General features: G+C 37.5%; 2 pseudogenes; both read left to right on the forward strand.

Moving 5' to 3' along the window:
- The first annotated feature begins 5,497 nt into the window (after nt 1-5,497).
- Nucleotides 5,498-7,072, forward strand: LOC149185054 (strigolactones hydrolase CXE15 pseudogene; annotated as a pseudogene).
- A 30,796-nt stretch (nt 7,073-37,868) lies between these two features.
- On the forward strand, nt 37,869-39,097 carry LOC149185055 (strigolactones hydrolase CXE15 pseudogene; annotated as a pseudogene).
- The last annotated feature ends 32,992 nt before the right edge of the window (nt 39,098-72,089 follow it).

The following is a 72,089-nucleotide window of genomic DNA, read 5'->3' on the forward strand; positions in this document are numbered from 1 at the left end:
TTGCATTATCATCTATTAGGTCATATATTCATTCACATTTCTCTAATCAAATCATGATGAGATCCATAACCAAAGTCTGTAACATATAACCAACAGAATAACAAGAGTAGAAGAACCATAAAAACTACATATTAACAAGTAAATTTATACATGAAATACCAAACGAAAAATATTCCTTATTAATGTATGCATAAGCTAACCAAGTCAGGGACTTCCACGAACGACTTGACCATAGATTCGGTTGAACCAAATCTTTCTTTCAGCAAATCATGCCTATGCCATATTCCAAGCATGAATGTGGGACTCACAACAACTTCAATCAAGTATTCCTCGGGATTTATTGTAGATCCACCAAAGGATTCCTAGGCCCAAAACCCTCATCAATAAAACCTAGCTTTACCATAATCCCACCAGATAACTAGGCCCTAAACAAGCATGGATGCCTCCCGATCTCTCCACCTAAATTGTGAGGAATTTTTCTGTCTCCACCTCTCATCTTTACCGTGTATCCCGACGTTACCAGTCAAGGGATTCCTAGGCCTAAAAGGTCTCCACCCTCTAGGCTTTACCGTGTATCCCACTATTACCTGTCAATGGATTCCTAGGCCCAATCAAGGGTACTCACAACTAGGATTTACCATATATCTCACATAGGGATTCCTAGGCCTTATGATTAATCTTGAGACCACGCCACTCGACTTTCAATCCATCCGAAAATCCAGCTCAACCAAAACAAGAGAACCCCATCACACCATGGCTATCCAAAAATGGAAAGGCAAGGCTAAAAATCATTGTCACACTTGGCAAGACCCATGCCGATGAAAATGTGAAAACCAAGTACACACATGCATATTCCTTACATGCCAAAAATAGTAAGGAAATCATACGTGCAACTCGATACCTGCAAGTAATCCTGTTGTAGCTACTTGATCCCGCCCTTCCTTGCTTGATCTTTGCTTTCCTTTGCTTTGTTGTCCTTCCTTTGCCTTCTTTTCCCCAATGCTAGAATGCTCCAAGAATACTTTGAGTGTCCAAGAGTATGAGAGAGAGAGAGAGCTCTAAAACCAAAATAACAAAAGGTTGTGAACTGATCCTCAAAAACCTTTTTATTAATGAGGCCTTTATTTTCTTCATTTTCCATTATTTTCCTTCATTTTCCTCCTCACATGCAACATGTGACCTTTCACCTTCCTTTTCTCCTAATTTCCATTATTTTCATAAATAAAATGTCAATTAATGCCACTTTTCCTATCCAAAGCCTTTGCCAATTTCCTTTAGCCATAATAAACCAAATAAACACTCACATTAGGATGTTTTTCCCAACATTCAGCTTGGAATAAGTGTGCCATGACCTTGGTTATTATTTTGCCTTTATTAACTTTATTACATGGAATTTTGACTAGGGTTGTTACAAAAACAACACTTATTAGTCCATACATTAATCAACCGATCAATAGCTAAACATTTCATGACAAGAGCCATAGAAGATAAACATCATATAAATAACATATAACTAGAAAATAACCAACATATAGACCATGGCAACCCAACCATAACATCATCAACATATTTCCAACAAATATACATGAATCACAATGGAAGAATAACTCTTATTAACATATGAAGATACCAACAAAGTTCGAGACTTCCACGCACCACCCGACCATAGATTGGGTTGAACCAAATCTCTCTTTTAACCAATCAGCCCTACACCATATTCTAAGAATGAATGTTGGATTTGATGGAATACACCAAACAAAGCCAAACTAGGGCTTCCAGAGGCCAAAACACCTCAACCCTCAACCAATGATTCTAGTTCATGATCAAACATCACTAACACCAACCAGATCGATCTCTACCCAAGTTTTCCAAGGCTCCAGGAACTAGTAACTCAACCAAAAACCTTCCACGACTCTAGAGAATTTGTCCAACCTAGCTCCAAGGACTAGTAATTCAACCCACCAAGGGCTCCAGAGTGTTTGTCCCAATCTAGGCTCTAGGACTAGTAACTCAACCAAAGTTGTTCTATGGCTTCCATAGCATTCGTTCTAATGCACGACCAAAAGGAATTATGATCACCAACCATTAAAAAATCAAGTGGAAAAACCCACAACACCATGACTATCCAGGAAATTACAAGGCAATGCTAAAATCACTCTCAATCCAGGTAGATATCCATGTCAATGATAGCACATAACTAGAAAACCACATGCATCTATCATGCATCCATAAATCAGCAAGGAAATCACGTTTGCAACCTGTTACTTCTAAAGCAATCCATTTTAGTTGTTGATCCACCTATTCCCTTGTGATTTCCCGCTTTTCTTGCCTTCTTTCTCTAATCGAAGTGAATACTAGAGTGCTCCAAGAATGCTCCAAGGTTTCTCTATGCAAGAGTGTGAGTGAATGAGAGAATAGAAGAGAGTTTCAACACAATACTAACAAAAAGTTGTGAACTGATTCTCATAAGCCTTTTTATCATTGAGACCTCTATTTTCTTCATTTTCTTCATTTTCCTTCAATTTTCCTCTCATGCAAATCTGTGACTCTTCATTTTCCTTTTCTCCTATTTTCCTTTGTTTTCATAAATAAATGTCAATTAATGCTACTTCACCTTTGTCAATGGCTTTGACAATTTCCATAAACATTAATCAATCACAAGTGATCCCATCACTATGTTTTGCCCAACATTCAACTTGAAATATGTATCCCATGACCTTGATTTTCTTTATTTATTTTTTTTACAAAAAAAATCAATATGTTACGAATTGAAACCAAAATATTATAAACTAATTTAAATCTAAATTTTTTATTATATATAAATTATAAAATTTAAATATTAAATTTTATCATCCATTATAACCAACTTAAATAAAAAATAATGAGCTTAAATATAAAAAGTAACCAACTTAAATATAAAAAAATATAAGTGAAATTTTGCTAATTTCGAATAATTGTTAATCATAGGAATATATTGAATATATTTTTTCAATGGGGATTAATCAACCATAGTTCATGAAGTGTGTACATAGATGAGTCCTAGTGAGGAGGATAACAATTGTCCTCCTAACCACTAATCGACGAGAAACACAATGTCGTTATATATAATCATTTTTTTTTACAAAATGCTAAAAAGGATATAAGATTTATCACATAATTTTTACAATAATTTATTGTTATCAAATAAATGTAACAGAAAGAATAGGAAATAGATTTGCTTTAACCATCTACAAACTCACTTTTTGAGAGTTGATTAAAAAGGAAAATTAAAAAGAAAATGACAATAGATTTCATGCAACATAGTTATATATTTGAGATGAGATTTCAAGATTGTAATTTTAGCTTAAAAAATCCTTATTATTAAATCCAATTCTTTAAATTAATAAGAGTTAAATTTATATAATTTTATAATAGACCATATTCAATTGAATGTAATGTATAAGGTGTGAATACAAGAAAGTATGTCTAACTTAATCTATCTAATCCTTTAGTAGCTATTTATGTGATTAAATAGCATGAAAGATGGCTAGTTTGTATGGGGCGAGAAATTATCGTTTGCTCAATAAAGGAGAGTGAGAAAATCCAAAGAGAAAGATGGCTAGTTTGTATGGGGCAAGAAATTATCGTTTGCTCAATAAAGGAGAGTGAGAAAATCCAAAGAGAAATAGTATTAGTCGTAATTTCTTTAACATCGAAAGATAAGAGTTAGAAAACCAAATGCATATACAGAGATTATTTTACATTATATCAATTACACGTATAAATATATCAATCATTAATTTAAAATAGAAATTTTATCTTACTCATACAATCATTTAATTAAACAATCTCTCAACCAAACACTAATTTAAAAACTATGTCAATTAAACTAAATATCTAAAATCCAATTAATTAACCAAATTACATTTATATTAAAAATCTCAAAACAAAAAAAGTTTAAATCTCCTATAAAAAGAAGCTATCATATTCATTTTTCTTGATTTGGCGAAGCCAACCTAAATAAAGTAAGCATATTCTTATGGCAACATAGAGTTTCACTGGGCTATGGAAGGGTATCTTAGGCAAAAAGTAAATCAATCTTATAGTACAAATCGAAGATGTAGAATGTCATCCATCACGCACAACATCGCACTATCCACATCACTCATTGCTCTCAGTAAAGAATATTTGTACATATTAAGTGATCAAGATAGTAGTTGCAAAATATAATTTAACACTAATATGTATTATTAAAAAATTGGGGTTCCTAAATATTAAACAATATTCAATACAACTTAAAATATAAAGTAAACATAAATATATGCTGTAGAAAGTATATTCAACTTAATTCACCTAATAGCTATTTATGTATAATTAAATAGAAAAAGTATTAAACATGAGTAACAATTAGGAAATCAATTTTTAAATCATTAAAATACATAATTTTTTTAAGGCATATCCATTAATATAAGATATTATTATATAAAATATTTTAGATATAATAGACAGTGTTTTTAAGGATTTTTTTGTCATTTCAGGATAATTATGGTGTGATGGGTTCTCAGGATAATTATAGTGTGATGGGTTCTCATAAGTTGTCATGGTAAGATTTTAAAAAAAATTATATTGAAAATATTTAGTCTATACATTTGGAACCAATTAGTATGATTCATTTTTAAAACAACTTTTATAATATTATTATCATTCTACAAAAACTATTAATAGTTTTAGAAATTTAGTTCAGTCAAGTCATATCATATCATGTATAAATATAAATAACCTTCACTAATCGAGCCATCAGAAAATTTAGTAATATATTTCGTCCTTATTCATTTAAGGATATTTACAATATAGAATAGTCAACTATGCCATCGTTAATTTGTTCTATTTATAAGAGCAAAATAAAATTAATTTAATTCTTTATAACTATTTTATTTTTTAATTTACAATTGATACGATACTTTGTCAAAGCCATCATTTTTTACTGGCCTTCAGATTTTCAAATATCAAACGTGTGGGCGATGTGATAAACACCAGGAAACAAGTACGTTGTGTCGTTTTTGAGGGGCGGAATATGATCGATCACGCACCACGCCACTTAGAAAGATAAGATGGGAAAGAGGATTGCGGAAATCCCATTCATAGTATTTCATCATGCATTCATAAATATATATAAATGGACTTTCAATTGATTCTTTGATCTTTATAAATATATAGTAGATTCTTTGATCTTTTATTGAGTTATTGCATTGATGTGACGTTATTACAACAATAAATTGAGAAGCAAATTACCCAAAACGCAGCAATGCTTTATTAACACAAGTAAAGAAGCGAGCGATTGATCGGGGTAAGAGCCAACCAGCTTTCCATAGGGCATTAAATGCCTGTTTACATGTAGGTTGGTTAAAAATTTTGTGATGACAAAAGTCACAGTCATTTTTTCATAATATGTACTTAATCGACCTGCATGTAAGCACGCATTTAATGCCCTATAACAGGCTAGTTAGCTCTTACCATTGATTGGGTGAGTGGTATTATAACAGTACACATGGAATCCCTTCCCAACAATTCTGCCTAAAGAAAATTCAGTAGTTTTTGTTGAGAAACAAATAACGAGGACAGAGCGGGGAGATAGAATATCAGTGGTGAGGAAAGGAAAACGTTTGGGCATCGCGGTTTTAATGGAAGAAGTACTGGAGAATGTTGGAGGAGTTGTTAATGTGTACAGAGATGGCACACTTTTATCTCAAGAAGATCACCGACTCTTCCAAACGCTATGCAACTATTTCGTGCAAACAGAAGCGGAAACTGAGGTTGCGAGTAAAGACGCGGTGTTGAATGAGAGGCTGGGGTTGTGGGTTCGACTCTACTTGCCCCCGTCTCACCTCCATCAGCACCCACAAGAGCGCCGCCTCCCGGTAATCGTGTATTTCCACGGCGGCGGCTTCTGCCTCGCCTCCCCCTCCCTGCCGGAGTATCACAACTTCTGTCAGACATTGGCGGCGACTGTAGGTGCGATCGTTGTCTCCGTGGCTTACAGATTGGCTCCGGAGCACCGCCTCCCCGCCGCCTACGACGACTGCATCACGGCACTCCAGTGGGTGAGCTCACATGCGGGAGCCGGAGGAGACTTCGAACACGACGCGTGGCTCGACAGCTACGCGGACTTTTCCGCGGTGTATCTGATGGGAGACAGCGCCGGTGCCAACATCGCACATCACGTTGTGGCGCTGCGTGGCGGTGTTGAAGCATGGAGCCCCATCAGGTTGAGAGGGTCGATACTGGTTCAGCCCTTCTTTGGCGCCGAGCAACGCACACGGTCGGAGAGCGAGTGCCCGCAAGACGCGGTTATCAGTCTGGAGCTGACCGACGCTTGTTGGCGGCTGTCTCTCCCAGTGGGTAGCAACAGAGATCATCCATTCAGCAACCCTTGGAGCCCCGGAGCGCCAAAGCTGGAAGAGATTTCGATGCCTCCGTTGCTGGTGGCCATTGGTGGCAGAGATATTCTGAGAGATCGGGATCACGAGTACAGTGAGTTGTTGAATCAGAAGGGGAAAAGCGTTGAGGTTGTCGTGGTGGAGGAAGAAGAGCACGCCTTCTATATACTCCGACCCCAATCTCAGTCTTTTCAACGACTCTTTCAGCAAATCTCCCGTTTCATCTCCGCAGTTCATACAGACAACCATACCTTCTAGAGGGTCGCTATAAATTTTAATGCTTAGAATAATGCATTTCTGACTATGTAAGCAGATTATCTCACTTTGTTAATGTGGAGTTACCTCAACCAGTTCAGGTTGTAAGAGGTACTTCTATCATGTCAGGAGGTCAATTTCAGTGCTAAAATTGCTGTTGGGATAATCCCTTTGCACTTAGAGTTTAGTACAGCTAGATCCGGTTTGAATTATGTACTTCTATTATGTGAAGAGATAATTGCATTTAGAGTTTAGTACAGCTAGATCTGGTTTGAATTATGTACTTCTATTATGTTACGAGATTGATTAGAACAATGCATCTCTGACTATGTAAGCAGATTATCTCACTTTGTTAATGTGGAGTTACCTCAACCAGTTCAGGTTGTAAGAGGTACTTCTATCATGTCAGGAGGTTAATTTCAGTGCTAAAATTGTTGTTGGGATAATCCCATTGCACTTAGAGTTTACTACAGCTAGATCCGGTTTGAATTATGTACTTCTATTATGTGAAGAGATAATTGCACTTAGAGTTTAGTACAGCTAGATCTGGTTTGAATTATGTACTTCTATTATGTTACGAGTTTGATTACCTCGGGGCCTCTAATAGGGTTGGAATTTGACTGGCAAAATGCCGGTCTGAAAGCATTTTGACTGTAAAATACGTTTAATAATTTTATATTGGCGTTTCACACGATGTGTTTTGAAACTTCCAGAACGTTTTTTTTGACGGTTTAACTTTTATCAAAAACTTCTTTACACCGCTGTCTTCTCACCCTGTGGCAGTCTCCAACTCTGCGATGTAATTAATGAGATGCACCAATTTACATTCAATTCCACCAGTTAATTCTACCAATTGAAGTGATAAATTTTACTAGCCTTTGGTTTTTATTTTTACGTTAATTGTTTAATTTAAAATTTACTAAACATTTCATAATAATTTTTGGGAAAAAATAAAAATAATTTTAGTTTTAATTAATATTGCTTTGCCAAGAAATTCTCAATTAAATTTAGTCTCAATTTGATATGAGTTGTAATTATGACTAAAAAAGAACTAAATAAAGGAAATGAGTTGAAAGTGTTATTCAAATGTAAGATAAGGAAAAGGAGTGAAAATGTGTTTGAGGAATAGAGTATAAAGTGTATATTATGGCATTTTATGAGATATAATTTTACACAAAATTAACTAGGAAAAAATAATTCCAACCTCCCAAATATGTTAAGAATTTACGATGTAAAATGAGATAAATTTACATAAGTTGCATTTTAGAGGAAGTATATCAATCTATGCTCTAAAATGATGAGAATTCCAACATCCCAAATATGTTAAAAATTTACTATGTAAAATGAGATAAATTTACATAAGTTGCATTTTAGAAGAAGTATATCAATATGTGCTCTAAAATGATGAGAAATTGACACATAAAACAAACAAAGAAAGGGAGTTAGTTTAAAACGATAAAAAATTAGCACACCAAACAAAGAAAAAAAGCGAGTTAGTTTGTAGATGAGACATTAGGAGTGGAGTAGAGGCAAACCCTATAATTTCACATGAAAAATAGAATATGTGCACCATGAGATGACTGAAATTACATGAGGGTGACATAATAGCCATGCCCAAGATAAAGGGTAAGGATAATATAGTATTTATTGACTATAGATTTACTATTACATATATGGTAAAGAGGGACATAAATTATTAGAGAATCTATAAACTGAGAATGTGGGATGAAAATCGAAAATGTAATTTAATCAATTTTGCCTTAGACCAACATTTTAGGGTTGATTTCACTGGGCTAGTTTTTGCTACGAGTTAATGATGTATGAATCATTTGTAAGTGCATATTATCTTAATAGTTTCACTAGCTTCAATTTGGAAAGTGGTATAATGAGATAGAACTTATTTTCAAAAGGGTTGTGTAATAGGATAAAACTTTATTTTCAAAAGGCTTTGCTTTCTTTAGCTGGGTGGAGTCCCCATAGTAGCCCTCATGAGGGTTGGGATTTGAAAACTTAGGTAAATAATGATACTTAACTGAGTCTAATTGGAATTAATAATAACAATTGTGTACAAATAGTAATATGGCTATGTACAAAAATAAAAAATGATATGGTGACCTATAAATTAAATAAAAAATAAATGGTTGTCTAAAAGTGTGTCCAAAATACCAAAAATTCACTTATGAAGAACTATATAATTTTGTGTACAAGACTTACAATGAAGAACTTTTATTTTAATTTTTAACAATTAATTTGATTTTCAATTTGGTTATTGAGAAATTTTGATATGAAAAGATATTTTAAAATAGAAAATATGTTATCATTATTAATTATATGGAAATAATCAGATTCAATAACTCATTTCTGTGTTATAGTCATTTTGTATTTTTTGTTCTGATAAATATGTGAAATTTTTAACATAATTGTGTTATAGAAAGGTAATATTTTACTCAAACATATTTTGGTGAATGGTTAATTTATTATCAAAACATCAATCAAAGATAACATTTTAAACATAATATTCTTTAATGGATAGTAAAAAAAAATTTGTATGGCTGATAAAAAAGAATCCAAATTCTAACTGTGCCTTCTCTATAGTGGAAAAAAAGGTACTAAGTACTCTTTCACAGTTCAGCGTGTCCTATCTTTTACAAAATATGAGAATCAAAACAAAAGTACTATAATACAAGTCTTGTAATTGTAACGGTTATTCACTAATCATTTATCTATATGGTTTGATTATAGATAATATTTATTTATATGGTTTGATTATAGATAAATAAGCGTGTAGGAAAAAGGACCAAAATGCCAGAGGCAGTACATTGCAAAATAAAGTAAGATAACTAGAAAGTAAGAATACTGTCTTGTAATTGTAACGGTTATTCACTAATCATTTATCTATATGGTTTGATTATAGATCAATATTTATCGGCAGGCTGGTTAGCTGCTGCCAATATTTATTTATATGGTTTGATTATAGATAAATAAGCGTGTAGGAAAAAGGACCAAAATGCCAGAGACAGTACATTGCAAAATAAAGTAAGATAACTAGAAAGTAAGAATACTGTAAGTAACCGTCCTGGAGTCATGATTGTATTTAGCATAATGAACCAATTTGCAGGGAAAAGTACGCCCCATAAAGTAATGATGATTTTTCCGCCTTGGTGTTGGTATCCGTCACACTCTCAACATAAATATACTCCCAGCCAGGTTCGATGACAATGAAGACACCACATCCACATTGATATTAGCACAAACCCCATCAAAAAATCCAACCGAAATCTTTTGCCACACGTTCTGTTTTATAATCTTCCGCGGTTTTATTACATGCTTCTATTTCAGAGAAATATACCGCAATCCCCAGTATTGTATGCCTTATATTTACCTGATTGTGAGGAAATTTACCTCACCTAGTTCGGCTTTGATTCTGAGCACATTTCTACTTGGCTCCTCATTCAGCTAATTCTACTTTGATAGTTACAGCAATGTTTGGTTGGAATGTTATTTGATCTCCATCAGTATTGGGCTACTCCAAGATAAAGGAAAAATCATCAAAGGGGATTCTAAGGGTTAGAGTTGTAATAAAAGAGTCTTGTAAGTTTATGTAATGATCTTATGCTGAGTTGCGGGTCTTATTTTATTTGTTAAGTAATTAGAATTTTAATTGGTGTTATATAAATTAAGTTTATGTATTGTTCATTTTCTTAAAAGATGAAGTGTGATGAAGTGTGTCTTTTCTTAGTTTTTTATTTTGTGATTTCTGGATTAAAAGATTGTTTAGTTTTGCATATTTTTCTTTGAGATTTATTTTAAAGTTTTTGGAATCTAGTTTTACATCTAAATCTGTTTGAGATTTGTTGTTTGCCATGGCAGCGAGTAAGTGAGGATAGTTTTAGAAATTGTAGATAGTGTTAGAAATTGTAATTACTCTAGCATGTGGAGTTGATTAAACATAAAGAGTTAGTTCACTGAGTGATTGAGCGTTGAGTTGAGTCAAGTCGAGTAATGTATGAAGAGTGAAGTGCAGTCCATATTTAGAGTGTGAGTTAACTCAGATAAGTGTGTGTGCATGTCAAGGTATTTTATGCAAGTCGCTAGTTGAAAAAGGTTAAATACCTTTCATCAGGTTCATTGTAAACATCATGTTTTGTGTGATCAATAAAAGAGCAGTGGCTCGTGTTTTATGTGTGAATTATTTATGCTTTATCTCTTCAATGTTTCCAATAAATTGGTATCGGAGCAAAACGATTAAAAATCCAGAAAGTTTGCAGCAAGAAAGAGTGGATCAGCAGTGATCCAGTGATCCGCAAGAAAGAATAGAAAAATATTTTTTTCATGAAACACGCTGATTTCCTTCGAAGCTGGAAGCGTTAGAGGCCTAACGCGGTCTTTCTATTTCATCGGATCATAAGACAAGGTCGCGTTAGAGCGAATTGGATTTTTTTCGATTAAAGGTGCAAAGTCAAGTTGTGAGACGACCACAACCGCCGTTGTCGTGAGCAGTCCATAGATAACCAGTTGTCGTTGAGGGTTTCGAAATCGTCGTGATCCTGGGATGTGAAAGTCAGGGTAAGTAAAAGCTTAAAAGGTATCAAAGTACGTGGGTAACTTTTGCCCCATATTAAAATACCTTCTTCAATATATCAGTGACATATTTGTTATATCGTATGGTATTAAAGTTGTTGAAATGGTTTTGTTAAAAGAACTTTACAACGCTGTTAATAAAGTGTTTTTGAATTCGCGAAGGGGTTATTATAAAGGTTTTTCTTTTTTATATAAAGATATTTTATAAATATATTTTTTTATATATAAAAAGTAATCAAGGGATTTTATGAAAGGGTCTATCAAGGTTTTATTGGCAAAAGAATTTAGGGTTTTGTAAAGTCTATCGGTCTACAAAATTATTTGGTTTTTTGTCAAGCATGACAATTTTTTTTGGTGAAGATTGTGCTTTACGAGGGCACATATTGAAAATCATATTTTTTTCGAGGGCGATATGGAAGATAGCCTCATGCAATCAGCGAAACAGCTATAAGAAAAGGAATGACAGCAATCATGGGTCGTAAAGCTTGACTTAAGAAGACTAAGAAAAGGAATCGAAAAAAAAGAGGCAGAGATTGTTGCCATGGTTAGAGAGGTTCAAGCCGCAGCCGAGGAACTAAGAAATCTAGCAAAAGACAAAGAAGAAATCGAAGTTGATTGGTGTAGCTTTGATCTACTACCACCTCCTATGTTTACAGGTGAATATTTTGATCATTGGGTTATCAAGATGCTAACTTTTCTTAGACCTAAAGAGTTAATTGAGTATGAATCTAAACCCATATGATGCAGTATGTGATGTTTTATCATTGAATTTTATGAAACATACATTGGATGAGAAGTGTTAGTGCTAGGTAGCAAAAGCTACAACTTCTAAGGAAGCATGGAAGATCTTGGGAGTAGAGTTTGGCACAAAGGAGAGTGACATGCAGGAGCAGGTTATGTCACAAGAAAAGAAGTCAGCCACAAATCTGAGAGTATATGAGAAAGACTCTGAGAGGAAAACAGAGCTTGGAGAATCCAACTCAAAAGTGGATGATGGTTGTCAAGACCATAAAATTGAAACCCATTATGCAAGCATGCATATGGATGAAGAAGATGCACCAAAGATTGCAAAGAGAGAAGATGAAACCTCTGTATGTGAATCAGAGCAAGAGCAAATAAATGCTCAAGGACTCCACTCTAACGTGGATGATGCAGATGATTGTGAATGCCACTTTGATGAGACACATGTGGATGATGACTACAAAGTGATATGTAAATTGGTGAATCCATCTGCAACTGATGGATTTGGTGAAGTTGAAATTGTCAATGAAATTGAGAATGAGCACATGCATGCTCGAATATCCCACCATAGTGTGGATGAACATTATGTTGATGATATGTGTGGTTTCTTTTTTGAAACATGGATTGATTGTGACAATATGGTAAATGCAATGTTTGATGAAACGTTGAAGGTTGAAGTTGCCACTTAGCAGTAAGATATGAAGTAGTTGGAACTACTCAAGAAGCAATATGTCATCTAGTAGCAGTTAATGATCAAGAATAGGATAAAGTGATTGAAGATTTTTTTATGGGAATATCCACTAACAACATAACAGTGGAAGACAACCTCTATGTAGTTGAATGAAGGAAGATGTAGAGCAGGAATCTCTCACTGAAGAGAGTTATATTAAAGATGTTTTTAACGTTGTTTTTTAATATACAGGTGTTCAAAATAGCATGGGAGCAGAAGTTGAAAGCAAAGTTGTTAATAAATTTGTTGCAGATTTGAAGCTTATTGAAGAATGGATTCAAGAACCAATAGAACAAATTGATGTGAGTCTTAAAGAAGCAACTGGAATGAAAGAATTGAATGAAATGGTGGATATTGATCTTCAGTGTGCAAATTTTAGGAAAAAAAGTCGTAGTACCTGAAGATGAAAGTGAAAATAATGATATGGATGTTTCTGAAGACAAAGATGAATGCATTGAAACCATTTTTCAGAAATGGAGTCAAGAAATATGGCAGAAAGAAAGTCAGGAATATGAAGCGCAAGAAGTAGAGAAAATAAGACAGTTTGAAGATGCAATGTTATGGCAGCAGTCCATGGTTGAACGAATATTTGAAGAGGCAGGTGTAGAAGACATGATCCAATTGTTTTTTAGAACAAGTTCAAAACAAGTCAAAGAAAAATTGTAGCAACAACAAGTGAATAAAGCCTACAATAAGAAAGTTCAGCAGAGAATGAAACAATTTTGAGGATATAGAATCTAGAAGAAGAGAAAAAGAAAATGCAAAATTATAAAAATTTTGAGTCATTATAAGCCTAACTGAGACATAGACCAGCAGGCATGTTTGAGTGATAGTTGAGTCATGTTTGAGTTATGTTGAGTCATACGATCATAATTAAGGGGGAGTGTTAGAAATTGTAATTACTCCCGCATGTGGAGTTGATTAAACATAGAGAGTCAGTTAACTGAGTGATTGAGTGCTGAGCATTGAGTCAAGTCAAGCGATGCATGAAGAGTTAAGTGCAGTCCATATATAGAGTGTGAGTTAACTCAAATAAGTGTGTGTGCATGTCAAGATATTTTAGGCAAGTCGCGAGTTGGAAAGGGTTAAATACCCTTCACCGGGTTCATTGTAAGCATCATGTTTTGTGTGATCAATAGAAGAGCAGCAGCTCGTGTTTTGTGTGTGAATTATTTATGCTTTGTCTACTTCTCCTTTCCAACAGATAGTTCCCATTCTAATCTTACAGTTGCGTAGATCTTTGCCACACATAACCCAGGGATCCTTGCACTCTCTCTTTCAAGGGCTTAAAATTGTCGTGGCTCTGTGTTTAAGTTCGCAGGCTCACGACGGGCATTTAAAGCTACTGACTTCGGCTTACATTTTCCTCTGCAGTGGAAGATCAACAAAGTATTTACGTCTATGTTACAATAACAAGGAAGTTCTGGAATATCTCTTCCAACCGCCTCTTCGGATCTGACAATAATCACATCACAGGCGCCACTCTATAATTAACTAGTCAGTCAACATCGATAATTTTTTATCAGTTGTTCAAAAGCGCTCTGTAATTCTGCTTAGGGATTTGGGAACGACAAGTGATAGTTGTAGCTCTTCTTTGGCTCCAAGAGATGCACACAGCCGAGCAACAGTTTTTTGTGACTGTCTCTTCCAGTTGGCAGTGTTAGAGATCATCCATTCAAAGCGAGACTATTCACTCTCTTGTTGGTCGACATCGGTGGCAGACATTTGCTGAATACTCTATTATTTAAGAAGTGCGGCACTTGATTTTTCGGAGTACTCAATTCAAGTAGTCGGGGTCGTGGTGCGTTGTTATCACAGTGCATGCGTATTTGTTGAACAAACCAGCCACTTGAAGCAATCAAAGAAGAGCTCCGAGGTTGCAGGCCTAATTTAACAGTCTACTGTAAGTTCCCAAGGGGCCACATAAAGCTAACAAAGTTTTTTTCTAGAAGAAAAAACAACAGTTCATATATTAATATAATCAGTTACAAATACACTATAATATCTGCAAATAGCAGGATAGTCAGTGATTGCAAATTAGACATTTTGTTGCAGAAAAGACAGAGCATTCGCAAGGGAGCAACCATTATAGCTCGAAATGACCAATGTTAAGAAGGAAAAGGACCATAAACACTTTCTAGAAATAAAAAAAGAACCTCAAGAATAGAGGAAGGCATCAGAGCCAACAATAGAATCCTGAGCAAGTATTCAAAGTTGATCAATCCAAGCTGGGCAACTAAGCCACAATGCAAGAGCTAATCTGCCCGAAAATTCTACTCCCTATAAATATGGTAGAAGGAGATGGAGAGAAAACGTGTTCTCGTAGAGGAGATCTGATCCAACCAGTTGCAGAGAGACGAGACAACCAAAGAGGATTTCCCTAGGGCCCAATGCATAGTTTCCTCCGAATCTCCAATGACTAAGATTTCCTCCAACATGAGCCACATAACACATCTGAGAGTACCCCATAAGGCTAGTACTTCAGCCCTCATGTTAGTGCCCAAACTTGCAGACCAATAAAATATATAGCTCTAGGTGGATGAAATGGATATGATTTCACCACAACAACAAGGCCCATCCACCAATGCCCCATTGAAGGAACCAATGGGGAAGGTTTGACTGAAGTCTGTATAGGACCAAACATATCTATGATTTTGAAGTTTAATGGGACCAATCTCTAATAATTATGCGACAATTTTGAGGGCAATAGCACGTAGATCAGGGACATCATTGTCAAAGATGTAGGCATTCCGGTAGCGCCATAACCCCTAGAGAACATAAAGTGGAATGGCCCAAAAATTAGGGTGGCAAGTGGACCAACTACAAAGGCAAGAAAAAATGGAGGTGTGATTCACAACACAGTTGAAATGTAGAGCAAAGGAGACATCCGCCTAGACAACGATGGCAAAGGGACAATGAAGAAATCAATGGGATCCATCCTTAGAGTTTGATTTGCAGAGGCAATAACAACTAGGACCCATGAAACCTCTCTTGAGAAGGTTGTCCCAAGCCAATATGTGGTTATGTACAACCAACCAAGTGAAACATTTGAGTTTTAATGGTGCCTCCCACTTCCACATCTGAGCCAACCATCCAGTGACGGGATTAGGCTGGGGACGAGTTAAGATATGTAAATAAACATCCTTTGCCAACATGTCATCATGTTGAGAAGTCCCACCCCAAGTCAACCTATCAACATTCTCAATGAGAACAACACCAACCTAAGTAAGATAGGAATGAAAGGTCTCCCATTCTAAATGAAGCTCCGGGCGTAGCTCCAACTCGTGAGCCCTGTACCAATGGGTGGAAGGGAATCCCACATGATGAACCAATCTAATTTGTGACAAGTGTTGAAGACCCCAATTGTGTAGGTGGAGGATAATTGGCACAGATAGGGTATGAAAACCCTCCATGCTCACCATGGCGTCAAGACCAACCAAAATGTTGTTGCCCCACCCACAACCCAGCGAAGATTGTTGCACAACCACAAATGAGCTTGCATTAAACTGTGCCAAATGAAGGATGCCCTTCTCATAATAGGGGCACCAACCCTAATCCAGTCCTCCAAGGAACTTGAGATGAGATATTCCCGTGGTGGATGGTTTCAAATAGTTGGGCTTCCACTTGAAGCCATGCAATTATAGGAGGCAAGACTGGGATTGGATACTTGAAAAATTCAAGAGGAAGTTATCTCATTGGGAGCATAAGTGGCTATCCTTAGGTGGTAGGATGATTTTGGCAAAGGTTGTGCTTTAGGGAATACCTGTCTACTGGATGCACATATTTCATCTCCCCATGGAAATTATCCACAAAATCAATGCAATCATAGTGGAGTTTATTTGGTTTGGCACAGGGGAAAAGACTAAGTTTCACTTAACTGCTATGGTTAATATATGCAAGCTACTTGATTTTGGCGATTGGGGTATCAAGGACATCAAATCCTTTAATGGTGCATTGCTTACAATTAATACTTGGCGAGCATTTGTGGGGGGGGGGGGGGGCGGGGGGTGCGGTTCTCACAAAGTTTACCATTTTAATTTGCCTCATTCTTTTAATTTGCCCAGATGGTTTTTTTTAATAGAAGAAAGCATATTAAAAAATGGAGAAAGAAATTTATGAAATTTTTTGTTGGATTTCAAAGAGGAGGAAGGCATATTAAAAGGGAGAAAGGCACTTTATAAAAACTGTCTTTCGGATTATAATTTAATGAGAAGGTTTCTCAGTCTTGAAAACTTTGGAGTATTTTCTTTTTAGGGTTAAAATGAGAATTGGTATTGTAGTTTTTGTGAAATTTCATTTTTGATATTATGACGGAGTTAAGGATAATAAAGTTACTTACTCAGTACAATTATCATACTTGGAAAATAAAAATGCAACAACAACAACAATCCAAGGGGTTGTGGTAAACGTTAAGTGAAAACCAATCGAATTTTAGAAAAGAATAAACTAAATGAAACAATGGGGCTGATTGGGTTGCATGTTTAAGACAATCTATCATTTCATCTTGAAGAATGTAGCACTCCCAAAGAAATTTGGGATAAACTAGCCTCTATATTTGGAGTTGTCAATGAGTTCCATGCTTTAGAATTAGAAACTAAGTTATCAACCCTAATGCCCGATGAGCATGCCTCTATTGAGGAGTATCTTTCTCAATTTAGGTCTTTGTTGTCTCAATTAAAAGCATGTGGCAAGGAGAAAAAGGATGTTGAATGCATTTCTTTGATCTTGTCAAAATTAAAGGGTCATTTTTATGTTTTTACATCTACCTTCTATACAACAAGGGATGCCCTTGGTGACAAATTTCAAATGTCCGTCTTTGAGATATTTTGTGATCATCTCAAACAAGAACAATCTAAGCTCAAGCAATTAAACGTTCTCTCTAGCTCTTCAAATCAAGCTTTGGTGGCTCATAAATCCAAAGGTTAGCATAAACCCAGGTCTCAACAAAAGAAAAATTATGCACAAGCCCATGAGCCTCCCTTCAAGCCTAAGCGGAATACTAAGTCTTCTCCTCCATTTTCTAAGAATGAAAGATCCTCCTCAAAGACAAACAAAAAATAGGAGAAGAAGAAGACCAAAACAAATTAATCTTGTACTTTTTGTGGAAAACAGAGGCATATTGAAGAAGGCCATGAAGAAGCGCAATATTTTAATAAGAAAAGGGCATGCTTTATAATCCTAAGCCATGCATAAATGTACATATAATTAGATACTTGATCTAGGGGCATCACATCATATGACTCCTTGTTAAGATTTATGAGCCTTTAGCAATATTGACTTGAGAATATCCTTACTCATATCAGGATGATCAGATCGCTGCAAGTTATACTGTAGCCTTTCCACGAAGTCCTCCAGACTTTCGTCCTCCTTCTGATTCATCTTGAATAATTCCTCCTTCCTTTCTCTTGTTCGACAATAATCTTGGTATTTGGCCAAAAATTTCTCCTTCATCTGGTCCCATGTCGTAATCACATGAGCTCCCAAGCTCATGAACCATCTTAATGCATTCCCCTTTAATGTAGCTGGAAACAACTTCAATTTATGAGCAGCATTAACATAGTCATAGCTTCTACACAATATATCAAATTCAAAAAGAAATTCATCAGGATCTTCTGAGGATAACCCATGGAAATCGGGTAATGCTGAAAGTGGGATATTCTTCATAGGAGTTGCTCCTCTGCGGAGATCCCCAATAGGGAATTCCAGGGTGGAGAGAGAATTCTCTCCCCTTCCTTCTACTCTGTGACCTCCACTGAAAATTCCTTCATTGTTATCCTCCATTGGTTGTTTTCCTGATGCGCTTGCCCGGTCTTCGGAGTTTTATGTTGGAATTTCCAATGTCTTGCACTGGTTCCTCCACTTTAATTTCCTCTGTTGGCTCCTCTACTGGTCATTCGTCTTCTTCCACCGGTTCCTCAGTATATTCTGAAGGTTCTATAACCCTCTCTGGCCCCACTACTTCCTCTGTCTGATAGTCTGTCTGGGAAGAGTGTTGGGTTTGTGGCCTTCGAGAGCTTAACCTCTGGGATGTCTCAGCTTTTGAAATAATATCATCAATAAAAGTTTTTTTTCCTCCTCCTTTGCCCTTGACGCCTGAATGGTTAGCCTTCCTGCGTCCTCTCATGCATCCTGCATCTCTAAAAGAAAATCGTTAATACTTTTAAAATCTTCAGTCGCCTTCCCCGACAACGGCGCCAAAATGTTGGTCACTTTAATTGTTTATTAATTAAACAGTCGAGTGCCACATAAATTATCAACCCGGGAAAGTCTGATTATTCCAAAGGTGACTACGTACTGTATGTACTCAATCTTAATAGTATTAAAAGTTGTAGTATAAACAGTTCACTCTCTGTTAAACCCCTACTCTGTGTTACAGCAGTTATAGCCTATTGCAGGAATGGAATAAGAACAAATAATTAATTAAAGAAAACAAATCTGCAAAAGGGAGTGATGGCTGTCCTGTAACAAAGGATCAGGACCCTATCCCCAGAGTAAGGACATTCAGCACCTGCCTCTGTTATCCAGTTCACCAATACACTCTGTAAATCCTAATCACCGGTGAGGCACTCATATACAGCTTCAATCAGTTAAAAGGAAAACAGAGTCTCAGCAAAAGTAAAATATCATTAGAAGCAGTACTCGTGAATAAGATATAAACATAAATCACACACAACACACAACAGAAAGAAGATGGGTGAATCTTGTGATGAAGGTGGGCCCTGTCCTTCTCACAAGATTCCCCAGGACACAGAAACTAAGATGAAATACTCAGAACAAAACTTTATTCATCTGTCAATATACCATATTACAAGAAAGATTCAGTCTCATCCCTTCACTACAATTCCTGTGTTACAACTCGTTCATCCTCTCTCCATACATCTATATCCCTCTCTAATGTAGATGTCTCCTCTTTATAGAGGAGACATCTATTACAAAAGATTTTCATTATACATTCTGGTTCAACCCTTTGTACCAAAAATAGGGAAATCAGTTCTCGTTAACAGAATGCTGTCACAGTCATGTGGATCATGATCATTACAACCAATGTAGTAATCGGTCGGACTCCTTTGCTGTTGCAGATTTGTTACGCAAATCTCAATTGTCTCCTCGAAGTTCGTATGTTGTTCTTTCTGTTTCAGCTTTGAGGTTCGTGCTGTTCTTGCTGTTTCAGCTTCGCGATTTGCGCTGTTTCCGTTGTTTCAGCAACTGCAAAATGTGGTCATGCCAGTTAGGCAGTTTCAACAATTGTTCAGCAACTTAGTCAACTTCAAGGATCAATTATAAAGATAGCATGATTATGTGTTGAATAATTAAACATATAGCAATGAGGAGAGTTACTATATACCTTTTGGAATGATTAAGTCAAAACACTAGCAAAGGCTTTCAACTAAGGGTTGAAGAGGGTAATATAATGACAAAATATAAGGTCAAAAATAGACAATATGGGATCCTAACAGTATAGACGGACAAAGGGAGCGAATCTGCAAGGCTTCATAGATGCGAATTGGGCTGGTAGTCCATCAGACTGGAAGAGCACTTCTGGAGGAATCTTCAACCTTAGTTCAGCTGCAGTTTCTTGGTATAGTAGAAAACAGAGATCAATTGCACTTAGCTCAGCAAAGGTTGAACACATGGCTACCAGTCAGGCAGCATGCGAGGCCATTTGGATGCAGAAGAGTCTAGTGGGATTGTTTGGTCAAATGATGGATCCTACAGTGATATACAATGATAATCAGAGTTGCATAAAACTCTCTGAGAATCCAGTGTTTCATGACAGGTCCAAGCAAATAGATATTCGTTACCATCATCTATGGAACTGTGTGGTCAAGAGGATCATGATGTTGCAGTATGTTTCGACCGAGGAGCAGGATGCAGATATTTTGACTAAGGCATTGTCAAAATGCAAGTTCGAGTTCCACGGAGACAGGATCGGCGTTACTGATAATCCCTTTCTTGTTGAGAGGAAGTGTTAATATTTGCAACAAGAAATGCTAAAAATAGAAAATACTAAAATAGCACTGCTATATATAGATGGGCTATAAATAGCAGTTTAGCCATTATGGATCTTAGCAACAATGGGTGAAAAGTGAAAGTGCTAAAAATAGCTTTTCTAAAAATAGCATTTCGGGATCCCTTCTTATTTTAGTCAGTCCCTTGACTAAACATAGGAAGTAAAATTCGAATTTGATGTTAACAGCAGTTTGTAAATTGATTAATCAATTAATCTTGAGTTAATTAGTTAAGGAATTATGAACATGAAGTCTATGTGAGGACATGCAACAATTTCTCCTTTGATTGAGGGATTTATCCATCAGTTAAAGAGATAAGGATGAGTTGTAATATTGAGTTGTAATTAGTTGGCTCAGTTAACTGAGTCAAGTCCAGTTAGATTAATTTAACAGTTTGTTAAATTAATGAAAATTTAGTTAGTTAATGCTTGCATGCATGTAACTACTATATTTCAGATAACTGAAGATTCACTCATGGATAACGCATGCATGTCAGTTCAGTCAGAGACCCAGTTGAGATTAGATGGAGGGACAGTGTACTATCAGTTGCAAGAATATTCTATTGTGAATATTCATTACATGCAGAAGGAATAGTATTCCCTAAGGATTGCGCAGTTGGATTAGAGGTTACAGTGAGTTTGATGAGGCAAATTCACACATGTGACATCATTGGACCCCAATCAAAACTGCGCAAGGAAATAGGAGGCTTGGAGGGCTTGAGGATGATATATTCTATGTCTATTGAGTCTGTGAGTAGTATTGGCTGATTCTTTTTATAACTTGAACAAGATTTCCACTTGTATGATAATACAGAGTTGGGGTTTTAGGCTGGTGCTTTCCCTAGTGATATATCTTCTGTGTTATGGTTGATTGCTTCTCATTCTCAGTTATATTTTTTCTTGGTTGATGTTTCTCATGTTCGATTAAGCTTCCGCTAAATTGTATGTAGAAGTAGATCAAGTGTTTTTCTTTAGTAAATTGCATTACCAAGTGATCTACAATGGGAATTTCTACAGAATCATGAAGAGGCAAGGGCTGAGGAAGTGAAAAAGGTAATGAAAAAAGAAGAGAAGGAACCCTTGTATATCATAGCAGAGCTAGTAAGCCCTAAAGTTGTCATTGGCAATCATAACCTTGTTGCCTCTGATCCTGTTTTAGAACCTAGATACATAGCAAAACAAGAGCAGGCCATTCTACATTTTGAGGACACTTTTAGGATGTCAGGAATAAAGAGTCTACAAGCTTGTCAGAGAAGGTGGCATGCCTTACCCCACAGTCTACAAATACTATAGTATCACTCACCTAAAAGGCTAAGGAATGCCTTGGAAAGAAACCCATTATACAAAAGAATCATGCAAAGACTGAAAATCAAATGGATAGGCCTCAAACTAAGTCTCCCTTTGTTGTTGGGCTTACAAGAAGAAGGGAACCAGGCAAAGGAACAAAATATATGGGCAGAGATAGAGATAAATACAAGTTTTTATCCACATGAGGGAACACCAACTGAGGTGCCTTGGGATGTCAAGGAGGCCACCAAGGCCATGAATGAGCTTCATGTTTATGACTAAGTTGATCAGAGGATAAGAAACACCTTCAACAGGGGGGTGATGATGATTCCCATCAATAGGTATATCTTGAAGTTCATTATTCTATCTTCCAACCTTAAAACTATCCTCTTCTCACATTTATTCACATTTTTTGTTATAATATTCTTAGTAAGAAGAGTAAAAGGTGTTTTTCATAGTATGTGGCCTAATGTGATTAAATTGCAAGAAAAGAAGCATTTTTTAGGCATTTACTATGCAAGGGCTTGATGAAGAAAATCAGGAGGGAATCTCTAACTCTTCTTGAGATCACCAAATCCTGACTGATAAGCTCGAAGTCACTGACAGTTGAGTAACTCCAAGTGCATGAGAAGTTCAAGGAGGAAAAGATCCACAATTTTCAAGATCAAGGAGGGAATAACTCCTATTTTCAAGGGAGTTGCTATCAACTGCCCTTTTGTATAAATAAACAAGATGAAAGGCTTATTAGGATTTGAATTTTTTATTTAGCTAGGAGTAGTTATTGAGCCCAGGGCTTGACATTGTCATTATTAACTTTCATATGATGTATGAGACTGTTATTTTCTTATAATGAAAAGTTGGCTATTAAGTTACATTTGAGCTAATTTTAGACGGTTGAACCCTTGGGTTTGGGCCCAACCTAGAGGCTTTGGTCCCTCTTTTTTATTTTTGTCTTGTTATTAGTTTAAAGCATTTCATGTCTTTCTTTCATTGCAGTAGATGTTAAGCTATAAAAACCTGTGATTGCAGGCTTCCCTATCACCTCTCTTATGGGAGAATGGTTGGAAAAATTTACAATCTTAGTCCAAAAACATTTCTTTTATGATTTATTGGAAACAAATAGATGTTAGTTTTCCTTCTTCATATTTACTTTCTGCAACTTAAGATTTATTTCAATGATCATAATAGTGTTGTGGCATAGAATAGATGTTATTCAAATTCAACTCATCTTTTCCATCATAGTTTATATCACTGTGTTAATGATCAATTGATGCATACATGTGGCTAGTTGTAGGATTATGCTAATATGTAGGGGAGAGCACTTCTTTCATCTCCACTTGGATTTCTCCATCTTCTGCTTCCACCCTTCAATTCTTCTCCCAAAACTCGGTTTCCATAGTCACTATGTTTCGATAATTAAGGACATCATGGGCATTCATCTTGGTGCAAGACAGACCTCTGAGAGCTCCTGGGATTGGTGAGGAGGCTTCCCCAACCTTCCTTCACTCCCTACCTTCATCCACCTCTTCATGCCTTCAAGACACCATCTCCACCCCAAAAAGGCTCTCGGAACCCCTCTTGTAGCAATACAGGACCTCTTGTAACAACACATGTAGCTAGTTTGTAGCACCACTTTCCTCCACCTATTTTTTCTCCCCACTTCAATATTTTCTCAGTCAAGATGAATAATGACCCGAACTTGTGATTTAATGACCAAGAGAATCTCCTAGATCACTCCAACCACCTCTTTTTCTCACTGCAAAACAAGATAGAATTAGTGTTTTTTTTTCATTCACAAGCATGATACAAGTTAGAATTTTGATTTTCAAGCAAATGTGAAGTAGATCAATGGTACATGAAAATAGGTTACTGATTTGATTAATTATTTAAGATAGAGTGGTTTTCTTCTGCAAATAAGTTGAACAAATGGCATTTTCATTTTCATAGTTAATAATTAGTTTTTAGTTGTGATTTCACTATAGTTGAATTGGAAGAATGGTCTCTGAACACCTTGACATGATGTCATGACTAAGGGTGGAATGAGTATAATCTAACCTACTGTGTTTATAGCATTGTCACATCTAAGTTTACACGAACCCCGGGTTGATAATTTGAGTTGAGGAGCCCGTAGGAGTTGCAACACCCTTGTTACAATACAAGATATCACCACCCACCATGGGATCTACTGTCATATACCCCATTAGTCCTATCCTCCTACCCATGGCTGATCCTAAGTGGTCCTTGTCTTTGCAGATCTGGCAAACTTTGAATGATAAATGCATTAACTTCTGCTTGTTTCTCCTATGCCTGAATGATTCTATCATTATCTGTTTTGCAACTTCTTATTTCTGCCTTCAAACTTCTCAATGTGTCTTCTAAGTCAGAAGAGTGCCCACCACCATGCTGCTCATCTGATCCATAGGGAGAGTCTCATGAACTATAGTCTACCATCTTGCTAGTCATCTTTGATCTTCTTCTTGCAAGTATACCATGTTATCTTAAACCAAAACATAACATAATCAACATACCTTAGTATAGTTCAGGGGCAGATATCTCATCTACATGATCAACCATATTAGCGTAATACAAGTATAAACCTAATCATATCAGTACATAAACATCATTTCAACCATTATATAGTTATCATGCATGACCATAACAATCACATACCATGTCCTCATGCACGACAACTATAACCATGTCAATGTATGCATACTGACGTATATACATTGACATGCATAACAAGTGAAGAACCGACACACCCTCACAACAAATACATCCAACAAAAACACCATCAACTTTCACATTGTGACACAATTGCAACCATGCCTACACAACAAGTACATAGACTGCAAGCGTAAATAACACATATGAAACCGACATGTATGCATGACCAATACATTTTGCCCATCCATTCCAAGGGGCCAACCATGCTCTGATACCACTCTGTAAAACCCTCCTCCCACATTTACCCAAGCTAACTGATCCACTGGGGTAAACATGTGATGAAGAGTTACTATGATGTAATTCAACTCCCTGTGTATAATTAAGGAAATGGAACTGACAAAACAAAACCAATCTGACCTTTCTCAGGAGCTATAGAACCTTCAAGAGACAATCAACCCTTCTAGGTGCCCAACCCCTGACAGAACTTGTCATTTTGCTAGGATAGACCCCCAATCGCTCCCATAACAAGCCATGCATGCGACTGAGACCCTCTACTCAATCCAACAATAAGGCATCCATGTGACTATGGCCTTTTCCAGGTAGTTCTAAGCCAACGACTCCAAATTTTGTGCCACTTTTTCAGGGCTAGGTCTTAGGCCTCTACTCAAAACTTCATAAACTTCCATAAATGATAAATAATAATGAATTAAAGCTACCAATGCAAACATTGGTATAAGTAATTAACCTGACCCCTAGCCATGAGAGTCATTTCGTCAAACATATCACAAACATTTAATTTACAGGTCATAACTGTTATAACGTCATTTAGCACTACTATAGACTTGATGCTCTTTTATGGCCCTGGGCAGTCCCTTTTTCCATACAAACTTGATCTTATATTAAAAAATAATATTTCAAATTACATACGTGACTCTTCCCACACTAAATCGTGTACATACGAGGGTCCTATAACATTGCACCTGCATATACCTTCTAAAATATAAAAAAATAAAATAAAATGCTATTTTTCAGGTGAGGTTTATGAGTTTTACCAAAACCCCACCCACAGGATCTCGTGGCACAAATGAATTAACCAATTTTAGGTGGTACATATACTCCCCAATGGAGTCGCCAATTATGTTGGCGGGAAAATTCCCTAAGGAAAGGGTTGAAAGCCTCAATAGAGCAGAACAAGATAATCAACAAAGAGCAGTCAAACAAGCATGCCAAGCATATGAATTATTAAACATGGATTTGGAAACATACCTGGAGGTCCTACATTTGATGATGTTCTCGTAGTGTCCAAACCCTCTGCTTCCTCCAGAACGAGTAGGCATGCAAGTCAATACATAGAAACATATACATAATAGATAATTAAATGTGCATACATAAAAGATATGTAGGCTTGGGAGTATATGTTTATATGAATTGAGTAGGCATGCAAGTCAATTCATAGAAACATATACATAATAGATAATTCAATGTGCATACATAAAAGATATGTAGGTTATATTGCACTATAACCTATATTTGGTCAACACACATGATTTATTACTTCTGAGCATGGGTATGCCCGCCTCAAACATGAGTTTTCCTTCTGATTCCTTCTACAGGTATTCGATGGGCATGAATCTAGTGATCTCCTCTTGGGTTTTTAGATGACTCCTCTCTCTATACTTAATATATTTTGGCCATCATGTACCCCTTCTAACCTCATATATTATGGGTCATCTGTTATAGCATCATTTAGCACTCCTATAGACTTGATGCTCTTTTATAGCCCTGGGCAATCCATTTTTCCATACATACTTGATCTTATATTAAAAAATAATATTTGAAATTCCATACGTGACTCTATCTGCACTAAATCACGTACATACATTTTTCCTATACCACTACACCCACATATACTTTTTAAAATATGAAAAAATAAAATAAAATGTTATTTTACGGGTAGGGTTTACGGGTTTTACCGAAATCACACCTACGGGAGCCCATGGCACAACTGAAATAACCAATTTCAGGTGGTCTATATACTCCCCTTGGGTAGTTCTAATGGATACAAGAGAAGGGTTATCAACATTATACCCATTTTTCTCCAAAATCAAGTATGTTTTTCCCATGCCTCCTGTACTCCTAGTCTCTCGGAAACCTTGGTTTCTTTTGCAAATATGTTCATCATCCTTATAGCATCTCCTTACACTTGTTAGAGAGGTTGTATTTTTGGATCAGGCTGGATAGATCCATAGGAAGGCTTCGTCGATGCCTTTGGCCTGGATCAGGTTGTACCTTTCCTATACCTATTGTTGTTAATCAATAAAGATGCTTATGTCTTGTTCTTGATATGTTATTGTCTCATGAATAGTAATTTATATGCTTATATATGATGATATAACATATATTCTATGTATGCATATTGAATTATCTATTATTGTAGGAATTCTGCGAATTCTCTACAAACCTCACCCTGAGACCTATGTAGAAAATTTGATTGTAGATTAACCAGACAATGCAATATAACCAAATAAAAATACTATAACCTACTTCTACTATCAATTTGCGGAAGCTTAAAGATCGAGTTGAACACATATAACCAGAAGAATAATAATCAATCACACAATACACATGAAAATACTTTGGGGAAAGCCTCAACTAAAACCCCACTATCTGTATTATCATACAAGGTGGAAATACATAGGAATCATACAAAGTTGTAGATCTTACAGCTAGCCAGCTCTCAGTACAATCCTCACAAATGCTCACAGGCAATGTTGGCTTCTCTCAAGCCTTCCTTTCTGCCCTCCAAGCTCCTATTTCCTTGCGGTGTTCCTAGTGGATGATTCTCACCTCACCAAGTGGAACACTGCTCTAACACACTGTCAGAACTGCGCAATCCTCAAGGTATTATTCCCTGCTGCATGCATGAGTTTTCTTTATAGGAAAACACATGCAACTGATAGTACACTATCCTTGTCTTTAATCTCAACTGGGTCTTTCTCAGAATAGACATGCATGAGTTTCTGATGAGGGAATCTTCAGTTAACTGGAGTACACTAGTTGAGTGCATGCATGCATAAACTGATTGTTAACTCTCTATTAGTTCCTCAAATAGTTTGGAACTAATTTAACTGGACTTAACTCAGTAAACTGAGTCAACTAATTAAAACTCAAATATAATTCAATCTTATCTCCTAAATTTTAGGGATAACTCTTGCATGACTTCAGAAAGACTTCTAACTTGAATTTCTCCAACTAATTAATTCAAAATGAATTAATCAATTATTTTCAAGTAGCTGTTAAGACAAAATTCGATTTTAATTCACAATTTAATTCAAGGACAAATTAAATTGGAATATTCTTGTTGCCACATTTCAACACTCCCTCTCAACAAGAAAGGGATTATCTGCCACCCTGAACCTATCTCTATGAAACTCAAATTTACACTTTGACAATGCCTTTGTCAAAATGTCAGCATCTTACTCCTTTGTCGAAATATACACTGCAACAACGTGATCCTCCTCGATCTGTGAAAAGCCATGGGCAAAAAATCTTGCCTTATGCTTCTCCACACTATCATCAGCAGCTTTCTTTACCTTGTAAAGCCAACAGGAACTCACAATTGATTTGTTCTCCGGCCTTGGAACCACGTCCCAAACACTGTTATGAACTATGGAGTCATACTCCTCCACCATAGCATCAACCCAAATCGGCTGTTGCACTACTTCCTCAAAGGAAGATGGCTCGGTCTCAACACATTCCCCCAGTAAGGGCCATGTATCTAGTGTACCTCTCAGGTGACCTCCTCTATCTGCACTGAGAAGATGGTGCTCCTACATTCTCTCTCGCATCCTTCGACAATCTATCAGCTTCTCTTGTGCACTTTCGTCCATCTCTAGATGACTCTGCTTGAGTGGATGTCTCCACTCCTGAAACCTCTGCATGCGGTTGCTCCGCATCAGTCTGAGGCTCCTCCTCCTTAGGAACCAATAGTTCCTCCACAGCCTGTAGTTGGAGCTCCCTCTCAAGGGAAATCGCATGGCCTTATGCTTATCAAACTTGAGATCTCTGTGAACCACTATCCTCCGACTGGTAGACAAGTACACCCGATAGTTGTGAGATGTGTTAGTGTACCCCACAACTATCCCCAACATTTTTGTTGGCTCAAGCTTCTTCCGTGCATCCTTTGTCACATGGAAATATACCAATGAGCCAAAGATCCTAAAGTGACCAACATTTGGTCTCTTACTAGAGAAAGCTTCCTCTGGTGTCTTCATCCCAAGTATGTGATGCGGGCTTCTATTCTGCAAATAGACTGTTGTGTTGCATGCCTTAGCCCACAAGTGAAGTGGTAGGCCTTGGTCATGCAGCATCACCCGTGCTACCCCTACAATAGTTCTGTTCTTCCTCTCGAACACCCCATTCTGTTGTGGGTTATGAGGTGCCTTCAACTCTCGTTTAATTCCTTTCACAGCACAAAAGTCCTTAAACTCTTGAGAGACATATTCTCCATAATTGTCACTTCTCAAGGCCTTGATCTTCTTCCCTAACTCTTTCTCAACCAAAGCTTTGAACTCACAAAACTTTGTGAAGGTTTGGTCCTTCTTCTACATGAAATAAATCCAGCATTTATGAGAATAATCATCAATGAAAATCAAATAATACCTTTGCTTCGTTGTGGATGCAGTTGAGAATGGTCCACACACATTAGTATGAAATCACTCTAAGATAGCCCTTACTCGACTATCTCTTTCATGAAAGGAAGACTTGGTGTACTTTCCCAAGGTACAACCTTTGCATGTGTCAACTTGCTCAGGTTTACCTTTGGCAAGCCCTGTAGATATCTGTTGCATTATCTTCAAATCCCCATGATGCAAATGGCCCAACCTCTTGTGCCACAACTCACAAATGTCTTGGCTTTGCACCAATTCTACTTTCATACTCAATGTTGCACAATCATCTACCTCTAGTTTATAAAGATTCTTCACCTGAATCCCTATCCTCTTGGTCTGACCCATGGCTATGTGTCTTAGGAACGCCTTTCCTTTACTGAAGACAACATCGTAGCCCTTGTCCTCCAACATCGTGACCGATACCAAGTTCTTCTTCAGTCCAGGCACATAATTCACATTTGCCAAGGTGATAGGAGCTCCATGCTCCCTCTGAAAAGCAACCGTACCCACTCTTGAAACACTATACTTTCCATCGTCACCCATCTCTATGTGTATCTTGAAGTCTTTCTCCTCCAAGGTACTGAATAAACTTTTATCACCGGTCATGTGGAATGAGGCTCCACTATCAAGATACCAGACACAACCCATCATTGATGACACCATGCATACGATGAGGGTAAAGTCCATTTCGAACTGAGAGGCTAATGCCTAACCTTTCGATCCCTCTGAGGATCCCTTCTTGGACTTCTTCGATGGGCAATTAGTTGCATAATGTCCCATATCATGAAAATTAAAGTATCTTACTTTAGACTTGTCACCCTTCTTCACTCCATGAGAAGAATTCAATTTGGAATGGGAAGCCTCCCCCTTCCCTTTCCTTGCCTGACTTGCTAAGGCCAGATTTTCTTCATCATCATCCTTGGATGAAGAACCATCTTGTGTGCTCCTCTTGATCTCCTCCTGCATGAGATCCGACCACAGTCATTCCGAATCTAGCAGTTTCTCCCTTCCATTCACAGAGTCCTAGTAGCTATTCCAACTCTTTGGAAGGCCAAGGAGAGCGAGGCTCACCATATCATCATCGGCAGTAGTTATTCCCACACTACCAAGCTCATCTCTACAAGTGGTGAGCTTGTTCAGATATGTGGAAATAGTATTTCCCTTCTCCATCGTGATTCATCAAAGCTTATCCTTGAGCACCAATTTCCTCTGGTTGCTACTATTCTAGTAGAGGTCCTTCAATGTCTTCCACATTGAAAATGGAGTATCCTTCCCATGGAGACTCGAGACAATATGGTCTCGAACTCCCTCAAGGATGATCTATCTCGCCTTCACCACACACTTCTTCCACTCAACCAATTCTTGTGCATTAGTTGAAGCTGGCTTTGGAATTTCTTGATCAATGAAATCCTTCAAGCCATTGTCTTCTAATACAACCTCCATTCTATATTTCCATGTTATGTAATTTGAGCTACCTTCCAAGGCATACTTGAGTCTCAAACCATAGAAAGCCATTGGCCAACCTTGAAGTATGATAAGAATTCGATTTGCACCTGCAACCCCAAGCTTCAAACTTTGAATTCTCTTCTCAGTATATTGTTCACAGCTCCGATAAACTTGGCTTCGATACCATGTAGAAATTTTTCCAATTCTCTACAAATCTTGCTATGAGACCTATGTAGAAAACTTGACTAGATTAACCTAATAATGTGATATAACCAAAGCAAAATACTATAACCTAATTCTACTATCAATTTGCGGAAGCTTAAAGATCAAGCTAAAGATCGAGCTGAACACATATAACCAGAAGAAGAATAATCAATCACACAATACACATGAAAATACTTTGAGGAAAGCCTTAGCTAAAAACCCCACTATTTGTATTATCATACAAGGTGGAGATACATAGGAATCATACAAAGCCTTAGCTCTCACAGCTAACCAGCTCTCAGTACAATCCTCACAGATGCTCATATGCAATCTTGGATTCTCTCAAGCCTTCCTCTCTGCCCTCCAAGCTCCTATTTCCTTGCGTTGTTCCTAGTGGATGATTCTCACCTCACCAAGTGGAACAATGCTCTAACACACTATCAAAACTGCACAATCCTCAAGGTATTATTCCCTGCTGCATGCATGAGTTTTCTTTATAGGAAAACACATGCAACTGATAGTACATTGTCCTTGTCTTTAATCTCAACTGGGTCTTTCTCAGAATAGACATGCATGAGTTTCTGATGAGGAAATCTTCAGTTAACTGGAGTACACTAGTTGAGTGCATGCATACATCAACTAATTGTTAACTCTATATTAGTTCCTCAAACAGTTTAGAACTAATTTAACTGGACTTAACTCAGTAAACTGAGTCAAAAAATTACAACTCAAATATAACTCAATCTTATCTCCTAAATTTTAGGGATAACTCTTGCATGACTTCAGAAAGACTTCTAACTTGAATTTCTCCAACTAATTAATTCAAAATGAATTAATCAATTATTTTCAAGTATCTGTTAAGGCTAAATTCGATTTTAATTCACAATTTAATTCAAGGACAAATTAAATTGGAATATTCTTGTTTCCACATTTCAACAATTATGTATATGCTTCTGTGAATTAACTTGCAGGCTTTCTCATTCTATAGGAAGCACGGGGTTTGGACCCTATAGGAACATCATCAAATGTAGGACCTTTGGGTATGTTTCCAAATCCATGTTTAGTAATTCATATGCTTGGTATGCTTGTTTGACTGCCCTTTTTTTATTATCTTGTTCTGCTCTATTGAGGCATTCAACCCTTACCTTAGGGAATTTTCCCCGCCAACAATAAGCACAAATCTGAGCATAGGGGTCTCATACTTATCTAAGAATCGTCAAGAAGAATTGTTGTCTTATCATAATAGTTGCATTATCATCTATTAGGTCATATATTCATTCACATTTCTCTAATCAAATCATGATGAGATCCATAACCAAAGTCTGTAATGAATCATGCTTATAACCACCATATAACCAACAGAATAACAAGAGAGAACAACCATAAAAACTACATATTAATAAGTAAATTTATACATGAAATTCCAAACGAAAAGGATTTCTTATTAATGTATGCATAAGTTAACCAAGTCAGGGACTTCCACGAACCACTTGACCATAGATTGGGCTGAACCAAATCTTTCTTTCAGCCAATCACGCCTATGCCATATTCCAAGCATGAATGTGGGACTCACAATAACTTCAATCAAGTCTTCCTCTAGATTTACTGTATATCCACCAAGGGATTCCTAGGCCCGAAACCCTCATCAATAAAACCAGGCTTTACCACAATCCCACCAGATCACTAGGCCCTAAACAAGCATGGATACCTCCAGATCTATCCACCCAAATCGTGAGGAATTTTTTTGTCTCCACCTCTCATCTTTACCATGTATCCCGACATTATCGATCAAGGGATTTCTAGGCCTACGAGGTCTCCACCCTCTGGGATTTACCATGTATCCCTCCATTACCGGTCAAGGGATTCCTAGGCCCAATCAAGAGTACTCACAACCAGGATTTACTGTATATCTCACAAAGGGATTCCTAGGCCTTTTGATTAATCCTGAGACCACGCTACTCAGCTTTGAATCCATCCAAAAATCCGGCTCAACCAAAACAAGAGAACCCCATCACACCATGGTTATCCGAAAATGGCAAGGCAAGGCTGAAAATCATTGTCACACTTGGCAAGACCCATGCCAATGACAATGTGAAAACCAAGTACACACATGCATGTTCCATGCATGCCAAAACTAGTAAGGAAATCATACGTGCAACTTGATACCTGCAAGTAATCCCGTTGTAGCCGCTTGATCCCACTCTTCTTTGCTTGATCTTTTCTTCCCTTTGCTTTCTTGTCCTTCTTTTGCCTTCTTTTCCCCAATGCTAGAATGCTCCAAGAATACTCTAAGTGTCCAAGAGTATGAGAAAAAGAGAGAGAGCTCCAAAACCAAACTAACAAAAGGTTGTGAATTGATCCTCAGAAACCTTTTTATTAATGAGGCCTTTATTTTCTTCATTTTCCATTGTTTTCCTTCATTTTCCTCCTCACATGCAACATGTGACCTTTCACCTTCCTTTTCTCCTAATTTCCATTATTGTCATAAATAAAATGTCAATTAATGCCACTTTTCCTATCCAAAGCCTTTGCCAATTTCCTTTAGCCATAATAAACCAAATGAACATCCACATTAGGGTGTTTTTCCCAACATTCAGCTTGGAATCTGTGTGCCATGACCTTGGTTATTATTTTTCCTTTATTAACTTGATTACATGGAATTTTGACTAGGGTTGTTACAATAACAACACTTATTAGTCCATACATTAATCAACTGATCAATAGCTAAACACTTCATGACAAGAGCCATAGAAGATAAACATCATATAAATAGCATATAACTAGAAAATAACCAACATATAAACCATGGAAACCCAACCATAACATCATCAACATATTTACAACAAATATGCATGAATCAGAATAGAAGAATAACTCTTATTAACATATGAAAACATCAACAAAGTTCGGGACTTCCACGTACCACCCGACCATAGATTGGGTTGAACCAAGGTCCAAATCTCTCTTTTAGCCAATCAGCCCCACACCACATTCTAAGAATGAATGTGGGATCTCATGGAATAAACCAAACAAAACCAAACCAGGGCTTCCAGAGGCCAAAACACCTCAACCCTCAACCGATGATTCTAGTTCACGATCAAACATCACTAACACCAACTAGATCGGTCTCTACCCAAGTTTTCTAAGGCTCCAGGAACTAGTAACTCAACCGACAACCTTCCACGACTCTAGAGCATTTGTCCAACCTGGCTCCAAGGACTAGTAATTCAACCCACCAAGGGCTCCAGAGCATTTGTCCCAACCTAGGCTCCAAGACTAGTAACTCAACCTAATTTGTTCTATGGCTTCCATAGCATTTGTTCCAATGCATGACCAAAAGGAATTATGAGCACCAACCAGAAAACAATCCAGTGGAAAAACCCACAGCACCATGACTATCCACGAAATGGCAAGGAAAGGCTAAAACCATTGTCAATCCAGACATATCTCCATGTCAATGATAACACATAACTAGAAAACCACATGCATCTAACATGCATCCATAAATCAGCAAGAAAATCATGCTTGCAACCTGCTACTTGTAAAGCAATCTATTTTAGTTGTTGATCCACCTATTCCCTTGCAATTTCCTACTTTTCTTGCCTTCTTTCTCCAATCTAAGTGAATACTAGAATGCTCCAAGGTTTCTCTAAGTGTGAAAGAGTATGAGTGAATGAGAGAATAGAAGAGAGTTTCAACACAAGACTGAAAAAAAGTTGTGAACTGATCCTCTTAAGCCTTTCTATCATTGAGGCCTCTATTTTCTTCATTTACTTCATTTTCCTTCAATTTTCCTCTCATGCAATTATGTGACTCTTCATGTTCCTTGTCTCCTAATTTCCTTTATTTTCATAAATAAATGTCAATTAATGTCAAAGCCATTTGACAATGGCTTTGAAAATTTTCATCAACATTAATCAATCAAATGATCCCATCACTATGTTTTGCCCAACATTCAACTTGGAATATGTATCCCATAACCTTAGTTTTTTATTTTATTTTTTTTACATAGGAAATTAACCTGTTACAAATTGAAAACAAAAAATTATAAACTAATTTAAATCTAAATTTTTTTATTATATCAAAAAATTATAAACTAATTTAAATCTAATTTTTTTTATTATATATAAATTATAAAATTTAAATATTAAATTTTATTATCGATTATAACCCACTTAAATTAAAAAATAATCAGCTTAAATATAAAAAGTAACCAACCTAAATATAAAAAAATATAAGTGAAAAGTTGCTTGTTTCGAATAATTCTTAACCATAGGAATATATTGAATATATTTTTTCAATGAAAACTTAATCAACAATAGTTCATGAAGTGTGTACATAGATGAGTGCTAGTGAGGAGGATAACAATTGTCCTCCTAACCACTAATCGACGAGAAACACAATGTCGCTATATATAATCATTTTTTTTACAAAATGCTAAAAAGGATATAAGATTTATCACATAATTTTTACAATAATTTATTGTTATCAAATAAATGTAACAGAAAGAATATGAAATAGATTTGCTTTAACCATCTACAAACTCACTTTCTGAGAGTTAATTAAAAAGGAAAATTAAAAAGAAATTAACAATAGATTTCATGTAACATAGTTATATATTAGGGCCTGGAGTATGCCCTAAAACTGCTTCTGCTTGGCTAAGAGCTCGTCTTCCTCGGACGTAAGGAAACAGGTTAACGGCCCAAGACCCAGAGGCATCTGGCAGGAGTGAAAGCCTGCTCCCTTACAGACCACCAGCGGGTTATTTCAGGTGGCGTGGTTTTCCTTGATAACAGTGATGTGTCAACTGACATTCGCGGATAGTAGCCAGAGATGGCTGTCCTCACTGTTGGTTTGACAAACTGAGTTTGATAAGTTTTTCCACCTTTTGAAAAAAAAAAAAAAACATAGTTATATATTTGAGATGAGATTTCAAGATTGTAATTTTGGCTTAAAAAATCTTTATTCTTAAATTAGAATATTAAATCCAATTCTCTAAATTAATAAGAGTTAAATTTATATAATTTTATAATAGACCATATTCAATTGAATGTAATGTATAAGGTGTGAATACAAGAAAGTATGTCTAACTTAATTTATCTAGTCCTTTAGTAGCTATTTATGTCGGATTGAATAGCATGGAAGATGGCTAGTTTGTATGGGGCAAGAAATTATCGTTTGCTCAATAAAGGAGAGTGAGAAAATCCAAAGAAAAATAGTATTAGTCGTAATTTCTTTAACATTGAAAGATAAGATTTAGAAAACCAAATGCATACAGAGAGATTATTTTATATTATATCAATTACACGTATAAATATATCAATCATTAATTTAAAATAGAAATTTTATCTTACTCATACAATCATTTAATTAAACAATCTCTCAACCATATACTAATTTAAAAACTATTTTAATTAAACTAAATATCTAAAATCCAATTAATTAACAATTAACCAAATTATTTTAAAAATATCAAGAGAAAGAAAAAATTAAATCTCCATATATATAAAGAAGCTATTATATTCATTTTTCTTGATTTGGGGAAGCCAACCTAAATAAAGTAAGCATATTCTTATGGCAGCATAGAGTTTCACTGGGCTATGGAAGGGTATGTTAGGCAAAAAGTAAATCAATCGTATAGTACAAATCGAAGATGTAGAATGTCATCTATCACGCACAACATCGCACGACGGATCCTATTTCCACCTCTATTGTAAATTTAATGCAGGCTGACATGCGGGGGCGATAGCCACATGCAACGCGCGCCGTGATGACTAGGGGGCGATAGTCATCACGGCGCGCGTTGTATGTGGCTATCGCCCCCGCATGTCAGGCGCATTAAATTTACAATAGAGGTGGAAATAGGATCCGCCCACTATCCACGTCACTCATTGCTCTCAGTAAAGAATATTTGTACATATTAAGTGATCTAGATAGTAGTTGCAAAATATAATTTAACACTAATATATATTATTAAAAAATTGGGGTTCCTAAATATTAAACAATATTCGATACAACTTAAAATATAAAGTAAACATAAATATATGCTGTAGAAAGTATATTCAACTTAATTCACCTAATAGCTATTTATGTATAATTAAATAGAAAAAGTACTAAACATAAGCAACAATTAGGAAATCATTTTTTTAAATTATTAAAATACATAATTTTTTAGGCATATCCATTAATATAAGATATTATTATGTAAAATATTTTAGATATAATAGACACTGTTTTTAAGGATTTTTTTTGCCATTTCAGAATAATCATGGTGCGATGCGGTTTTCATGGGTTGTCATGGTAAGATTTTTGGAAAAAATTACATTGAAAATATTTAATCTACACATTTGGAACCAGTTACAATGATTCATTTTTAAAACAAGATAATATATAAATAATTTTTTTTATAATATTATTATTACTCTACAAAAATTATTAATAGTTTTAGAAATTTAGTTCAGTCATATCATATCATGTATAAATATAAATAACCTTCACTAATCGAACCATCAGAAAATTTAGTAATATATTTAGTCCTTATTCATTTAACTATATTTACAATATAGAATAGTCAACTATGTTATCGTTAATTTGTTCTATTTATAAGAGCAAAGTAAAATTAATTTAACTCTATATAACTATTTTATTTTTTAATTTACAATTGATAAGATACTTTGTCAAAGCCATCATTTTTGACTGGCCTTCAGATTTTCAAATATCAAACGTGTGGGCGATGTGATAAACACCAGGAAACAAGTACGTTGTGTCGTTTTTGAGGGGCGGAATATGATCGATCACGCACCACGCCACTTACATGGGAAAGAGGATTGGATACGGCTTTGCATTTGACAGCGACAATTTAGCGTGGGAATTTATATGGGACAATAAACACAGCATTAAATTTCTGTACTCCAGTGTTTAATGCTTCCCAAATTCTTTCTTTACAGAGATGGAAAACTTTTTCGTATGGAAGATTGAAGATTCCGTAGATCCCGAAGAAGTGGAGAACGTGAGTGGAGTGCTCAAGGTATACAGAGATGGCACCATTTTTCGGCTGGAAGATCCCCAAATGTTCGTCAAGGCTTCTCTGCAAGGAGAAGGCGGAGTTGCGACTAGAGATGTGGTGTTGAACGAGGAGCTGGGGTTGTGGGTTCGACTCTACTTACCCTCTTCCCACCTCCAACAACAAACAGAAAAGCACCGCCTCCCGGTAATCGTGTATTTCCATGGCGGCGGCTTCTGCCTCGCCTCTCCTGCCCTGCCGGATTTACACAACTTTACTCTTAAGTTGGCCGCTTCCGTGGGCGCAATGGTAGTGTCCGTGGCTTATAGATTGGCTCCGGAGCACCGCCTCCCCGCCGCCTACGACGACTGCATCGAGGCTCTCCAGTGGGTGAGCTCCCATGCGGTGGGCGGAGGAGAATTCGAACACGATCCGTGGCTCAGCTCCCACGCAGAGTTTTCCGAGGTGTATCTGCTGGGAGACAGCGCAGGTGCCAACATCGCACATCACGTGCTCTTGCGGTGTGGCGGTGTTGAAGCGTGGAGTCCCATGAGAGTCAGAGGGGCCATTTTCGTGCAACCTTATTTCGGTGCGGAGCAACGCACACGATCGGAGAACGAGTGCCCGCCTGACGCGTGTCTCACTCCGCAGCTTAGCGATGCGGGTTGGCGGCTGTCGCTCCCGGTGGGCAGTGACAGAGATCATCCATTCAGCAACCCTTGGAGCCCTGCAGCACCCAAGCTGGAAGAGGTACCGTTGCCCCGATTTCTGGTTGCCATCGGGGGCAGAGATATGCTCAGAGATCGAGGCCATGATTACTGTGAGTTATTGAAGCAGTGCGGTAAGAGTGTGGAGGTTGTGGTGTTTGGGGAAGAAGAGCATGCATTCTACGCGCTCAAACCTAACTCTCCTTCTTTTGAACGCCTGATGGAACAAATCTCCCTTTTCATCTCCTCTTCTCATTCAGAGTCCGCGATTCATAGTACAGACGTTGCCAGATAGATGAGCTCGTGGAGGGGATGGTCTTTTGTCTCTTTTTTATTTGAGTTTGAATTTTATGTTATGATATATTTGTTTGTAATAGGATTATTTATTTCTGTATTCAAGCTGTTGTGATCCATAATGAATTAAATAAAGTTTTTCATAGAAATTATATGAGAGAATTTCTGACACTTTTCGAATCAACAAATGCGATTTATATTTGTCATGATATTCCTAGAAATAATATTTAGATATTGTTTATGAATATGACATGTAAATATTATTCATCAACATAGTTAAATAAATGTTATTCATAAATATTGCTGGTACCAGATTAATACAATAAATAAGTTACATTTAAAAAATGGAGAACAGAAAAAAAAAAACTTTTTTTACTCTAAATGTTCGCGTTCTAAATGTTCACGTTGCATGTAGATGTTGTTATGAACATAGCTAAATAAATCTTATTCATAACCATAACTAATACCATATTAATATAGTGAACCAAATAGCTAAATAAATGTTATTTATAACCACAATTAGTATCATAACTAAATAAATGTTATTTATAACCACAATTAGTATCATAACTAGCATATCAGATTAATACAGTGAGTCATATTTAAATAAATATATGCTAGATATGAGACGGAAAGTAAATTATTGATTCGCTGAGAGTGTTAAGTCGCCGCTGATCGATAACCGATCAGCATAAATTTGGATTTTATAGATAATCTGTGTAGGGTCCAGATATACTATCGTTATCTGGAAATCGTATTGGAAAAAATATATAAATATCAGATTCACAATACTCCTCTTAAAGTTTCAGTTGCTGGATATCTCCTCATCTTAAAGGTACAATTATAGACATTACATGTATTATAACCACGACTTTACACCTATTGATGTCATACGGGTTATATGCGTTATACACTACATTTTTCAAAGACTTAAATGGGTAAAAGTGGAAGGAAACATTATGTTTATCTTTTCAATGTGGATTATGCACTTTTATAAGGAATAGGTTTTTCCAAAATGCATTAAGAATTTGGGATATCTTGGATGATAGCTAAAGATATGGAAGTGAAATTTTTGAAGTTATTTAAGATTCATCTAAAGGTTTAGGAGCACTCCTTTACATTAAAATGGACTAAAATTTTGGGATATCTTGGATTATGGCCTAGGATATGGAAATGAATGTCTCTATGTATGAAAAGTTTAAATTTATTTTAAGGTTCATTTAATGTGAAAAGTTTGAATCTATTTTAAGGTTCATTTAAGGCTTTAGAAACACTCTTTTTTTACTTAAAGATTTGCGTTCAATAAAGATTCAATTAATTGAGAATTTTATGTTTTTCATTGATTGTTTTGACATGGTCAAATATATGCGAGAAGATTTCAAGTTTTTTTAAAAGAAAATGTTTATCATAAAATTTATTTTCAAAAAAGGTTGTTATGAAGTTTGTTTGAGAAAGTCTTTTCAACTATTTTTTGTTAATAAATTTTGATGGAATCTCTCAAAACAACTTTTAGTATTTGTGATGTTTAATTATATAGAAATGTTTATTATTATTTTTATTTTTTCTAATAATTTTTTTTGTAATTTCTTTTAAATAGTAAATATATTAAAATTTCAAAGGTTTAGTAATATAGAAATGTTTATTATTATTTTTATCTTTTCTAATAATTTTTTTTTTTTTTTTAAATTGTAAATAAATTGAAATTAAAAATATTTAATATTTAAATATTTAGAGATTTTAAAATTGTTATATTATAGATAATTTGACATGAGATGAATAATTTGGTAATGTAGATTATAGAACTTGATTTTATTAAAAAGAAAAATTATTTATAAAACATTATAACAAATCAATCATTCAAATTTGGTGTTCCCTTCTAAAACAAACCACTAAAATTGGTGAGAGAAGAGGGAAAACTTATGACAAAGCATACCATCATCATATCTTTCTTCTTTGTAGGGAAATGGGTTATCAGTTTTTGGTTGAGTAATATAACTATAATGAACCTTTGTTTACCTTTTTGGAAATAGTGATGAATTTGTATCATAATGTTAATAGTGGCATGTTGATTTTAGTATGTTTTTTTTTTTTTTTTTAGAGATTCTTGGTATCAGGGACATTAGCTAAATGTAATATCATTTCTTGTTATGGGGTTGAAATTAATCAAATTGAAAGGATAATCTCAATTTTGGGTCAAAGGATATGTAATCATTCTATTTTTTTTTATGCAAAGTCTAAAAAGTAATTGTATTTTAATTGGAAAAGGTAAATTAAGTATATACTTAAAAAATATTGTGGTTCTAATTATTTAAAATGTTAAAATTAAAAAAAAAAACAAAAAAAACAAAACAAAAAAACAAAACATTTCAATAAAAAAGTAATAATGTGCATACTTTATAATGTCAAATATAACATTAATAGGTTTGATAGATATTAATAATAATATAAATTCATATCAATTGAACTAATTCTTTTTGAAGAATTTCATAGTGTTAAAAATGAAAATATAAAACTTTAGACACAATTGTAAATTGAATACCCCTATAAGAGATTACGTAATCTATGTATCCATATCATGTATGAGTAATGGAACTTATATTTATATTTTGAGAATACACTTATCCTACTTAATCATAGGAGTCATGTTCATTCTAAATCTCATTAGAAAAAAGGAATTGGGCTAGAACTTGAAGCTTTTGTTGAAAGGTGATCATTTCATCAAAATACTATAAAAGTAATGAGAAGACCCTATTTGCACTATAGGCCTCTAGGAACATGACAATCTAGCATGAGTGCATCCAGTGCTTATACTTTAGGTTAAGATGTTTATGATTTGGAGCTTACCAAGATCCATAAAAACATGAAACTAAAAGAAATTACTAATAAGTCAATTATGTTAAATTTTTATTGAGGATATTGATTGTTAATTTTATCTCTCATACCATGGGAAAATGGATGCTAGATCATTATCCTAATGAGTTTTATGATAATAAAAATTATGTTACCTTCTCCATAACTTTCTTAAGAATCCTATACAACTTCAATAATGTTGTGCAAAGAATTTGTTACAAAGGATACATTTAATAAATATTGGGTTTGAGATGAGGTACAAGGAAAGAGTGCTATATAGGATATTCTCAAAACATCTACAACTTATCACACTAATGCCAGCGTTTCTAGAAATAACATGAAAAAGGTGAAAAAGCATGATAGATAAAGATGCATGGAATCAGGAAAAGTGGAATGATTATTTTGGACAACAAATGAGTGATGCTTTGATGATGCTCTAAATTGAATGAATAGAATTACAATTTTAAGTTTTGTGATGTTAACAAGGTTCACTTTATGCAAGTTCATATATGATCTAAGATCTTTACTTCATTGATGTTTATAAAATTGCATGGAAAAGAGCACAAAAAACCATATGTGAAAACACTTAAAGACGAGGAAACATAAAAGATACCATAAAGACAATGCACACAAAAATTTGATAATGAAGTTCATCTAGTGTGGACTACGTCTTCAAGCCTTGCTTCAATTGTGGGGAAGCCTCTTCATTCATCTCCATAAAAATAAGGAATACATGGAAAAATACATCATTATATCTACAATCTTGGGAGTGACCTGAAAATGGGCTACTCAAATCCAAAAGAAAATTGCATCAGTGAAATCCTATTGAAATTCTAAGAAATTTGAGTATAAACTTGGCTATATTTTGTCACCTACAACTTTTCCCCCTCAGAGAATCTAAAAGATTCCACAACAGATTTTGTGGGAGAATATTCCTAAAATATTTTAGTGAATTTTCTCCTGGTATATTCTTGTTTCAAAATCTACAACACACGGTTTTGTAGTCAAGGTTCTCGTCTTTGCATGTGGTTCTGGACTCATGGTTCCTGGCCTGCCTATCGGCCCTCCTTCTCTGCCAAATGCATAAGTGTGTTTAAATATTTCGCTGGTTGCAAAGTTACCAAGGTGTACATCTTGGCGTATTGCTAGTGGTTACAGTTTGTTGGCGGCGACCCGGGGTCAAACCCCGTGTTTGACCCGCTCCATTGGTTTTATGTTGTATATACGTTGCATTTGTTACAACGGTATTGTCATTGCATTACAAATGGTTTATAACCATGTGTTATATGTATATATTCGTTGTGTTGTTGTTTCATTACATATGGTTTGTAACCATATACTATATATTCGTCGCATAATCCTTCCATGTTTTGACCATGCCATTTGACAATTTGTCCCAAGAGTTGGCTTGGCCCTTAGGGGTTGCCAATTGGGTGCCACATGACACCATTCGATTGGGCCACGTGGTTCCCACCCATTGGTCCACAAATGTGCCCAGTCTGCTATCACATGTGCCCAATCACTAACACATGGTGCTCCTTGATTGGGCTCGTACGGTTGATTGAACTATTGGCCAAGGTGTTGATTGTACTGCCACATGGCAGCCTAAGATCCACTTGCATTTTTTTTTGACAAAAACCTCAAATGGTCATAACTTTCACATATTGTGTCGGATTGAGATGTCGTTTGTGTTGTTGGATTAATAACGATGAGCTCTTTGATTTTAGTTAGGTTTTGTTGAGATTTGAGGACTTCGAAATTTCTCCTTTTGGGATCCTCCTAGGCCATTCCCCCCGTGAAGAAGCTTTTGGGCCTCCAAAAGCCTCATCAATCAACTAGCAGGTGAGGGAATCACTCCCTCAATTTCTCTATTTCAATCCATCGTGCCTTACTTGGATGCATTACTTTGAAACCCATTTGAAGTTACTCCACATCTCCTCATCGTGAAGTGACCCAAGGAAAGTTTTAAGAATGAAAATTTGTCTTAAAGTTTAGAAACCTTGGTGAATCTTGCTAGTCCCCAAATTGCATATTATAAAATGTTTGTTGATATCTTTATCAAAACATGCAAATTTCTAATAGTTTTATATATAGTCTTTATACAATTTTGGCAATTCTTAACGTAAAATAATTTTATACTATAAAATTTGGGCGAATCAATTTTAGAAAAAAATGGAAATTGACAAGTCTTTTTTTGGAAAAACCATGGAAAATTAGCCCACTTGCAAATATTAGCCCCTAAAATTTTCCATGGTGAAGCCTTGGTCCTCCTATCAAAGATGATGTCTTCAGACAACTTGTCTAAGTAATATGGTGTAAAGTCATCCACTAAAGGGACCTGTCCACTCTCCTGTACAAATTTTGATTGTAGATTAACCTGATAATGCAATATAACTAAAGAAAAATACTTTAATCTACTTCTACAATCAATTTTGCGGAAGCTTAAAAGATTTGAGTAAGATCAAGCTGAACACATATAACCAAAAGAAGAATCAATGCACATGAAACACAGAAGAATACTCAGGGGAAAGCCTCAGCTAAAAAACCCACTATTTGTATTATCATACAAGTGGAAATATATCAAGATTACACAAAGCCTTAGCTCTCACAGCTAGCCAGCTCTCAGTACAATCCCTCACAGATGCTCACAGACAAATAGACTGCTCATATGCCTTCTCCTCTGCCCTCCAAGCTCCTATTTCCTTGCGCTGTTTCTCCTGGGTGATCCTACTATTACCAAGTGTAACACTAGTCACTCACATTGATCTCGCACCCTGTAAAACTGCGCAATCCTCAAGGAATGAATTCCTTCTGCATGCATGAGTTTTGTTTATAGGAAAACTCATGCAAATGATAGTACACTGTCCCTGTCTTTAATCTCAACTGGGTCTTTCTCAGAATAGACATGCATGAGTTACTGATGAGAGAATCTTCAGTTATCTGGAGTACACTAGTTGGATGCATGCATGCATTAACTGACTGAACTCACAATTAGTTCCTCAAATAGTTTGGAACTAATTTAACTGGACTTAACTCAGTAAACTAAGCTAACTAATTACAACTCAATATTATCTCTTTAATTAAGGGATAATCTCCTTAATTTAAGGGATAACTATTGCATGACTTCACAAAGAATTCTAGCTTGAATTTCTCCAACTAATTAACTCAAGATGAATTAGTTAATTATTTTTCAAGCAGCTGGTGAGACTAAATTCAAATTTTAATTCTCAATTTTAATTCAAGGACAAATTAAAATTGGAATATTCTTGTTGCCACATTTCAACACTCCCTCTCAACAAGAAAGGGATTATCTGCCGCCCCGATCCTGTCTCTATGGAACTCGAATTTACACTTCGAAAATGCCTTTGTCAAAATTTCAGCATCTTGCTCCTCGGTCAAAATATATTGCAGTAACATGATCCTCTTTGCTACGTAGTCTCTGAGATGATGATACCGAATGTCGATGTGCTTGGACCTATCATGAAATAATGGATTCTCAAAGAGTTTGATACAACTCTGATTATCACAATAGATCATAGTTGGATCCATCCTCTGATCAAACAAACCAACTAGAATTTTTCGCATCCAGATGGCCTCACATGCTGCCTGACTTGCAGTCATGTATTTAGCCTCTGTCGAGCTGAGTGAAACCGACCTCTATTTCCTGTTGTACCAAGAAACTGTAGCTGACCCAAGGTTGAAAATCCCTCCTGATGTGCTCTTCTGATCTGATGGACTCCTTGCCCAATCTGCATCAGTGAAGCCCTGTAGCTTCACTCCCTATGTCCGTTTGTACCATAATCCATACTGAGATGTGCCTCTGAGGTATCTCAATACATGCTTTGACGCCTTCCAAAACATCTTGGTAGGTTGAACCATCGCTTGACTCAATTGGTTCACCGCATAGCACAAATCCGGTCATGTGTTCACTAAGTACATCAGTGAACCTACAAGCTACCTGTACACAGTAGCCTCTACTACTTCTCCTAAAGTAGCATCCTCCTTCCTCCAGTTACCTGCTAAAGGAATCTGCATGGGCTTGCACTTATCCATGTGGAATCTCCTGAGTATCTCATTGGCATACTTGCCTTGAGACGCAAACAACTCCCCATCCTTCTACCATACTTCCATGCCAAGGAAGTAATGCATGAGACCTGTGTCTTTCATCTCGAATTCTCTTGCAAGACATGATCAACTGATCATCACCTGTCAATATGAGACCATCAACATAAAGTACAATGAGCAACTACTTACCTTTCACCATGATGCGGTATAGGTTTGCATCTGCTTCACTCTTTATGAAGCCCAACCTAGTGAAATAGTTATCTATCCTGGTGTACCAAGCACGAGGTGCTTGCTTCAGCCTGTACAAATCTCTCTTGAGTTGGCACACATGCGACTCATGATTGAAGGTCTCAAAACCTTCTGGCTACTCTATGTACACCTCTTCCTTAATATTGCCATTGAGGAATGCAGTCTTCACATCCATTTGATGGATCTTCCAACCTATCTGTGTTGATAGTGCCAACATCGATATGATAGATGAGTACCTTGCTACAGGAGAAAAAGTCTCATCATAGTCAATCCCCTTGACCTGTGAGAAACCACGGGCAACAAATCTTGCCTTATGCTTCTCCACACTACCATCAGCAGCTTGCTTTACCTTGTAAAGCCAACGAGAACTCACAACTAACTTGTTCTCCGGTCTTGGAACCACATCCCAAACACTGTTACGAACTATGGAGTCATACTCCTCCACCATAGCATCAACCCAAATCGGCTGCTGCACTGCTTCCTCAAAGGAAGATGGCTCGGTCTCAACACATTCCCCAACAAGGGCCATGTATCCAATGTACCTCTCAGGTGACCTCCTCTATCTGCACTGAGAAGATGGTTCTCCCACATTCTCTCTCACATCTGACAACAATCTGTCAGCTTCTCTTGTGTGCTTTCATCCATCTCTGGAAGACTCTGCTTGAGTGGATGTCTCCACTCTTAGATCCTCTGTATGCTGCTGCTCCGTCTCAGTCTGAGGCTTCTCCTCCTTAGGAACCAACAGTTCCTCCACATCCTGTATTTGGAGCTCCCTCTCAATGGAAACTCGCATGGCCTTCTGCTCATCAAACTTGAGATCTCTGTGAACCACTGTCCTCCGACTGGTAGGCAAGTACACCCGATAGTGGCAAGGTGTATCAGTGTACCCTAAAAGTATCCCCAACTCGATTTTTGGCTCAAGATTCTTCCATGCATCCTTTGTCACATGGCAATATACCGATGAGCCAAAGATCCTGAAGTGACCCACATTTGGTCTCTTACTGAGAAAGCTTCCTCTAGTGTCTTCATCCCAAGTATGCAATGCGGGCTTCTATTCTACAAATAGACCGTTGTGTTGCATGCCTCAACCCACAAATGAAGTGGTAGGCCTTGGTCATGCAACATTGCCCATGATGCCCCTACAATAGTTCTGTTCTTCCTCTCAGCCACCCCATTCTGTTGTGGGTTATGAGGTGTCGTCAACTCTCGTTTAATTCGTTCCGCTGCACAAAATTCCTTAAACTTTTGAGAGACATATTCTCCACCGTTGTCGCTTCTCAAGGCCTTGATCTTCTTCCCTGATTCTTTCTTGACCAAAGATTTGAACTCACAAAACTTTGAGAAGGTTTGGTCCTTCTTTTGCATGAAATAAATCCATCATTTATGAGAATAATCATCAATGAAAATTACGTAATACCTTTGCTTCACTGTGGATGCTATCGAGAATGGTCCACACAACTTAGTATGAACTCGCTCTAATATTTCTTCTGCTCGACTGTCTCGATCATGAAAGGAAGACATGGCATACTTTTCCAAGGTACAACCTTTGCATGTGTCAACTTGCTCAAGTTTACCTTTGGGAAGTCCTGTAGATATCTGCTGCATTATCTTCAAGGCCCCATGATGCAAATGGCCCAACCGCCTGTGCCATAACTCGCCAATGTCTTGGCTTTGCACCAATTCTACTTTTGAACTCAATGTTGCACAATCACCTACCTCTAGTTTATAGAGATTCTTCACTCGAATCCTGATCCTCTTGGTCTGACCCATGGCTATGTGTCTTAGGAATGCTTTTCCTTTACTGAAGACAACATCGTATCCTTTGTCCTCCAACATCACGATAGATACCAAGTCCTTCTTCAATCCAAGCACATACTTCACATCTGTCAAGGTGAGAGGAGCTCCATGATCCCTCTGAAAAGCAACCATGCCCACTCCTGAAACACTATACCTTCCATCATCACCCATCTCTATGCGCATCTTGAGGTCTTTCTCCTCCAAGGTACTGAATAAAATTTTATCATCGGTCATTTGGAATGAGGCTCCACCATCAAGATACCAAACACAACCCATCATTGATGACACCATGCATGCAATGAGGGTAAAGTCCATTTCAAACTGAGAGGCTAATGCCTCACCTTCCGATCCTTTCGAGGATCACTTATTGGACTTCTTCGATGGGCAATTAGTCGCATAATGTCCCATCTCATGACAATTAAAGCATCTCACTTTAGACTTGTCAACCTTCTTCCCTCCATGAGAAGAATTCGATTTGGAATGGGAAGCCTTCCCCTTCCCTTTCCTTGCCTTACTTTCTAAGGCCAGATTTTCTTCATCATCATTCTTTGATGAAGAACCATCTCTTGTGCTCCTCTTGATCTCCTCCTACATCAGATCTGACCACAGTCGTTCCCAATTTGACAGTTTCTCCCTTCCATTCACAGAGTCCTGGTAATTATTCCAACTCTTTGGAAGGTCGAGGAGAGCGAGGCTCACCATATCATGATCGGAAGTAGTTATTCCCACACTGCTAAGCTCATCTCTACAGGTGGTGAGCTTGTTCAGATATGCGGAAATAGTATCGCCCTTCTCCATCTTGATTCTTCGAAGCTTATCCTTGAGTGCCAATTTCCTCTGGTCGTTATTGTTCTAGTAGAGGTCCTTCAATGTCTTCCACATTGAAAATGGAGTATCCTTCCCATGGAGACTCAAGACAATATGGTCTCGAACTCCCTCAAGGATGATTTTTCTCGCCTTCACCACACACTTCTTCCATTCAGCTAACTCTTGTGCATTAGTTGAAGCTGGCTTTTGGATTTCTTGATCAATGAATTCCTTCAAGTCGTTGTCTTCTATTATAGCCTCCATGTGATCTTTCCATGCTATGTAATTCGAGTTACCATCAAAGGCATACTCGAGTCTCAATCCATTGAATGTCATTGGCCAACCTTGAAGTATGATAAGAATTCGATTTTTCACCTGCAACCCTAACTTCAAACTTCGAATTCTCTTCTCAGTATATTGTTCACATCTCCGATAACCTTTGCTTTGATACCATGTAGAAATTTTGACTGTAGATTAACCTGATAATGAAATATAACTAAAGCAAAGTACTTTAATCTACTTCTACAATCAATTTTGCGGAAGCTTAAAAGATTTGAGCAAGATCAAGCTAAACACATATAACCAGAAGAAGAATCAATGCACCTAAAACACAGAAGAATACTCAGGGGAAAGCCTTAGCTAAAAACCCCACTATCTGTACTATCATACAAGTGGAAATATATCAGGATTACACAAATCCTTAGCTCTCACAGCTAGCCACCTCTCAGTACAATCCCTCACAGATGCTCACAGACAAATAGACTGCTCATATGCCTTCTCCTGTTCCCTCCAAGCTCCTATTTCCTTGCGTTGTTTCTCCTGGGTGATCCTACTGTTACCAAGTGTAACACTAGTCACTCACATTGATCTCGCACCCTGTAAAACTACACAATCCTCAAGGAATGAATTCCTTCTGCATGCATGAGTTTTGTTTATAGGAAAACTCATGCAACTGATAGTACACTGTCCCTATCTTTAATATCAACTGGGTCCTTCTTAGAATAGACATGCATGAGTTACTGATGAGAGAATCTTCAGTTATCTGGAGTACACTAGTTGGATGCATGCATGCATTAACTGGCTGAACTCACAATTAGTTCCTCAAACAGTTTGGAACTAATTTAACTAGACTTAACTCAGTAAACTGAGCTAACTAATTAAAACTCAAATACAAATCAATATTATCTCCTTAATTTAAGGGATAACTGTTGCATGACTTCACAAAGACTTCGAGCTCGCTAATTAACTCAAGATGAATTAATTAAATATTTTTCAAGCAGCAAGTGAGTCTAAATTCGAATTTTAATTCTCAATTTTAATTCAAGGACAAATTAAAATTGGAATATTCTTGTTGCCACATTTCAACATCTCCTTTGGATTCATGATCATAGGTGGTTTGTAGAGTTTCAAGTTTTCAACATTAACCACATAATACATATGCATATATGCTTGAAGATCAGGGTAATTTTCATTATTCCCAACATAGAAAATTTTAGGGGCGAATGTTCGCCCTTTGGCGAAATTAAAGGGTTTTAAATTTTTAGTGGGCGAATATTTTGTATCATAGTACATTTTTACAAATCACCTCAAATAGCCCACCTTATTTTAAGGGAGAGGGTAAAAAAGGTAAATTTAGCCCTTGAAATTAGGAGTTACAACCTTCCATTCGCCCATTTTCAAGAATAGGTTTTATTTAAGTGAATCCTATGGGCCAAATACCATATTTATAAAAAAGGTATGGTAAATTAATAAAAATATAAATAAATGAGAAGTATGGTAAATAAATAAAACATTTTTTATATTTACTCCATAAGTCACCTTATATACATGCAAGGGTGTAAACAAATAAAAATATAAGTAAAGTGGAGGTATGGTAAATAAATAAAACGTATTTTTATACTTACTGAAAAGGTATGGTAAATAAATAAAAATATAAATAAACTAGACGTATGGTAAATAAATAAAACCTCTTTTTATATTTAGTCCATAACCCTCATTCTATTTATGAAGGCTCAAGAAAGAGGTTTTATTTAAGTGAATCCCATGGGCCAAATACCATATTTGTAAAAGAGGTATGGTAAATTAATAAAATTATAAATAAACAAGAAGTATAGTAAACAAATAAAACATTTTTTTATATTTACTCCATAAGTCACCTTATATTTACCAACCCTCAAAAACTCCGTTATATTTAGGTGAAACCTATGGGCAAAATACTATGGGACAGATACCATGGACTAGATTGTTATTAATACCATGCAAAAAAACATTATTAACCCTAATATTAGTATTAATAAAATAAAAATGGCACATGGTATTAACCCATGGTATTCACCAAAATTGCACATGGTATTGACCCATGGTATTCACCTGGAATGTAGCCTATTTATATGGGGGAATTAAATTAGCATAGATCCATCTTTACGCTGGATCTACTAACCCTGAGAGGTATCAAATATCATGATATGCAAACTAGGATAGAGTGAAAAAATATTTGATCCCTCTGAGGGCTTCGTGGATCAAGAGAGTAAAATTGGATAATTTAATGTATGTTAAACATTTTAGCTTGGTTAAAATAAAAATTACTAATAGTAATTTTTAAGCTCCAGGTTTATGATAACCCATGGTAATACCAAGATCTTACAAGATTTTATAATTAAGTAAAATATTCGCCATGCCTGGTGAGAGATTCGCCAAAAAATTATATATACATATTATATTATTGATAAAATCGCCTTCCATTTTTCCTATATACCATGGAGATTCGCCCATTTATTATACTTATAAATTTAGGGGGGTTCTTAAAATTTTCCCTGATTCCCAATCTTCTCCAAGATGGTGAAAGGACCATATCTGATTGGTCTCAAATTTTTTCCTTCTCCATTCATCTCGTCCTTGCTAATATGGAGCCATACCATGTCTCCAACCTGGAACTAATGATCAAATTAGTGTTTTTCATGTTGACCTTTGTATCAAGCCTAACTCTTCTCCAAGTCTTCCTACACTACTTGATGAATCATTTGGAACTGCTGAATGAACTTGTGTGCTTTATCCTCGTCACTTCATTCGTTGGAATCATCATCCTTCCCAAGACCAAATCTAAGGGATCTTTCAGCAGGTACCCAAATCATGTCTCAAATGATGAGCTTTGAGTAGATGAGTGCATGTCCCTATTGTATGCATGCTGCACATAATGGATCTGCTCATCCCACAACTTGGGATGTTTGCTGCAATAGCCTCGAAAGCAAGTGAACCATTGTTCGATTGACAACCTTTGTTTGTCTTTCAGTCTATGGATGGAATGTCGTGCTCCTCTTTAGTTTGGTGTCCATCATCTTCCACAAACTTGTCCAAAACTCTACAAGGAATCAAGAGTATCAATCAGATACAATGGATGTGGGTAGCCAAAAATGGACCCACACATGCTAAAAGAAAAGTTGAGCAATTTTCTCATCCATAATCTTCTTCTTACATGGCATTAAGATACACATCTTACTAAACCTATCCACCACGACATAAAAATAGTCATGACCCTTTCTTGACAAAGGCAAGCCTCCTACAAAGTCCATGGAGACACTCTCCCAAGGACAAGAAGGAACAGGGAGTGGTGTGTACAACCCCAATTTTCTATCAGTGGGCTTACAAATAGAGCACATCACACACCCCTTTACATATTTAGTTACAATCTATTTCAAATGAGGCCAATAGCAAAACCTCTTCAAGTGAGACATAGTCTTTCCTACACCAAAATGGCCAAACACAAGAGAAGTGTGAGCTTCTTGTATTACATGGACTCTTTCATTGGTAGGAATACATAGTTTTCCAAGGTGGTACAATAGTTTTCCCTACAAATGATAGTTTTCTACCTGCGATCCATGGGTTAGCTTCTCATAAATCTCCTTGAAATATTCATGAAAAGCATATTTCGCAAGATAACTTTCATGTGACAAAGAAGCATTTTTTAAAATAATAGATGTAGAAACAAAAGGTATAGGGAGCATATCTTCTACTTTGTTTCTTGTACCCTTTTTGTACTTGATTACTAAGTGAAACTATTAAAGAAATCCCATCCACCTAAAATGATGAGTTTGTTGCAACTTGGTTTTTGATTGGAGGTATCGCAAGGGTTGGTGGTCTATATGAATAATAGTCTCTTTCCTAATAAAGTATTGTTTCCATTTCATGATGCTTTGTACCAAAGCATACAACTATTTTTCATAAGTGGGATAGTTCACAACAACTTTAGAGAAAGTCTATAAATGGTAACAAATTGGTTTCCACTACTACATCAACATTGCACCCATGGCATAACCACTTGCATTTGTCTCAATCTCGAATGGTTGTTGGATTTCAAGCAAGGCTAGTATTGGACCGGTAATAATATTTTCCTTCAGGGTATTGAAATCCTTATGATGCTTTCCTCCCCACTGAAAATTTTACTTCACATTGGTTAAAGCATGCAAAGGAGATGATATGATGAAGAAGTTGGCAATGAACCTCCTCCAATACTGCATTGCACCCAAAAAGCTTATTACTTCTGTTACATTAGTAAGATTGGGCCATTTAACAATTACAACAACCTTTGAAGGATCAATTTTCAACTGAACTCCTCCAATAATATGACCTCCTCATCGAATTGTAAAGTTGTTGCATTACTACCTATGGAAACAACTAGACTATCCCACGAGTCTAGTAGAGAACATAACAAATTGATGCATTTATCTTCATCTGAAATCCTAATATCAACAAATAATAGTTGACTTACCACAATATTGGAGCCATTTAGATTCTTTTTCACTAAGTATCCATCCTTCATCCTCAAGTTATACAACTTCTTCCACAGGAAAAAATTGTTCACTGAGACTTAGATTGATACAAAGCCCCTAACTTATCCCACAAATCCTTTTTTGTAGCTTCCCTTGAAACATTCAATAATACTAAATCTGAGAGGCACAGTCATATTATGTTATTTTCCTTTTGATTTAGCTTGGTCCTTTCTTTTGTTGACATCTATGTGGGTGCAATACTTGGATCCACGATGATCCATTGATCTTTGTCTGCCAACAAATATTCCATTTTGATCTTCCATAGCTTGAAACTTTACTCATTGACTTTCTCAATATTTATCTTCAAACTGCTTGCTTTTTCCTTTTCACCACAAGAATCACTTCCACAGGCCTACCATTATAATAGGGTTTACCACAGGCTTAACCCAAACCCCTTAGCCACAAAGGCTTCCCCTTGAAGCCAAAACTACTATGACACCAAATGTAGGTTTTAGCCCTATACAATTAATTGTTGCAAACCTATTCTTAATTAAGAAAGAAAAGATGCAATGGAAAACACATACATTAACATAAAGATTTTATCCTCGAAACCCAAAAAATGAGAAGACTTGTAAGATTTTTCAATAAATGTGTTCTTTTGTATAATATTGCAATACAATATATATCCTCTAAAAACCTTGAAATGCCAATACATTTACACTGGATTATGATACAACCATAGTTCTTTAACGAAAACTACAAAAACATGGGCAAAACAACCATGTACCACAAAACCATATTTAGTAAAAATTGTGTGCTAAAAATTGCCAACAATGAATGCAAAAAAAGAAACTCTCAAAACATGGCCAAAAACTATCCAAAACTACCTAAAGAAACTAATAAAGGAAGGGAGGAAAAAGTCTTATAAAGATAGAGATTTGAGGAACACAAAGGAGAATGCTCTTTGTCATAGAGAAGTAAATATGAGAGATACGATGTATCACTCAAATATTTTTTTTGTGCTGTGATACATTCTATTAAATAAAATTATGTGCCACAATAAAGGAAGGAATCAAAATTCCCTTTATCATATAAAAATAGAAAGATGGGATAAACCACATGAAAGAAAAAAATTGCATCATGAAATAGGAAGGAATCAAAACTCCTTTTATTATATGAAGAAAAGGGATAAAAAACAAAGATGAGACCCACCACTTGAAAGAAAAATGTGCATGCAATAAAGGAAGGAAGAAAAATTTCCCTTAACACACAAAAAGACAGAAAGAAACAGGTAGTATGTCACATTGGAAAGATTATCCATGTGTCAAACTATAGAAAAGGGATATTATATCATGCAAAAAAAGTGGAGAGAAGGAAGAAAGATTCCTTTATCACAAGAAAAGGAAATGAAAGGATGTGATATGTTGAAACCAAAAAATTTGTGTGGTGTAATACGCCACGAAAGAAAAATATTCAAGTGTGATAAAGGATTTCACTTGGGGAAAAATAAAGAGGTGAAATACACCTATTGTTGTAGATGAAAATGACTCAAATGTAACACATTGCAAAAGAGAAGGGAAGAAGGGAAAAGAAAGGGAGCCAGAAGAGAATAGTGGAAAGAAAAGGACAATGAAGATAATATGATTATAAAAAAATGTTTGGAGCCAAAAATTGTTTCGGCAATAGTAGGGGAAAATTAACTCTAACTTGAGTGAAATTTAGGGTTAAGTTCACAATATCACAATCCACAAATATGTTAGTGATGGTGATTGGCCAATTCCACTTCAATTTTCTAAAAACAGAAAATTATAGGTTGAAGAACATCGTGGTAGTCATTGATAAAGGACATATCATTGATGAAATTTTATAATGAGTCCAAGAAGTCCTAATTGAGAATTTTGTCAAATTCCAAAGAGTTTGGAGTGGATGTGCCAAAAAAAACATAAATCCACTATTATAGGCCACTTTTGGGGGTTCTCATTATCTTCAAAGGAGGAAAAAGGCCCCAAATAGCAAATCTAAAAAAAATGTATTCACTAGATATTTTACCTCAATAGCAAGTTGGAAAATTTTGTCTTACTGGATATTTCCTAGATTTTCTCTAATTGGGAGATCGAAGTTGTGCTAAAAATTCAAGTCTAGACAAATTATAGAAAGGGAAAAGTTGAAAATTCCAAATTAATATAGAACTTAAAGGGAGCATTAGTTGACAAATATGGAATTTGTTATGCACATACAATAAAAAGTACTGTCAAATACCTGATATAAAGTTTTTTTGGTTCTTGCCAAATTTTCCTCTATGAGTGGAAAGAATTTGCCTCATAATCAGATTACACCAGTGAAAAAGGGGACAATTGAGTAGAAATGGTAGAATTTGAAAGCCATAATTGTTAGGTGAATTCTAGATTTAAGAACAAGTATAGACATTGAAAATATGAATAAAAAGAGACTATATCTGTAGAAGTTGCAAGAAATTTGCTACTACTAATGAAATAGAACTAAAATAAAGAGACAAAAATTCTTCTTCTATTCTGCGGAAAGGAAAACACATGATAGAAACACATGAAATAACATGCAACCATCGAAAAAACAAGGAAAATAATGATTTTACAGGGAAACCCAACTGGGAAAAACCCCTCCCCTTCTTTGGATTAATTTAGATGAGAATATGGATCAATTACAATGACTTCTTCACACATGAAGCACACCTTGCACTGCAATTCTGATCTCCTGCTTACTGACCTGCTATGACCAACACTTGGCAAAAATAGGCCTCTGCTATCCTCCTATTTCCTTGCACAATCCTTGAGGAAATTAACTCCTAAAAAATAGGATAATTCCATATTTCCTTGCACAAATCCTAAAGGAAATGATCACCTGTTGCAATACAAAACTTGTACACTCAACTAGTATATAATTGACAATTACAATGTGCCTTTTCCTCAACCTCAACTAGGAAATTCGAATTCCATGCATGACTAGGGCTATCTTTAGTAAATTGATCAGTTAACTGAGAGAACAGTGAGTTAAAAACAATCATTACTACTCAACTGAAATCCTATTGACTCTAATAATGACTAGAGCTCATATAACTAAGTTTAACTAACAATAACTCCACTAGATTTCTAGGTTTTAGCAATAAACCCATGCACTCCTACAAACTGGAATTTACTGATTTAACTGAGTGATTTGGTCATGTCATTCCTGTTAACTCCAACTCAAGTCATCCTGTTGATGTGGAAAATTGAATTTATCCATTTGACTAAGGAAAAATTCAAATGAAGCCTTTTCTTGCTACAATTTACACTCCCTCTTAGCAAGAAATGGGTTCTACATCACCCATATCCTTCTCCTATGGAGGAATGTATAGTAACAAAAACCCCTCTCACTTTTGGTGTTTCTACTGCAACAACTGCAACTAAAAAGCATCCAAAATATTGAATCGATTATGTCTCTGAGCTGCAACTATCTCTTGAGTCTATTACTGTTACTAGCCTACAACTATTACCTAAGATATTACTGCATTAACATTGATCCTTCTGCTACTGAATACTTTGGGCCCCTATAGCAAGGGTAATGACCCATGAGAAGATTATATTGTAGCTATTGTTTCTCTCCTATGAACCTCACCCAACTCTATGCAACTTTGGGACTAAGGCTCTACATCACCCCACCTCACTCCTAGAGGTATGGTTGCATGCATGGAAAAATCTACCTCTAGCTTGTAAATATTTTTAACACGAATACCAATTTGTTTTACTTGTCCAGTAACAACATGCTTCAAATAAGCTTTCCCCTTACTGAATAGCAAATCATATCCACGGTCTTCAAGTACAACTATAGAAACTATATTTTTCTTCAGACCATGAACATATATTACATCCTTTAGGTCAAGATGGGAGCCTGACTCCCTCCCTCTTAAAGGTGATAGTTCCAATCCATTTGGTACTATACCTTCCATCATATCCAAGCTCTAAGTGTAACTGTATGTCCTTCTCCTTCAGGCCACTTAAGAACTCCTTATTTCTTGTCATATGATATGAAGCACTAGAGTCTAGGTGCCACTCACTCTCTCTTACTGTGCTTCTCATGCAATCAATGAGGGTGAAATCCAACTTGAATTGTGATGTAAGAGCATCTCCTAATGCTCCTGTTGCAGGATCCTTACTTGATTTCTTGTGTGGACACTTGGTTGCATAGTGTCCAAACTCATGACAGTGAAAGCATTTAATTTCACTAAGGTATTTCTTTTTTCCATGGTTTTGGCTAGATTATGCCTTGCCTTGGGAATTCTTTCCTTTGGAATTATTTTCTTTTCCAACTAGTGCACAATCTTCTTCCTCATCAGATCTATATGTGACACCATCTAGATCTCCTCCTGCACCAAATCAGACCAAAGTCTCTCCCAATCTGGTAGCTCGTCTCTTTCATTAATTGAATCCTGATAGTTGTGCCAAGACTTCAGAAGACCAAGGAGTGTTAAGCTCACAAGTTCAGATGAGGCCACATTTTCTCTTACTCCTCCAAGCTCATCTTGAACCTGAGTGAATCTAGATAGGTATTGAGGAATGGTTTCATTTTTCTGCACATGAATGCTCCTGAGCTTGTCTCTCAATGCTAATTTCTTGGCATCACTACTACTCTGGAATAGATTTGTGATATTTTTCCACATTGCAAAAGGAGTCTCCTTTCCATGCAAGTTCGAAACCAAGTGATCTCTGACACCCTCTAGAATAATCCTCCTAGATTTTGTTGTGTCTTTCTTCCAGTGAGCAAGTGCTTGTGCATCTGATGCTGTTGGGTTTGGAATATTAGTTTGTGTATGTTCTCATACTCCATAGTAATTCAAGACAAATTCCTTCTTGTATTTCCAAGCACAAAAATTCTAGGTGCCCTCCAATGCATAATCAAACCTCAATCCATAAGAGGACATTGTTCCTGCACTGAAGAAGATCTACATGAAAATCTCTGCAAATCAAAATTCTTCCGAGAGAAGATTTGGAACATGGTTTCTATGTAGTCTTCAATAGCTCTGATACCATGTAGAAATTTCCAGAAATTTTCTAATGCTATGAAATCGAACTGAAATCAAGAGACAAATTTGCTTCTACTATTCCGCATAAAGGAAAACGTGTCACTATAGAAACAAATGCAACAAAATGCAACACAATGATTTTATAGGGGAAACCAACTAGGAAAAACCCCTCTTCTAATTTGCATTAATTCAGATGAGAATATGGATCAATTACAATGATTGCTTCGCACATGAAGCACACCTTGCACTGCAATTCTAATATCCCACTCACTGATCTTCTCTGACTAACACTTGGCCAAAATAGGCCTCTACAATCCTCCTATTTCCTTGCATAATCCTTGAGGAAATTAACTCCTAAAAAATAGGATAATTCCCTATTTTTCCTTGTGCAAATCCTGAAGGAATTGATAACCTACCGCAATACAAAACCTGTACACTCAACTAGTATATAATTAACAGTTACAATGTGCCTTTTCCTCCACCTCAACTAGGAAATTCGAATTCCATGCATGACTAGGGATATTTTTAGTAAATTGATCAATTAACTGAGACATCAATGAGTTAATAACATGCATTACTACCCAACTGAACTTCTACTGTCTCTACTAATGACTAGAGCTCATATAATTGAGTTTAACTAACAATAACTCCACTATATTGCTAGATTTTAGCAATCAACCCATGCCCAACTCTACTTTTAGCCTACAATCTCAAATTTATTGATTTAACTGACTGATTTGGCCATGTCAGTCTTGCTAATTTCAACTCAATTCATCCTGTTGATGTTGAAAATTGAATTTCTCCATTTGACTAAGACACAAGTCAAATGAAATCTTTTTTCTTGCTATAATTTAATAATATCTAATATCATAATTTAGATTAGTAAATCTAGCTTCTTTAGGAATTGATATGGAGAAGGACATGTAGCATAAATAATGATAATTCTACAAAATTCATGATTGTAATAGTACTTGTCCTCTGACATATTTATATAATAAGAGGTATAGATAGAAAAAATCTAGTTTTAGGAAGAGAACTAGAGACATGGATGATTCACATGGATTTTATAGCCATGAAGGTGAAATTAAAGGATTACAGATCAACCTGAGAAATGTAGGAACTAAGTCGAATGGATATAGAAGTAGGGTGGGACTTGTAGAGTTGGTTGAAACAATGAAGATCTTGCAAAAATAAGTTGATATATTGACCATATAATGAAAGGTTTTCAAGAGAATAGGATGAGAACAAACATATTGATACTCAATTGTTGAAATTTTTGAATAAATTGAAAAGGTAAATCAATATGGATTGTAGCACAAAACGTGTAGTTACTAAAAGGCATGCAACAATATCTAGATCAAATGATAAGAGGGATGATCACATGGGATCTAGAAACACAATAAGTGTTAGTAGACATAATCATTCACATGAACAATCAACTAGAAGAGCACATGCATTTTTAGAATTAGAAGGCAGGTCAAGTGTGTCCCTATTAGACATCAAAGGAGGATGTATGAGTATATATATGTATATATATCTTCATGGGAAAGCCTCCATGTGTTGGGTCCATTTGAAGCACTTCAATCATATTGAGGGAAAAAATAATTTGTCAAAAATAGTCCAAGAAATACTTCTAATAATGGTACTTTTCAAAAATCTATTATGACAACAATATTCAAGAATTCTTTGAGCTCAATCTAGGAAGCATGACTATGGAAGAGTATGAGAGGAAATTCTTGGAGTTTCTAAGGTATGCGGATTTGATCAAGGATGAAAAGGTGAATGTTGGGTAGCAGAGGGCCCGCATAACAGTTTTGGGGCTCATAGCCCGCAATTTTGGGAAAGGTATGGTAAGGACTCCACGAAGTGTGTGGAGCGCGAATTGTAAATGAGTCAAGTCAAAGGGTTGTCCACCCAAAAATAATATAAAATAATAGGAAGTGAGTCAGCCCGCCCATGGTCCGTGGACCATGGAAATGTATAAATAGAGCAAGGCTCTAGAGTTAGAAGTCAATTTTTGGTATGTACTTTTGGATCTAGAATGTAATGGGTTTTTGAAGAAAGAAATCTTGAAGTGTCTGTAAGTCCGAGTCGAGGGTATTGGTGGGTAGATAGAGGCTCTATAGCTATGTGCGTAAAGGCCTAGTAGAGTCCGCCGTGGTGTGCACGGACCCCTGTAGCTGAGTGCGCAGGGCGGATCTGGATGTATTGGTGAAAGAGTTGAATAAAGATAAGTTGGTTTCCAAATACTGTGTTGAATCTGAAATATTGTGGATCTGGTTAATTTATGGTTGATATATCTGTTTGATTTGTGCGCTTATGCTTATGTTATGAGTTTATGCAAATTTATAACTTTCCTGGGTGCGTGAACTGGTTATCTCTATTAAATGTTTTCTTAAAGACGGTGAAAAGTAGATCTGATCTATAACAGCTCATCAATAATAAGTATTAAGGAATTGCCTTGTTCTGGATCTATGCGGAAGCCGAGTAGCGCGAGGCCATAGAACGGCGCGCGACTTCTCCAGACCCCATCATGACATCCCAAGGGTGCGGAAACCTGGTTCCAGCACCCTCCCCTGCTACCTCGGGTGAGACCTCAGTCTGTGCTCCGCGGGTTGTTGCTGAAAGGGCCGGTAGCTGCGGGATTTGTTTGGCTAAATAACTCTTCCAAACCTGGGTCAGGGCCCAATAAGCGAACAAATGGTTCTGTTGTTGGGACCGGGATCTGCCTAAGGGATGTTTGATGTCGGAACACTGGAATCCTACAAAGAAAGAGCTTGAAGATTGGTTGGATCAGAAGCTTCACGAGTTCATGGTTTAGGAAAATAGAAACCTGCGTATATCAAAGAAAGGGTGGTTGGATTGTTACATATACATAGATATCCATGAGATCTTCTTTGCGACATTCCCGATAGATTTGTACGAGTGGATCGCGAGGTTAGCTGACAGTGTGGGAAGGTGCAGACTAGATCAACCTATTGTGTGGAGTCCAGAATTGGTGCACAGGCTAGAAGCATCCAAAGATAAAATCACACGCGTAGTAGATCACTAGTTGGATGGGGTAATAGGAGGGTTTATGATTGAGTTTGCGATAGACACAACTGTGAGTTATAGTGAAGAAAAAAGGCACTTTCTCCAAGACCGCAGGGTAAGTATATCAAATCATTGAATACTTGGATTAAGATGTTTTTGTGTGAGAAACATATTATGCAAATTTATTGGTGTTTGGCGTAACGCGAAGTGGAAGAGGCTACTGAGGAACCGAAGGATTAGAGAATAGTCCACTGATTTCTATTTCACGGGAAAGCGAGGAGGAGCTTGCGAGGTTCTCTCCAAGAAGTGCAATCTGGTTGATTAAGTAGCGCTTTCCACTGATACCACCTCCGTCTACGCCATCACCTACTTCACTGACATCAAATCCACCTTCACCGACTCCACCTCCGTCACCACCGAAGGTTGGGATGGCGAGCGCAGTCAAGTTGCTAGTATTTAAGGGTGTAGGAAATGAGGAGCCAGGTCAGTTTTGGTTTTTGGTAAGGGCTGTATGGGAAGCCCAAGGCATAGTGGATGATAACATCAAAAAGGCTACTCTAGTTAGCGTGCTGCAAGACTGTGCATTGACGTGGTATATAAAGTACTCAAGTGATCATCCGAATGCAGGAATAGCGGCTATCCAAGACGCATTTAACAAAGAATTTGGTTGGCCAAAATCAGAGACACAGTCGGTCATTGGGTTCAAGGAGATTGCAATGTTACCTGGCGAAACCCCATGGGATCTGGATCAAGGATTAAAAAGCACTGCACGTGGTTTGTGGCATCTTTGCCACCACATCTGAGGACAGTGCTATCACAACAAAAGATCTCAACCCAAGCTGAAGCATTAGAGATAGCAATGAGGTTGCATGAAACTCCAATACAAGATCGAGGGTTGGGAGTTCAGTCCACACGCAACTACAAAACCTGAGCTTAGAAATGAAAAGCTTGAAGCAAGAAAGGGCAACCCGACCAGAGGCGTGTACAGAGGTAGGATGCATAAAATGTAAAAGTCAAGGGCATGGCAAGGACCATTGCCCCGTCTTCACAAACTATCTGGCGGGGGGGCAATGCCATTAAAGATGGAGGTACAAGCAGGGCCAAGTGTGGCACCCACGCTCTGGTGCGTGATTTGTCAAGTGGGTGGAAAGCATGCAACAGACAACTGCCACCTGTTGCAGAAGTATACCTAGACCCCGCAACAACTATATTGCAAATTTTGTAGATCAGTGGGTCACGATGAGCGAATGTGTCGAAGTTACAACTTAATGATGGAAAGGACCCCAGCCTACCGAGTACAGACTGAAGCGCGAGGTTTCGACCCAGCCGTAGGGCCACACGGGGGATTTCAAGGACGCGGCCGAGGAAGAGGAATGGGGCTTGGGTAAGGGTGCGGACAACTGATCTGTTATAACTGCGGAGGGCCAGGACACTACGCTTGTGACTGCACTAACCCGACGAGGATATCTTGTCCATACTGTGAGCAATTTGACCATGAAATGGTAGATTATCCGATGTTAATTGCCCAAATGCATGAAAATGGAGTACTGCAGCCCACTCCAACTCAAAATGTCCAAATGATGAGGTCGAAACCATGCGAAGAAGACCCCAACATAAACATGGTATTGAGGAGTGGCACACCCACGGGAGGAGATGTGCGGAAAGAGTTTGCAGAAGATGCGAAGGGTCGTGATGCCCCTACAAGGGAACCTGACTTTGAGGTGGAACAGGGGAAGAAGATGCCTAAGGAAGCTTAGAAGAGCTTCACGGAAGTCTCTACTCCAGGTAAAAGGGACCCAATTGAACCAGGGATGGATCCCTCTATGCTTACTACCTTTTTAGAGACGTGTATGAAGCTGATGTGTGATAGTAAAGCCGTTAAAGGGCTACAAGAGCTGATCACTAAGTGCGCATGGTCGGACGAGCCGCGTGTAGTCCGAAAACTAGGAAGACATGCTCTACGCACCGAATAGGAGATGCGTTTGACAACGTAAATCGGTGAGTACAAGATGGACCAGGTCATTCTGGATTTAGGGTCAGATGCGAATGTGTTACCTAAGCAAACATGGGAACGCATGGGTAGGCCCTCACTGCAGTGGTCTCCTATTCAACTAAGGATGGCCAACCAATAAAAGATCTTGCCGATGGACCGACTGCAAGGGGTGACAGTGGACATTGAAGGCGTAAGTATGCAGACCGACTTCGAGGTAATATAAATTGTTGATGACACTAATCCCTACCCTGCATTGCTAGGAATTGATTGGGCCATGGACATGAATGGGGTCATCAACTTAAAAAGACAGAAAATGATGTTCGAAAAGAAGTCACTATGGGTAATAGTTTCGTTGGATCCAGCTGAAGGAGAGCGCTACACCAAACTAGTGCGCAACGAGGACAATGATGATGAACTAGACTGCATCTACTAGATAACAGCACAAGCTCAGGATCGGGTGAATCCCACAGAGGATGGAAGGATCTCATGGGAACGCGATAGTTCCTGCACATCGGATTCAGATGAGGAGACTGAACGATGGCAGAACCGATTGCATGAAGTCACAATACTCAACTGTAATATGATGATTAGATCATTACGATGAGTGACCACTGAAATAAGACAAAGGCCAGCGGATAACGACGTAGCAAATGAGGGGCAATCCATCAACCTTGGCACCACAATCGTAGCCCAGAAGCAGCATGGTGCGTCAGAAGAAGCGTCGCACACACCAAGGTGGTGTGCATAGAGGAAGCTGAAAGGCAAAAGGCAATTCTAGGTACGGATTGGACGACATGCATGGCAGCCACGAAGGGTATGGTTGTATGTTGCGCAACCCTCGACCCAACTGAATATGCACGTAACAAGGGCCCGCTGGGCCAATAAGACCATACACTGAGCAGGGTATGCCAAGAGAACTCTATCCACGGCCGGACAGGTCATTACCCCTACAGTCCGACCTGAACACAAAGACCTACATGAAGGGATTCGACAGTTATGGGGAGCCGTTTGGTGTGGCAGAATGAAACATCGCGAGTTAGAGGAAATGGGGGCCAGAATATGAAAGGAAAGTGCAAGGCTGGATGAAGAAATTAATAAAATAAAATTAGAAGTCACCCCCACAGGCCGCGCGAGAGAGTCATTGAGGGGACCAGACATGGTCGACTCTCCTACACTACTAGGACAAGCCGTGACCCTGCTAGCATGGTTGCGACTGCACCCTAGGGCCCAAGGGAGCACAAACTGCAATACGCTATCAGACTCAAAGGAACGCGAATGGTGCCCGCAGCCCGGGCTAGTAGGGAAGCGAAAGGCTCGCACGACGGGTGCAACCACCTGACTATCCATAGGAGGCCCAGTCTCAGCACTCCACGCAGTTGGAAGAGGGCACGGGACTATAAAACAGGCTGCAGGAAAGCTGCGCGATTTGGCCACGGCACGCAAGGCCGGTCAAATGCATAGGACACAACCGCATACCAAGGGCTGCGCTGCCACGGGGGAAGGATGGAAGGCGACCGTTGTAGGTACTGTTCATGATAAGATGTCTCATTTAAGACACGGAGGAGTGGGCGGTAGGAAATTAAGGCGTAAGGGTAATCGCCAAAAGCGCATTAATGAGCCACGAAGAGGGCGAACGACCGACTTTGAATTTGAAATCATATATAATAAGAAAGTAAAGGGGCACACAACAAAGCTTGATCATTTGAAGAATAGGACGCCCTGGGTTCAAGCCGAGAGGAGCAAGATGAATGACAAACAAATGGAAGAAAGCCCGTGGTTTCAGGCAATGCCAAAGGAATTCCGAGAGTCATTCCTCAGGTCGATAAACCCCAAGGAGATTCCATAGAATCCCATGCCATAGGCAGCCAGACTCCCTAAATCACCCAGGACACTGCGAACCAAGAAGGACCCCCAGATACCAGGACCAGTAAGGAGGTCACCGTGAAATCCGCGTGTTAGCAAGCTCACAATGGAAGAAAAGGGCAAAGTTGTTACAATTGAAAGCGATGAGGAGGAAGAGGGATCTTTGACATATGTCGAAGAAATAGACCCCGACGAGGAAACTATCCAGCCAGTACGACGACCCAAGTATGTTCCTCCAAGCAAAGGGAAGGCTAAGGTCCCTACCAATCTGGATGACATTGACAATATACTCATCACCCCGTCTCTTCCAAAAGGGGTTCCAGTTGAAAGCACGGTGACTAGCCGTATTTCGACGATGAAGTTTGAAGACTAGGACCTTGCAGATATAGCAAAATTTCCCCATTTGGCGACTGGCGAACTGATGGAGCAGAGCATGGAAGGGACGGTTACGACACTTTAGCCAAAGGAATGGCTGCGAAAGGTGGAGAAAGCCAGGTTACTCTATCTCCTATCCATTCCCCACTTTCTCCGGCCCCCTATTACAATATTGGTCATCAGACAGTTGCTCTGTCTGGTACATGATGGATACTTATGGATCAACAAACCCGTCCACATCACAGTAGAACTCATTCATAGGATCTCACAGATTCCCTGCGAAGGAAGAGACCAGGGAAATTGTCGATAAGAGTGGTGATGTGACGATGATAGAAACCCTGAAAAAGAAGCTGGAGAAAGGGCAACAATGGTATGCTATTAATAGTATTTCGGACAAAGCAGTCTGTGTTGCTACCCAATTGCTGGTAGGGAAAGTGATGCGGAAATGCCTCGGCAATGAGGTTCCAGTGATAGCCATTGCACTAGATGAGGAATGCGTAGCTGGAGAACAGTTCAATTGGGCACAATTCCTTTGTGAAGAGTTCCTGACCAACTGTAGGGAGGTCCAAGAGGATGGAAAGACCTTCCATTATGCATGGCTGCTTTTGTCCATTGTGCTGGTTACCACTAAATTACCCGAAGACATCCAGTTTCCCTCCTTGGACCAGGATTTGCTAGAAGCCGCCAAGTATGCGTCACTTTAGGCGACAAGCGACACTGAAAGAATCCAGGGCATCAAGATTTGATGGATACTGAAGGACGTGAATGTTTGACAATGGATCAACCAACAACATTGTCTGTCCAACAAAATATATGACAGTGTGAAGCGCATCACCGAGTTTAAAGCGGACATGCACTTTGTCTACATCTGGGCGTGCAAGGACCCCGACTAGACGTGGAACAAAATCCCTTTCCTTACCATTGACGAAGCTATCGATGCGGTATTGGATACCTAGCCACCGAAATGGCGCAGACCAGATGCAGTGGGGCGCAATGAGGCTGCTATCCAAAAACAGAAGACTAAAGCTAAGCATGCAGCATAGCAAAAGCGGAACAAACAGCACACTGCAAAGGTTTGGGTGGCCCGGGAGGTGGCATAGACTTCGACAGACAAGGCACCGATAGGAGGGGCCGTGATGACAAAGGACGAATGTGGGTAGAAGGTGCCCATAGAGATAGCCATGGAGATAGGGATGAAAGGAACACCGTCAACCACCACGGGTGCGCCCTTAAAACGGTCGCCGTTGACAGAACGGACGAAGCTGCAGAAGAAGGCCAAGGTGTCTAAATGGGACGGAGAACTGACCACATTGACCGAGGGTGACCTAGGTGACATAGGGGACACAATTCTCGAAGTCACCCGGTAAGTAATCGACGAGGCCATGTCGGAGCAATAGATTGTGTTGGGGGAGCTCCGCGCGCACATACAGGAACTTGGGACACAGGCAGTGCAGACGGGAACCATCGCTACTCATGGGGTTATGGGTATGTCAGCCACTGAGCAGCTGCTGAAGGCCCAAATGGCTCATACTATCGCAATCCTAGCAGGAGCATTGACAACAGAAAATGCGGCGGACAGAGCTGTGGTAGGATGGCTTACGGGGCTTTGGATTAAATTTGGTTGCCCTCCCACATGAAAGCTTGTACTAGCTCTAGGACAGCGCCATGATGGAGCTTCGCACCAAGGAAGGACGCGTGGAACAGGTACACAGCGAACAAAGAATCAATATAGAATAGCTGAGCCTCCAACGGGATGAAGTCGTCGCACAGAGTCAGCAACTGGAGAAACGAGTAGGGAAAGCATGTTCGCGTGCCCCTGAGTTGGAGATTGTGGCCGAGTTGCCTCTTGGTATACGAATCCACAAGTTGGCTAGTGGGCTCCGCGAAGCGAAGGAGGAGGCTACAAGGATTCAGTTGGATCTTAGTTTGCACATCGCAAAGTTGAAACTGCAGGTATAACCTTCAACGCCACCAAAGGTCACCGAGCAGTGCAAAAGCATCATTAACTCTGGGCGGGAAATGATCACACGTTCCATGAAGGAATGCACCAACTTGTTGGCTCAGTCGCTTATTACGCTCACTTCACTCCAGGAAGATCCCACCCTGCAGCGACTGGAAATAGAGATAAGAGAGCTCCATCAAGCTTATGATAATGTCATAGGGACTGCGCAGACGGTTGTTGTTACGTATCTTTTGGCCAAGATGAGGGAGGCCCAAGCCCTGAAAATACAAGCTGATACTACTCGACAGAAGGAAATAGTGATTAAAGAATGCCTCCAGCCATGGCTTGATGAGGAAATCACGGTTTCCACCGCCATCGAGCGCAAGGTGGCACACTTGCAGGCAAAATATGCACCCGGGGAAGCAGCTGAGATAGAGACTGATGTGTTGGCAACACGCATTGAACAAGTACAACATATGGCTGAAGAGTTTGCTGCAAGTACTAGTGAAGCACAGAAGTTATTGACCGACCTCCGCGCGAAGATTATCACACCAGCCGAGTGACTCAAGAGAAATCACAATGATTGTGTTGGGGGATTGTTGGGTAGCAGAGGGCTCTAATAACAGTTTTGGGGCTCAAAGCCCACAATTTTTGGAAAGGTATGGTAAGAACTCCGCGAAGTGCGCAGAGCACAAATTGTAAATGAGTCAATTCAAAGGGTTGTCCGCCCAAAAATAATGTAAAATAATAGGAAGTGAGTCGGCCCACCCATGGTTTGCAGACCATGGAATTGTATAAATAGAACAAGGCTCTAGAGTTAGAAGTTCGTTTTTGGTATGTACTTTTGGATCTGGAATATAATGGGTTTTTTAAGAAAGAAATATTGAAGTGTCTGTAAGTCCGAGTCGAGCGTATTGGTGGGTAGATAGAGGCTTTGTAGCTGTGTGCGTAGAGGCCTAGTAGAGTTTTCAGCTGTGTGCGCGGACCCCTGCAGCTGAGTGCGTAGAGCGAATCTGGATGTATTGGCAAAAGAGTTTAATAAAGATAAGTTGGTTCCGAAATACTGTGTTGAATCTGAAATATTGTGGATCTGATTAATTTATGGTTGATATATCTGTTTGATCTGTGCGCTTATGCTTATGTTATGAGTTTATGCAAATATATAACTTTCCTGGGTGCACGAACTGGTTATCTCTATTAAATGTTTGCTTAAAGACCATGAAAAGTAGATCTGATCTATAACAGCTCACTAATAATAAGTATTAAGGAATTGCCTTGTTCCGAATCTATGTGGAAGCCGAGTAGCGCGAGGCCATAGAACGGCGCGCGACTTCTCCAGACCCCATCACGACATCCCAAGGGTGCGAAGACCTGGTTCCAGCACCCTCCCCTGCAACCTCGGGTGAGACCTCAGTCCGCGCTCCACAGGCTGTTACCGAAAGGGCCAGTAGCTGCGGGATTTGTTTGGCTAAATAACTCTTCCGAACCTGGGTCAGGGCCCAATAAGCCAACAGTGAAAATTTTTAGGTTTTTGAGTGGATTACCATCATTTTACAAGGATAAAATATAATTTAATGAACCTAATATTTTAGAGGAAGTCATGAGGAAGGACGAATATATTTATGAGATAAATAAGAGAAAAAAAATATGTGTATGAGATAAATAAGAGAAGGTCAAATTTTCAAAAATCCTAGAACGATAAGAAAAAAGGCAAGATGGATTAGAAGAAGAAAGAATTCAAGTAACCTTTCATCAGGGATATATCCCAAGCATATCAACAAGGATAACTAGCACAAGGTTAACCTAAGATGATAGATTCCTTAGGGTAGAGGGAAATACAAAAAAACATAACATTTTGGGAATGTGAAGGAGGCAAAATAGCATATAAAGATTGTCCTCACAAGGGATATAGTATGAGGACTATACATAACATCCAGGAAGCTAATATAGTGAGATATATGGGTGGTAACATGCCAAGGATTTATGTAGCCATGGAAAACAAACAAGATTACTATCAATTCCACATGATTGAAGGAGAAGGTAAGGCGAACAATCAACCCATGGACATTCTAATTGATTTTGGATATAGTCATAACTATATAGATCCTAATCTATTTGAAAGATTTAAATTAAAGCGATGTAAGCATGAAACATCATACTTTATTTATCTAGCCACTAGGAAGAAGAGAAAAATAAGCTAATTTGTTAGGGATTTCCCACTGAACATGAATGGAGTTAGAACTATGGTATATTTGAAAGTCATATCACTTGGGTCACATGATTACTTAATTGGCATGGAATGGCTCGACAAACATCATGCGATTTTATATGTTTACAACAATTCTTTCATATGCCTTAATACACAAGGGAATTTACAAATAATTCAAGGTATTTTGAGGCCTACATCTCTAAGAGATATTTTAACATTGAAGTTAAAAAAAAAAATAGGAAAGGGTTTTAGATATATGTTGCACATAAAAATGATCCAACTAAGGATAAGAAACCAAATCTTGATCATCCATTCTTGAAAGAGTATGAAGACGTGCCTTGGGAACTGTTAGGATTTCCATCATTGAGAGATATTAAATACTCTCATCAAAGAATTTTTGAGGTAAAAAATGGGTCTCAAAACAAAAATGTACAACAAAAATAAACTTTATAAGAACCAATAGGGTTCAATATGATGATGTCAACCATGGGGGATAATTCATCATTTTTGGAGTAAAAACGTAAAATGATTCAAAAATAAAAATAAAAACTAGTTTTTCAACTTCTATTTTCAACTTATCTCCCTATGATTTTACTCAAATTTCAAGTGGGAGCACTCATTGGATTCAAAATTTGATTTTGCATCCATGGAGTAACCATGTTGCATACTTTTGATGGACCATATTACACAAAAATGTGAAATACATGAAAAAACATTATTGCAATCATGTTTTTTCATGTATTTCACATTTTCTGTGTAGTAGGGTCGATCGAAAGTATGCAACATGGGTACTCCTTGGATTCTAAAATAAATTTGACATCCAAAGAGTGCCCCTGCTCAAAATTTGAGTAAAATCGTAGGGAGATAAGTTGAAAATATGAGTTGAAAAAGTATTTTATTTTATTATTTTTTTATATCTTTTTACCTTTTTACTCCAAAAATGGTGAAACATCCCCCATGGTTTACATCATCATATTGAATTCTATTGGTTCTTATAAATTTTATTTTTGTTATACATTTTTGTTTTGAGGTCCATTTTTTACCTCAAAATTTCTCTAATGTGACTTCCAAAAAGATTCGAGGACCCACTAGAAATGAGTATACCCCCAACCATGCTAGAGGATGACATAGATGCAATGAAAGGATTCCAACCATATGAAAATCCATTATTAGGTATAGTTTTACCCCCTACAGAGATACGAGCACCCATCATGGGGCTCGAGGAACCAAATGTAAACAAGAAATTTGACCCTCCAACATTGGACATAGGAATACTAGACATGACTAAACTAGAACCTCTGCTCAATGTGAATGGAGATGAGATGGTTGTTGATGTGGAGGTACCCATGGATTGAGTATGTGGAGGAAAATGAATCTTGTGAATATTCTACTAGAATGAGGACAACGAGTTATCAGAGGACATAGTATGGACAAGACTTGTGGTCATAGGAGTAGATGTAGATGTGACATGTGGAAGACAATTAATTGCTATAGTTGTGGACACAACTGGTTCAGTTGTGGAGGTAGTAGCATTATCCATGAAAATATCAGGTAAAGGACTATGTAAAGACCGATACAAGTCAACACCCTCACCTGATCACATGGGTACAAAGGTATGGTTATGAGGTGGCTGACCATGGTCAACCACTTTGTGAAGATATGGTTTCAACCTCTGAGTATCACCTCAAGTAAGCAGAGATAAGAATGTACCTATGGTGGAGTTAAGTCTATGTCGATCGGGAGGTGGACCTGCCTCATAGGGGGTGAGGGATACAAATTTACAAGAGTGACAAAAATGAAAATTTTCCACAGTGGTGAGAAAAGGTAACACAAGCGTGAAAAAATAAAAATCCTAAGGCCACTAGATACAATTGAACAAACAACACATGCTACAAAAATCCTAAGACAACAAACTAAGAAAACTAGAGTTAAAGGGATCCTCTAATTGTTGGATCTCAGTTAATGAATGCCTAGGTCAACTGTGAGGAAATGGTTGGGATAGTTATAATAGCCTCTTGCTTAAGATATCTTACGCCTAGAACCAAGTTCTCTTATTATCCATGGAGCACCCCCGAGGAGAAAAAAGTGAGTTTTGA

This window comes from Pinus tabuliformis, chromosome 3_2, assembly GCF_031772625.1.
Source record: "Pinus tabuliformis cultivar Carrire ecotype Pingquan chromosome 3_2, CPIR1, whole genome shotgun sequence".
Lineage (NCBI taxonomy): Eukaryota > Viridiplantae > Streptophyta > Pinopsida > Pinales > Pinaceae > Pinus > Pinus tabuliformis.